Here is a 61043-nt window from a genome sequence, read left to right on the forward strand (position 1 = left end):
TGCATATTGTACCCTTCCCAAATATTTTGACATCAGAAGAAGATATTTCTCCTCCTAGGTATCTGACCTAGCATGTCTCCAGAAAACTTCATGACCTTTATATAAATGGACTCCTATCTGATATTATTGTACATACAATAACATCAGGGGTAAGGTAGATAGATGAAACACATTACAGGTGACACAAATCAAATACCTTGCCATTAGGAAGTAGACACCTAGTAGACACCTTTTTCTCACCTGTAAAGCTGCATACCATTAGGTCTATGGTGCCTAAAATTTGTGGATGCATGTGCATGGAAGAAGGACTATTAAAAAATATAAAAAAGGAAACAGTGAAGAAAATCCTTTCAAATAGTTTCTGTGGTGAGTATAAAAGAGATATCCAGGTCTTTACATCCTTTATGTTTTACATACCAGTACAATCTACGGACACAGACTATGGCAATGAGTAAGGGCACTAGAACAGCTGTTTTATAGTACCACATAGTTTATGAGTACTTGTGCAGAGCACTGCAGATAAAATGAACATGCTACTAGACACTTAGATTATCCTTACAACTGGTTAGAGCAAGGTGACCTGGGCAGATTACTGTGATCAATATAGAATTCTTACAGCAAACTTATGTGTGTATAGTGGCTCCCACATGAAACAAATTCTTCCCATGTTGCCCATGTAATTCAACTGCCTTTAATTCTAAATTGCCACTTTCAAGAAGAAAATGGAGCTGCATTTCTGTGGGTAGTGGATGTTTTTCTGCTTCTTCATTGCAAATACAACAACAGACCACTGTTTTTGCTGAGCTAGCTGTTTCCTTGCATAGTCAATTCTTTATGTTTTCATTGGCAGGGCTATATTGCACATTTTAGGAGCCACGAGGAGCAAATCATGCTTTAGATTCCGTAACATAAGCGTTAAATAGTTCTGTGCTGAAATACACTGTGGGTGCAATTAGATGTCTTTGCCATACCCAAATAAGTAAACACAGATCTTGGCTGTTCACCTAAGCCCCTGAACAAGCCTGCACAGCATGGGGTTATTCATGTGGGGCAGCCCTGCAACATAAGCCAAGCGAGGAACAGCTCAGGGTCTTGCACTGATTTGGCAGGGTGGTAGATGGGTCAGCCCTGCTCCACACCCTACCAACAACAAGAGCAGCAGAAGCTCATGGCCTCCTTTCCTAGCCTGGCAGAGGGCTCTGAGCTTGGCTGGAGCTGTGTAAACCCTCAGGCTGGTGCTGGGGATATGGTTCCTGTAATCACGCTGAGGACGAGAATTTTGTAGAGGTTTAACAGTGGCACCTGCAAGATGCACACTGCAGATGCCCTTTATAGCACCTCTACTTTCTTTCAGGCAACCCATGTGGTTTGATGAATTTGTTTCTTGGCCTATTTCAGAGACGTCTCAGATGGGAATTACAAGTTTCCAGAAATGTCCCAATTTGGAGAAGATTTTCATGGGCTCTAACTTACTGCCTCTGAAATTCCAGTTGCCTGTAATCTCAGATTTAAATTAAAATTTCAAGGAACCAAGGTTCTAGTGTTCCTGCAAGAGTACCGTCTTCCAGAGTTTTGAACTGCTTCCCTCCAGAAAGGATCCCCATGGCAGCTCGGCTACCCAAAGACTCGAGGCACCTTTAGAATTATTTGCAGACATTTCAGCTACAATATTCTTTTTCCCTGAGGAGGTGTCTACAAGGAGGGTGTTTTTTTCTAGCTCCCCCATCCCCCATTAAGGCACTGCCTTCTTTTTCAGTATGCTTTGTTTTAGAATGAAACATTCAACAAATGTTTTAGGAACATTGTCATAGTTATTATCTCCTTCCTCAGCAGAGGCAAATCACTTATAAACATTTCCAGTTTCACTCCCCTTTGCTTAGATTAATGAACTGACCAGTACATCACTGCTCTTGGTGATAAGCTTCACTGCAGTTCAGGACCGAGTAAAACACTCCTTCCATGAGAGTATTATCAGACTGAAAGCCTGGTGGTGTATTACACAGTTTCTTTGTCTCTCTGTAATGCTTTTTCAACATGAGTCAGTTTTCTGGCACTGAGTCACCTACGAGTGGTGAAGAGTCACACAAAAAATATACATATATTTTGTTTAACACTGGAAGCTGTGCCATCGACTCTTGTGATTTTGTCCTCAGCCTCACGGGATCTGGGCTGGTTTCAGATTTTTTGAAAGAGACAGTTATCCCAATTCCTTGTCTTCAGTACTTGTGACACTTCCCTAGGCTAAACAGAGAGTCATCTCCCATTCCTTCTGAGGTGGTAGAAGAGAACTTCTGCTGAAGGAGCTGCCTGCCATGTCACTGCAAACTGTGTGGGAATGACACTCCCCATGGCAGGGAAGTAGGTTATCTACCTCCATGGATTTCTGTGGGTACCTCCTCAATATTCTTCTGGACACTATTTCTCTTACTCATGTATCATCACTACAGACACCTGCTTCACTCCCAGCTGCCTCTTCCATTCTCCATTTCCTATAAGTTTATGCCTCGAGTTCAAGCTTTGGGCCGTGAGCCCAACTGTGCATATATAGAATAATCTCAAGGAAAAGAGGAAATGGCAGGAGATGCTTAGAAAAAACAGGGAAGGTAGTCTAAAGAAAAATAGGTTTGTCCTGGATCAGACTTTCTAGAGAAGCACTGTGTGGGAATATGAGCGATGTTATGACTGGATAGATGAAGGAAGAGAAGTGAAGATAAGAATTGTGGGGAGTAATATAATATGAGAATCCCCTCACCCAGCCATGAGGCAAAAACAAGGGAAGTGCCCCAGCTGCCAAAGAGGAAATCTGCATTCCTATCAGGATTTTTCAGAGTGAATTTTAACCTTCACCATTCACGTACACTTTGAAGATGAGCAGTGATCAATGCCCTCCTAGAGACTTGAAAAAGCGGGTCAAAAAACCACAATGCTCAAATATATATGTATTTTTTTCAGTCTTACTGATGGTCAGGCGATTTACCAATGCAGTACTTGTGCTTAGGCATGTCAGCACTGTGCTGAACAGGAAATGCAGTTAGATTAAGGAGATCAGACTTTGTCTTCCCCTCCCATGTCTGGTTTCATGTTAACTTCAACAAAGAATATCACCTACCTCATAAGTGGAGGTAGCCCCGCTCCCATGCAATGGGGAGAAGGACAAGGGGAGCTGAAATTTAACTACCTCAGCATGGGCACCCAGACATCTTTCCAAAAGGCCCACATCTTTGAGTGGGGAGAGCTCTCCACGCATTCAATATCACAGCCTTGCTCCTCTAAGACCTCTGTGGATAACCCACCCTCTCCCCACCTCCACCTGCAGCTGCCAGTGGAAGCTGTGAGTGCTGAGCCCAGGCAGGGTCAGCCCCATTCCACATGACCCATGACAAAGCCCCATGTTTTCCACCACATCCAAAAGACGCCTGCAGAGACCAGGGGCCAACATCAACCTGGTGAAGATGGAGCACAGAGATTATCTCCTATCTTATGGGCACTGCCATCTGGCATGGATGCACATGTGGGAGATTAAACATGTAAAAGCCGGCAGCGGCAACAACAACAACAAACATTTCCATAATAGTTCTCTTTCTGTCTCTTTTTTTTTTTAAATTTTTTGAAGGAAAACACGTTGACCGTCTAATTTGGATTCATAAAGGAAACCTATTAATGAAAGGCTTCAAAGAACCGTCTCAGAACTTTTAATCAGTAGTTGCGTTTTAGCATGGAAAAAAGCAGAGGGGGCTGGGTGGTGGGCTTTTTTTTGTTGTTGTTTTTTGTAGTTTTTGTTTAAAGCGACTGACTATTTGAAAGCAGGCTGGGCGAGGGAGCCCAGCAGGGAGCCTCTTCTCACCCACCTGGAGAAGAGGCCCCCTGAATGCTTGTTTTCATTAGCATGGGCCTCTCTGGCTCTTCAAAACCCTTTCCACCAGTTGCCAAGGCAACCTGGAGCCGTATTGCGGCACACGGATGTTGCACATCAACTGGTGTGTTGCACTTAACTGAAATAAATAAGCAAATAAACATGAAAAATGGCCATGGGCCAAATAAGGGCACTGTCTTTTATCATGGACATCTAACATTTATAGGGATTTCAAACACTCTACCAGGCATATCAGCAAAGAGGTAGTTGATCAAAAAAGGAAAATGCATACACACGCACAGCCAGTTCCTTTCATTTTAATGGGTCTTCTTACTTGAATAAGGTGAAAGGAATTGGGTCTAGAATATGCAATCCCACTTGCGAGCTTTGAGTTATGTTTTCGTGCCATTCAATGGCTCTCAGCTGGGCCTGTTTTTTCAGCAGGTCTCATCTCCTGCTTCAGCATCGGCAGCTGTGCTTTCCCACCAGACCTGGCCACCACCCAGCCTACCCGTGGAGCTATGGAGCACTGAAAAATAACCTCAACAACAGGTTCTGCAAATCTGTTGTTTGGGATCAAGTGCTCCCGGACTCTCACCTGAGTCCTTACGCTGCGGTGATACGTCCCATAGACATGGGGATATGACGGAAGGCCCTGGGCCTGAGACCTTGGTTTCCAGGCAGCATGAGAAACCAACCCTGTAGAGAAGGAAAGTGTTTGGAGAAATACCATGGACTGCATTTGGGGGTGAGTATCGGCACCTGCAGCCATGCTAGCAAGGAGGTGTGAGGGAAACGGCTTCCACCGCTGCCTGCACGCAGTCCCTGACATTGAGGAGTAACAGCTGCAAGACCTCTTCAGACAGTCGGAGGCCAGCCAAGGAAAAGCGTTGCCTCCCTGGGAATGTTTGTAGTAGGTCCAGCTAAGTAGGGCTGCAAAAATAGTTTTCCTTTAGACTCAGGAAGGGAGGTGCTGGCTGCAAATGCTGGCAGGGGAAGAGGGAAGGGAGTGGGGAGGAAAGCACCATGAGGAGCAGCAGCCATGGCTCTGGTGTGCACCGTGCCATGCTGTGCTGTGCTAGCAGTCATCAGAGCAGGAGGCAGCACCAGGAGCTCATCAGGGGCAAGGCAGCAAGCTTCCTGCAGGTCCTGTGTGTTGCTGGGAGTAGATATGAAGGCTGGCTGTCCTCAGCAGAGGCCACAAAGGACTCTTGTTTTCTTCAGTAAAGTTCATGCTTCCCTCAAGGTGACGGAGAGAGATGCCATACCACCCAACTGTGGTCATTTTGACTGCATGTGCTTACAAAGTCTTTGCACACCGGGCAGAAGTACAGGTTCTCAGCCTCTCACCAAGTCCCCTCATTACTCCTGTGCAACGTACACCAAAGGGCTTTCTCTAGCCCCTCACCCTCAGTGCAGACCGTGGGTGTCTCTGCTGCTTTTGCAGCTCCATTTTCTCAGTGGACTCGCAGTGTTAGCAGCTCCTCTGGCATGCGCTAGCATGACAGTTACATTATTTTAATCTCTCAAGCGTTACTGTAACACAGACCTTCCAAATGCAGGGACTGAATAGCCTTATGGTACCAAATGTACATATGCACACGTGGGTACATGTGAGTGTATGCGCATGTGTGTATAGACAAATGTGTATTACTGTGTGTTGCTTATATATATATATATGCTTATAATATAACTGTTGTTATATATTTATCTAATAGATACACACTTTTAAAAAATTATTTTGCAAATCTATGTGCAAATATATAATGTCTTTAAAATACATATATACCTATCAGATTTACAAAACATGCCAGGTATTTGTTGAGGGCTGAGTCTTCAGATGATGAATTTGATTCTAGTTTATATTTTTACTTCATTTTTCTTTTTATGTAAGCTGTTACCTGTTTATTTAGGACTTTCAAATATGTAGCTATATATAACTGTGATTGCTGAAATGAGTGTAAACATCATTAAAAAATGTATCTTCTTTTGCAAGCTCTGTAACTGTCACAGTCATAAGTACACAAATGGAGATGATGATCAGTCATGGGTGTACTGCAAAAAATATTTATATAGCAGATAGAAAATCTGACTTGCCCAGAAGTACTTGAAGTTGATCGTGGCAAATGCACTTCATGTAAGCCAAAGACTGAAAAATGGGTTTACAATGAGGACTCTAAAATTCTTAAAACATTATTGTCACAGTTAACGCCTAAGACCTCAGAAGCAGATGGAGCATAAGGAAAGTGCTGTGGAATTAGCAACAATATGCACCCTGTCTGGAGTCCATGTTGGGTTTGGTTTTAATTCTTGCATTTTGCCTGGATCATCTGCGTTACTTCACAGGTGTCTTAAGAAATATAAGGAAAACCTTGCCTCTCTCTGACAGGTGTGATGAGAGCTCCATGGGACTGATACCACCTCCACCCATTTGTGATAACTTCAGTTCTCACAAGGTTTACTTGTGAGAGTGAGTTCACATTACTGAACGCTGTAGGTGTGTCATAGTCTCTCTTGCAGCCTGATTTTCAGGATTTGGTACTGGTTTGCCAAGGGATCCCCAGTTGGTCACACCTGAGCAGCAGCCTGCAGCCAGGGAAGTTCTCAGGTTGCATCCTCAGAGCTGGGGACATAGACCCAATCTATGCAAGAAGGGGAGCCTGATCTGCAGGGGGCTTGCTTGCAGTCACACAGGCAGAGCAGTGAATTAACTCCCACAGGTGTTGCTGAAAACAAAAGACCAAATTTTCTGAGCTGCTGCAATAAACATGATTGTCCAGATCCCCAAATCCCATTCGTAAAACCCATTAACTGCACCAGAGCTACGCTGATTTGAGTCAGCTGGGGACATGGTGCAGTGGAAGAGGACAGGGTTGTCGCGTATGTAATGGAGTACACCTCGTCCTGCTCCCTGGTGAACATCTATCAGGTTCAGCAAGGCTGTAATGGTGCATATTAGAGGATGTCCAGCGTGATCTATGGAGTGGTTTAAATTGCATCAGACTTAGTGTGGCCTCTCACACTTCCCTGAATGGGGGAACTCAATAATTCTGAGCTACCGCAGCTCTGAAAAATTGTGCCCGTAAATCTCTTTCTCATCCAGCTCGTTGTGTTTCCAAGGATGATCGTGGTGCAGCTGCATCAAATATGCACCCTACAAAGTGTGTGGTTGAAAGCAGCAGACTTTGTGTTTTATACACGGTAAGCAAGCGTTTCACTTCACCTTTAAGGAACAAGCTTCATTTCACCAATCTGTTTTTCTGGTAGTACATCTGTTAGGAAGAAAATGGCATATGGGTCTGCTCTGAGGAAAAGCAAACTCCTCTTGGCAAGATCAGGTCCTTGAGCCTGATAGCACCAATTCTGTCTCGCATAAGATGAGGAGCAGAGAAAAAGAGCAAAAGGCCTGTGCACCCCTCCAGCCCTGTTTAAACTCGAGTGCGGGAAGGGGCAAGAGGAAGAGGAGGAAACCATATGTCAGCTGTCTGTAAAAGTATCAGATTAAGCTGATAAGTAATCTTTGCTAAGCGAGTAGTGTGCTGTTGGTATTAATTAGCCTCCTTTCAAGATCAGGCATGAGAGGAAAGAGCTGCAGGATCCGGCAGTTTATTTACTGATTGTTCCCTGGTTGTGTTTTTTAGGTGTTTTGGGAGGTATAGAAGGGGTATTATCCTTCTCATGGAGCTAAGGGAGTATTGCCCTGCAATGAGGAAGGTAGCTATGGACTAACTTGAAGAAGAAAACTGAAAAAAAAAAGAGAAAAAAAAAGAAGCAGCAAAAACCCTGACCCACCAAAACAAAACTGAATGATGGTCTCTGTTTCTGAGCTGGACATGAGACAAATATGGGGTGACAGAAGGAGAGGGATTTCATCAACCCCTGGTTTTGGTCCCTCTGTCTTCAGCCCCCTGACATCACCCCGCACTGGCGATCCGTGGAAATCAATGAAACAACTTAAGGATTAGGACACTTGATCAGCAATGCACTTAAATATGCACTTAACTTAAACATCTGAACAATCCCTTTGAATTCAATGGCTGCACTCATGGAGTTAAAAATAAGCCTGCTGTTAAGTGCCTTCATCAGATCAAGGTCTAATTATTTACTCTACGTGAGTAGTTCCAGAAGAACTTGGGTCTTTGCAGTTTAGGTTAGTAAACTCGAGAAAAATATCCTACACTTCTGATTTCTGTAGTGGCAAAATGAAGCATACTTTAAAGAGGGAAGCACTCTTAAAATCTTTTTGCACAATGAAACCTGTGTCAAATGGATTAAAATAAAAAAGAAGATAGAGAGATTTGCTAAGTAAGGAAACCCAAAAACTTCTGTAGACAAAGAAATTTTACCAGAGATCTCATGGATACTTTAAAGGGACATCTTAAGATGAGGCTTCTCTTTTGAGGGCTATCATTTGCAGTTAGTCAGTTGCTACTTCTGGTTGGATTTGAGATGGATCTTCAAGAGGAAAGCTTAAATGAAAAAGAACAAATGCAGCGTCCCCAAATTAATTTCTGAGTATTGCTTCTGCAATCTACGGAAAATCTGTCCCTGTGCATAAACCCTCTCCAAAGCCCTATGCTGCATATTATGTCCCCAGAATAAGCGTAAGCAAGTTTGTGCTCTGGGTTAGGTCTGTGCATCCCCTATTGTGCGAGGAGGTGATATTTACTCAATGAAATCAGAGCTGGGTGGTGCTGTGGGAGAGCTCCTGTTCACCCATGGTACATCTCTGCTGCCCCAGGGCTTTGGGGTGCTCAGGCAGCTCAGTGCACGCAACCGCCGCACTTGCGGTTGACCGCAATACAACAGGCTCTTACCTGAGGTATGGAGCCTCCAGGATTAGTCCCAGGTGTGTGCCCAAAAGGGGAAGGTGGAGGCGTGAGTGAAATTTCTTTGGAAGTTAATGAAATCTTTGATTTCGGTAATAGAGATGAGCATTTTGTTTATTTTTGGTTCCTTCCTGGCCAGAGGCTTTCGATCAGAGTCGATTTGTCCCATCCTCACTGTCAAGGCCAGAGTTCATCTCACAGCACATCAGGCACTTGGTTTCCAGCAGCTGGGGTGAAACAGGGGCTCTCCTGAGGGTGATTCACACCGTAGGTGGGCTGAGATGTCCTCAGGAGGTGCCTTTCTCCCTGCCTTGACTATAATGGGATCCAAGGGCTGTCAGCGCTCCAAACTTAGCCACCTCAACCACGTGCCTACAGCACGATTGGATGAATCCAGGCTTATACATATTTTCTCTTCCCTTCAGGTAAAATTTCACTTTGCATTGACCTTCTGCACTCTTCAGCTCTCAAAGGCAGTCTCCAGGGGAGCACCAGGGCTCAAGTAGCAAATGTGCTGCAGCCCCATTTGCTGTTTACCCTGCAGACTGCCACCCTTGATGTCCTTCCCTCGGGTGTCTCAGAGGTGATTTCCAGGTTTGCATCCCTCACACAATGCACTGGCACTATTAATATTCTTGATCACAAACACCAGAGAACCACAAGCAAAACTCCCACATGCTGAGAATAGCTCCAGTGCTAAATATAGGGGATCTTTTGTGAATCTACTTGCCACTTCCATTAGTCAGGGCAGAAATACATTATTGTAAGATGTCTAAGTGTTTTGTCATTGCTCACTGGCTGTGTCAAAATGTAGTTCAAACAGTTATCACTGTATTTCTGATTAATATTATAACAACCACCGGCTAATCACAGAGCCAGCAGTGAAAACTGCTCTAATCGTTATCTTTCTGGCTAAGTAACTTCCCCGTTATTTGTTGTATACTGCAGATTTTGGCGGGTGGGGGCTCTTTTTCCTTGTAATGTTAATGTGAGATTTTATCCTCAAAGGAGTGATTATCTCAGAGCAAAATTGGCAAGGTTAAACACTATCTATAAAAAACATTCAGCAGTGTGCCATGAAATGAATTACATAATATATCAGTCATCTACCTGGCTTTTGAAAAAGTGCAAATATGTGTTTGTTCAGTCTGGGTGAGTATTTTATATTAGGCTTCTTTTTCCATGAAGGTAAAAATGACCTTGGTTATTAGAAAGCAAAGATATATTGAACTGGGTAGAATCAACACAGTTCCATTTCATTTAGTCCCTGCTAAAATTGAAAGAAGGGAAAATATAGATTGAATTTATTTTACTATATATTGCCTCATTTGAACTTTAGGAAAGCATTAGCCACTAAGGAAAACCCGTCTCCCACCTCCCTTCCATAATCTCTTACAGATGGCATGTTAAGGAAATTGCCTTGACTTTATTGATTCTTTGCTACGAGGTTGAACTAACAGCCACTGTGTTACAGGGAAAATGGATGCTCTACTGTAGTTACAGGAAGATAGCACTTTGACCTGCTAGCTGCATGTAGCTACACTTACACATTAAAAAAACAAAAAAAAAACCAAAAAAAAACCAAACATCCTTGACACTTTAAAATCACAAATCAGTATATTTTTTTTCCTAAGACATCAGTAGATTTTCTCTTTGGGACCCTGTTTCAAAAAAGCTGTATCATATGAACGTGATTATTTTATAGATTGCATTAAAAAATATATATATATCTTGCCGAGATGGAAGACCACAGGCTGAAAGCTAGTTGCTATACTCTGCCAGGTCACCATAATTTTCTATTAGTTCCTTTCCAGAAATACTTCCCTTGCAACTATTGTAAAATGACCGGTGTGTGATTGTGCATGCTACTTGCCTTGCATGGCTCAATCATTCATCAGGTGGAACTTCAGACATCTCAAAATTTGAATTTACTGTTAAGGTGAAGGAAAGAATGTGCACTCTTTCTTCTGTTTATTTTGATTTTAAGATTAATTGGAGTCTTAAAAAATCTGGGGAACATTTTCAGCTGGCATGAACCAGTTTAGCTCTGGTAGATTCCAGGGGTGCCCCCATTTCTACCAGCTTAGCAGCTGGCCCTCTGAACATGAAAATCTACATTAGCACCTATTTTATAGGTGATAATTGCTGTGTAAGTACTGCAAGCCCAGGATATTAGCACTAGTTCTGAGAAACTTCACAGCGGGTCAAATTCATACCTGCGCCGAGGAGCTGGTGGCACGGCTTCCAACAGATCTCATCTCCCGTGGTTTTCCTCAGCCCCAGCACTCCCCTCCTTTCTTTGTCTCCTCTCCATAATGGTCTTTTTCCTTCCTTCTGAAGGAGAGTACATGGCATGGCAGGAGCCAAAATCCTCGTGAAGAAGCTAGTGGCAGAGCAGAATGAAGGCACGAACCACCCAACCTCCAACTCAAAGACCCAAAACTTTAACTTTCCTCCTAATTTATGCTGCTTCTGATTCTCTGAAATACTTCTCTTGTTAGAGAAGCTCATCTTCCTTTGGAGGCTTATTTTGGCTTATAGTTTTTTGACACTTTGGCATTACAACACCATGCCCAAACATTCAGGATAGCTTTTAGCCGGGATTGATATGGTGCATGGGGCTTGTGGTGAGGTGGGCTGCAGGTGAACCAGGAGGCAGCAGGCAGCATGAGCCACAGCTCTCGAAGTCAGTTGTATGACATTTATCATATCTTATTGGTATATTCTGGGGCCTGAACTTACTCACTGGATGGATTTCAGTGGGATGGATTGCAGTTCAGCTTTGCATAGGTATACATCTCTGACATGTCTCTGCAAAATAAATATATTACTGGTATAAAATCTCCTAAGGGCCTGATATGAAATTCTTCCATTCATCAGTAAAATTATGCTGCTAGTAAGAAGCGTTGCTGACCTAGCCTACTTTCAGGTCCAAATTCAAAGACAGTATGTACAGTAAAGTAATTTAGACCTCTTGGCCTTGTTCCTTACCTCTACTGCAGAGCTCAGCACTGCAGAGCTCACCGGCACCAGCATTAAGGAACTTCCCATTTTGGATATAAAGCCAGTTTCACCTCCGTTAATTCCCTCCATCATGCACTAAGTTTAAACCGAGAAGAATCTCTGCATCCCTTTGATTAGGTGTTGCCTCAGTGCTGCAAGGCAAATCTTGGGCAGTTCCCAAGCACAGTTTGTACTCTGCGACCTTCAGCCGTACCTGAAGCTTACATCCCCAGATAACTTTTCTTGGTTCTGCTGATTTCACTAGCAAAATCCAAGACCAGAAAGACAACCTTCAAGCCGATATGTTTCTCCTTCCACCCAGTGACTTCCTAATCCTTCCCTTTCCACCTGCCTTCCACCTTTTTCCCTCCCTGGTCACTCTAGGGCTTGAGTGCCTCACGCCCATGTGGAATTCCCTTCATTCCTTCCCCATGAAGAAAGTGTTGCTGCTCTGATTCTTCTAGCTGAGGAACTGGTCTGCAGAGAGATTAACAGCTTACTGTAAGCCATGCTTTAAGTCAGCAACAGAGCAGGTATTCTCTAAGTCTGCAAGCTTAGCTCCTACACCATCCCTTCCTCCCCTCCTTTCCTGTATGCCATCATGCTCACTCACTGCATACAGACCTGCCAGCTTGCTCTGCTGGAGCAGTTTCACTGAAATCTGTGCATATGAGGGCATACCCTAATTAATCCCCTTTTTCCTCTGCCTATACCGGGTGGAGTCTCTCCCTGCCATTATTCTCCATGCCACTATAAAAGGAAGGATTATTTTAAAACACTTTTATAAATGCAGCCCCAGACAATCTGATGCACCTGAAGACAGCAGGGGAATTCACAATTTGGCTCTTGGGTCACCTGGCATGCCCTAGCACCATGGCCTGAAGGACAGACGTGTCGTAACATCAGTGACCCCTCTGCAGCATCTCTCTACCCAGCGGGGTGAGCACCAAATACCAATATGAGGCTGGTGGGCTCTCGTTAAAACACAGTTACTCTAACACTGCCTATTTCCGGTGTTTAAACCAGAGATGACATCGCACCAAAACTTCCCCTGCGTGGCTTCATTTCCCGCTTTACCCAGGTCCCAGGTGGCTTTGAAGAACAAGGCACTCGTCTCCAAGCGCTGGCCCCGCTGCGGGCTGCAATATTCAGGCAGCATTAGATCATGTTAATGTTATATATAATCCAGTACAAATCCTCTTAGTGTCACTGGCACTGTAAGGGTTGTTATAATTGCTCGTAGCTTAAAACAATTTTGGAGCTTTTCTTCACCTCGGTGAGTCGGCTCCAATTAGAGGAAGGGAACTTTCCGAACCCGCAGAGTCTCTATTTAGGACACAGCCCCGTCCTGACAACATGCTGTCAGCCCCGCCGAGCAGCGGGGAAAATGTCCACTTTATTGCAGAGACGTGACAAAAACAGAGCGAAGAGAGTAACACGCACGCTCCGGTCTCTTTCAAAGCCTTTCGGAAGCACCTCCTAAGGCGATTATTTTGTTCTGCCTCACTCTACGTTCCCAGGGCCACGTGTCCTTGTTCTGCATTGCCCCTTTTTTAAATGATGCTCCCATTTCAGAAAGTTAGAGGAAAGAGAGAGGAGAGGAAGGAGAACAAATCAAGAGGCAGCGAGTCTGCAAACACGCCTTTTCGCCCCGTTAGCCCCGCTGGCAGAACAGACTGGCCCCAGTAACAGCCAGGAGAAGGGCAAGGGTCTCTGCCCACTGATACCATGGACACCAAACTAAGCCTCCTCTGTACAGGCACCCGGAGCCCTGCTCCTGGAAGCAGGATGGCTCTCCTGCTCCATGTTCACACGAAACAAGCTGCCTGGGCATTGCAAGCAAAACGATGCTCGCTACCAGCCTGTTTAGCTGCCAGTCTCTCTGACGCCATCCCTGTTTTCCCCTGAGCAAGCAGATGCCAGTGCTGGCTTTGTGCTGAAGGACAGGGCAGCCAGACAGATCACCTGCGATATCCGGGTCTGCCTCCAGGATAACAAGGAAAACCTTCTGTTGCCACGTCCTTGTTTTGCAAGGGGTTCAACATAACAGCCTAGCATACTGTAAAAAATGTTGGCAGAAGGAATGACCATAAGTGTAACCACTGTGCTGGCCAGATATTCTTTGTCAGAGAGTTCAGTCTGAGGGCAGTGTTGCAGTAGAAAGTTAGAAGTACATGGGAGCAAGCTGGAGCTGTATTCCTGGCTGAAGAGATGGTGTTTGAAATGGAGGTGCCCCTTAAGAGCATGGAAAACAACCATGTGCCAGGATATTCCCTGGTGATTGTTACAGGTGACAGTGGGAACCAATACACCAGGTCACCAAAGCCAGACAAGAGAAGTCCATGTCCTCCAGTGCAGCTTTCTCCTCCTCTTGCTGCAAGCAGCTACACACTCACACACCCACACCACCTCTCTCTGCCTTGCCTGCCTGAACTAGCTCTGCACCAGTTCAGTTCACTGACCCAGCAAAAGAAGGTTTCTGCCAAGTAGGTGAGCTGCTTCGGTTTGGGAAAAGGTCTGGTGATGCTGGCACATGGGGAGCAGAGGGGCTCGTGCACCCAGCAGCGGGGATAGGGAGTGGGAGGAAGAGGGGTGGGAGACAGGGAAGCAAAACTGCCCTGCCAGCAGATGCAGGGGCTTAGAGTGGTTCAGCCATCAGGACAAACAACGTGCAAGTGAGCAGGTACAAAGTAAACAAATGGAGATTCAGGGGTGTGAGATCCAAGAATAAAACAAAGATCTTTGCTTTCTTTTCTTCCTTCCTTCCTTCCTATCCACCCACCCATAATCACAGAAACACACGGGAGGAAATGAATTTCAGGAACCTGGTCTATAGAAGAACACATGCTCCTTGGTCTCTCTTGTTATGCTTGGCTCACATTGGACAGACACATCTGGCCTTCCAAACAGGCACTATTTATACACCTCCTTCCCCACAGTGCTGTGAGCCTCTCCCCACTTCTTCCCCACCTTGTCTACCAGGGTACGGTGGAGAAGAGGCCCTGATGTCATCTGGTGCAGGCAGTGGCTGTCCTCAGCAGCACTTTCTGCTGCCATTACACAAAACCCATCCATCTCCTCCCAACGATGTTTTTGCCTTTCCTGCTGCAGCTTTGCCTGATGCACCGATGTGGCCAGTGCAGGAGGGGACATATTTTGTGGGTGCTCCTCGCTTGCAGCAGTTCTCCCAGAGCTCCTCTTCCCTTAGCTCCCTGGTGCCGGGGCTCCAACCCAGCCCATGGCAGCTTCCAGTTCCAGGAGACTCGCAGCCGAGGTAAACCACCCCGATGAGGGTGCCTGGGGGTACATCATGCTGATTTCAAGGCCATGAAGCAAAAAGGGAGTTCCATGCAGTTCCATGCAAGGCAGAGAGGGAGTTAGACCTGGAAATACAGCTAAAGATGGCTGTGGGATAGGAGCAGAAGAGAAGTAAAACCACAGCTTTATTATTCCCTGCAAAATAAGCTGGCCAGGTGGAAGTAAAACCTAGTTTACCTATACTAATACGTCTATTTCCCTGATGTTGACATACACCAGGCTTAGAGCCTTTTGTGGCCAGCAACTGCAGTGAAGATTTCCATCAACAAATGGAGCCAGAGTGCAACATCAGCTATGTGCCCTGTGCTGAGGAGTGAGCAGGCCATCAGCTACTCTAAGATTTCAGAAGAGGTGGCTAAAGCTGGTTCAGCCTCTGCATTGCAGCTGGTCCAGAATGAGGACCTTTCTGGTTGATCTGCAAATCCTGCTTGGTATAGCAACCAAGGAAATTACCATGGGGGAAATTAGAGTGTAGACGTGCAGAGCCAGCAGCTAGTCAGCACTAAGTGCCTCTTCCAGCCCTCTGGTACCTGCAAGGTGATCTCCCCATCAGCGAATGAGAGTAGTTCGGTTTAATAAACCTAAGTGGATATTTCAGTCACCTTGCCTTCTTCTTGCAGTGATAGCCAGCACTAAAATGAGAGTATGGAGGATAAACCAGTAAATTAAAATGACCCAGTTCTACAATGTTGAGAAAATCTGCAGAGGAACTCTGACTTGCTGAGATACAGAGCACCCTTGGTCCCAGTAGCCTCTGGGGGGCCTGAAAGTGTGCCATGATATACAACAAATTGCTGGCTTTCTTGCACATCTCTGGAGGTGTTCCAAGAATTCCTGCAGGACTTCGTTGACCAGGAGGTTCATGAAGCACCTAGATGATAACTTCTTGGTGCAGGTGCTAACGGAGCCAACTAGGAAAGGTGCCCTCCTCGACCTGTTGCTAGAAAACAGAGAGGGTCTGGTGGGAGATGTGGTGATTGGTGGCCACCTTGGTCAAAGCGACCATGAAGTGGTTGAGTTCAAAATTTACGGTGACAGAAAGAAAAGTGCCACCAAAACCTCATCCCTAGATATGGGGAAAGCGGACTTCAGGGTGCTCAGGGAACTAGTCAGCAAGGTCCCCTGGGAAACTGCTCTTGAAGGCCTCGATGTCCACCAGTGCTGGTCATTCTTTAAACGATGCCTCCTAGAAGCACAAGATCAAGCAATTCCTAAATATCGCAAGTCAGGCAGGCGGGGCAGGAGGCCGGCGTGGCTGACCAGGAACATTCTAATGGAGATTAGGCGGAAACAGAGAGTGTTTCGCTACTGGAAGGAGGGCCAGGTGTCATGGAAAGAATACAGGGATGCCGTTCGTGTTTGTAGGCAGAAAATTCGTGTGGCCAAAGCACACCTAGAGTTGAAGCTGGCTGTGTCTGTGAGAGAAAATAAAAAGGGCTTTTTCAGATATGTGAATGGAAAAAGGAGAACTAAAGAATACATAGGGCCGCTCCTTGATAGGGAAGGTCTCCTCACAGACAATGACATAGGCAAAGCAGAGACGCTTAACGCCTTCTTCGCCTCTGTCTTCAATGCCGATGATGGGCTTCGGGACCCAGGGTGCCCTGAGCTAGAGGGCTGGGACGGTGGGGATGACAAACTCCCAACCGACCCTGAACGTGTGCGGGATTTGCTACTCCACCTGGATCCCTACAAGTCCATGGGTCCGGATGGGATTCATCCCCGGGTGCTGAAAGAGCTGGCTGACGTCATCGCGGAACCTCTCTCAATTATTTTTCAACGATCCTGGGAATTTGGAGAGGTCCCGATAGACTGGAAGCTGGCAAATGTTGTGCCGATTTACAAGAAGGGTCATAAAGAAGACCCTAGCAATTACAGGCCTGTCAGTCTCATGTCAGTGCCTGGTAAAATCATGGAGAAGATGGTTCTCGAACTTATTGAGGCTCACCTGGGGGACAAAGCAGTCATTGGTCCCAGCCAGCATGGGTTTGTGAAGGGCAGGTCCTGCCTAACTAACCTGATTTCCTTTTATGATAAGATCACCCGTATGATGGACCAAGGGAAACCAGCTGATGTGATTTTTTTGGACTTCAGCAAGGCTTTTGACACGGTTTCCCATAGGATCCTACTGGACAAAATGTCCACCATACAGCTAAATAAAAACATCATACGATGGGTGAGCAATTGGCTAACGGGCAGGGCCCAAAGGGTTATGGTAAATGGGGCTGCGTCAGGCTGGCGGGCGGTCACCAGTGGTGTCCCTCAAGGCTCCATTTTAGGGCCGGTACTTTTCAATATTTTTATAAACGATCTGGATGTAGGAATAGAAGGTATTTTGAGCAAGTTTGCTGATGACACCAAACTTGGAGGAGTTGTTGACTCGAATGAGGGTGGAAAGGCCTTGCAGAGGGATCTGGATAGGTTAGAGAGCTGGGCGATCACCAACCGCATGAAGTTCAATAAGAGCAAGTGCCGGGTCCTGCACCTGGGACGGGGAAACCCTGGCTGCACGTACAGACTGGGCGATGAGACGCTAGAGAGCAGCCTAGAAGAGAGGGATCTGGGGGTCGTGGTTGACAGCAAGTTGAATATGAGCCAGCAGTGTGCCCTGGCGGCCAGGAGGGCCAACCGTGTCCTGGGGTGCATCAAGCACGGCATCGCTAGTAGGTCAAGGGAGGTGATTGTCCCGCTCTACTCTGCGCTGGTGCGGCCTCACCTCGAGTACTGTGTGCAGTTCTGGGCACCACAGTATAAAAAGGACATGAAACTGTTGGAGAGTGTCCAGAGGAGGGCTACGAAGATGGTGAAAGGCCTGGAGGGGAAGACGTACGAGGAACGGCTGAGGTCACTGGGCCTGTTCAGCCTGGAGAAGAGGAGGCTGAGGGGAGACCTCATCACAGTCTACAACTTCCTCGTAAGGGGGTGTCGAGAGGCAGGAGACCTTTTCTCCATTAACACCAGTGACAGGACCCACGGGAACGGGGTTAAGCTGAGGCAGGGGAAATTTAGGCTCGACATCAGGAGGGGGTTCTTCACAGAGAGGGTGGTTGCACACTGGAACAGGCTCCCCAGGGAAGTGGTCACTGCACCGAGCCTGTCTGAATTTAAGAAGAGATTGGACTGTGCACTTAGTCACATGGTCTGAACTTTTGGGTAGACCTGTGCGGTATCAAGAGTTGGACTTGATGATCCTTAAGGGTCCCTTCCAACTCAGGATATTCTATGATTCTATGATTCTATGATTCTATGACTTTGCAACAGAAAAAATCACTGTTCAGGAAAACAATGATTCTTTCTGAGAAGAGTTTGCTTTCTTAAGACTCCTTACCAAAGGGAGAAGGGAAGTTGAAGATGGCTGCATAGGGAGACTTTGATACTTGCGTTTGCATCATGTCTGTTTATATGAGCTGACAAAGTGCCAAGCAAGGATGTCCTCTTATTCTCCTGTAACTGAATCTCTTCCTCATGAAGCACATCCTTCTCTCCCAGCTCCCAGCATGTCCCCAGCCATAGGATATTTAATGACGTTTGCCCAGATCATGCTCCTTCCCTCTGGTCCTCGTGTCTCGGCTCTGCCCTCTTATCACATTTTATGCAAGGCGAAGTCATGTATTAAAAACATTTTTTTAAGTAGCTTGGTCATTTATACCAAAACAGCAGCTGGCCCCTGTGGGGGCAGGAAGACACGATGGTAAATGAGGAATGATCCCTTCCCCGTGATGTCACAGCAACTTGCATTCAAATTCACTAGATAGAAACAAATGTGCTTAAACTTCTGGAAATGGGAGAAGGCTGCCTCTGAAATTATTTCCATTTTCAAGGTCAGTAAGCAAAGAGTCAGCCCATGTTCCTCGGAGACAGCTTCCAATCAGCAGAAACGGCTCCCCTGCCAGCCGGCTGTTATCTGCATAGTCCTCCTCTGCTATTTGATGTGCCACGGGCTTCTTGTCACTTGGCGGTGAGATATTTTCATCATTCCACCAGCTGACACCCTTCACATTCCCATTTCCGTGATGCAGAAATCCCCACATTCTAACAGCAGCAAGGGGATAGGGTGCACCCAAGCCAGCTCGGGCGCCTTCTCATATAGTTATCACGATCTCATTTTTTCAGGACGCATTTCATATATATCTTGTGACCTCTTTAGCATTCTTCCTGGCAAATAAATTCATTCATTTTAATAGCCACTTGAATTTGACCCAGAGGGGAGTGATTAGGCTCTTAATGAGCTATGCGATGCGTATTCTCTATTAGCTAAATCTTGAGGTGCTTACTCAGGCAAATTGCTGCGGAGGCTGAGGCTGCGTAAAGCGCTTCCAGATGTGGCCCCTTCAAATCAACTGCAAGACTAAGCATCGTCCATCTCAGCACCAAGAAGGGAATGCCAGCACAGATCACTGGCCAATTTGCAGCCTGTCCAGTCCCAACTGTGCAGAGAAAGGAGAGGAAGCACAGAAAGAAAAGCTGGCATGGTGTTCCCACAGCTCCCAGTGCCACCCCTGGCTTAACTCCATGCAGCCCTGCAAGTGTTGTGAAATAATTTCAAGGAAGGAAATATTTTCCCATGCATCACTTGGAAAACCCCAGGCCCAACCTGCGAAGGGTTGCAGAGCAGCTTCTTGGCTGGGAACCAAAAGCAGTGTGAGCACCCTGGCCCTGCTGTGTGTGCATGGGTGTGTGGGTGGTGGTTAGTAGGGACACAGCACGTGGAACCCATGGGAATGAAACTGTAATGTCCCATGGATCGCTAAATGACTGCAACTGCTTTACAATTCTGCTGTATTTCCTGTCACTGGCAGCAAAGGAAGCCTTGGGAGAGATGGGGAGGACTCTGTTGAGGTCAAGAGGATGGTAAGTGACAAACCTGTCTGGGACAAACCCCAGACTGACTTCATCTACCTCCTGCAGAAGTACTGCTCTCCCACCTTGCATTAGTGACACTAAAGCAGACAGATACTCAGTCTCATTTCCTTCCATAGCTGGTGGCAGGAGGTGGCCACTCTGGGGAACAGTCAAGACCCCCTGCCATCTTCTTAATCACCCGCCTCGTAATGAGATGGACTGATCCCAGGAGATGCCTCTCTGTCCCTGTACTGGTAATAAAGGGAGGCTACAGAAGTAGTACAGGCTAGATACTCAGCTTGTAGACTGCTGAAGTTGTGCAAGGGGAATCCCACTGCCCTTCCACTCTGCTGCAGATAGTTGGCCACCACTTGGTTTTCTTTCCTCCATGCAAGCAGAAGGCTGGATTACAGGTCAGTTCTTATGCTCTTCTGCGTATGATTACACCATACATTTTTAATGTATTAAAGGTGAATCCCTGATGCACTTGTTTGGCCTTTGGTCCCCTGCCAGTTTCTATATACACCAATGAGAAGCATCTCCAAACCCACCAACACTGTGAGACTCATCAAATACATCATCAAATTACTTTGTGCATCTTAGACATGGCACTACCAGTATACTGCACATGCTGACTCAATGCATAGCCCAAAATCCTTTGGCTGACCATCACTGCTCCCCAAAATCACCCAGGGTCAATGGGCAGTGATGTTTTTGCCTGGTGTGCAGAGCGGAGTACAGTGCTCTAAGATGATTTGCTTTACATTGAACATGCACGGGGAATGAGTTTACACACTGCAGTCACTATGAACAGCAAATTGCTTCAAAATCCTAAAAGGCATAAAAGTTTTTAAAGTTATATGGTCAAAACCCTCAGTTTTGTAAGGAATTCTAATAGGTTTACTTCAGAAAAATAAGGTAATGATATTTACATAACATGGAGACAAGAAACTGGAACAGAATGAATCACTGGTTTCAGCAAAACCAGAAACAATTACTGCAAAAGCTCAACTTTCATTTTATTTTATTTTATTTTATTTTATTTTATTTTATTTTATTTTATTTTATTTTATTTTATTTTATTTATTTATTTTACTTTACTTTACTTTATCTGGAATCTTTTACATTATTGCAAGGGATTCTGTCCCTTCTGGATCTGTCTCAAGAATTGATGGGAAAGACACATTTTGTGTTGACAGGCCTGCGAGGTCTGCAGACACCCCCCCCAAAAATGAAACATCTCATTCTTCTTACTCTTCTGCTACACTTACAGAACAGTTTTAATATAAGCAGATACCAAGGAGAAGTTATTTTTCTTAAGTGTAGTTCACATCATATTTCTAATAATGTCATCATTTATTTTTGTGTTATATATAGCTGCGTGTATACAATGCACATACAGCAGAAGTAACCTATCCATATATCACAACTCTATTTGTGGTATAAACATGACAGATGCACTATAAAGCAGTACAAAATATTCTGCATAGTGTTCTGTAGTATCTATGTATCAATTTAATATCAAATATATCTTATATTTTCTTGTAGGATATAGCAAGATGTAATCTTTCACAGGTCACACAATTAAAAGTTATGGGAAAGAAAATTGTGAATAAAGAGGATAAACTAGAATAAACATCCAGGAGTATGAACATAGGACATTCCAGACCCATCCAAGTCATTCTTATGTCACCAAAGGAAGTGCAGGGGCAAGGGTAACAGTGCTTTGGGGAAATCTGGTCTGTGTGGATATATACTTCTGTGGATTCTTTCATGAATTTCAAAAAGAGCTTGCAAAGCACAGACGGCCCATACCTGTGACCCACTGGAACCACATTCTGCTGCTGGCTCCTCCCTGAAGACAAATACAGCAGGCCTGACGTTCTGGCTGACTGGGGAATGAGCAAGAAGCTCAGAGAGTTATTAAGACATTGTAATGCAACTGGGGACCCAAGCACTACTGTAATAGCAGTGATCATAATTATTAATAATGTCCCAAAGAGAAAAATAAACAGGAGAGAAAAGCTTTCTCCTGTTTCTCTTTCTTTCTTTCTTTCCTTTTTTTTTTTTTTTTTTTGAACAAGAAGTGATATTAGGTCTAAAAAGTGATGATGAAGCAGGTTTGTTTTATCCCTTGAGTGCTGTATTTTTCATAGGGTGACTGTAAAGTCTGAGGTGTGCTTTGCAGTTTGTTATTGTAGCAAAACAGCACTGGCTTCCACCCATATTCATCTTACTCTGTTATTTTACCACTTTGACCAAATCCTGGGTTCCTGAAAATTCAGATGAGTTCTGGTCAAATAGTAAAAATAAATAAATGGCTAAATAAATACTAGAGTGAAAGAACTAAATTTATCTCTCTTGGACTTCTAGGAAGTCATGTTTGTCATTGGTTTTGAGTACTCAGAAAGCAGTTGACATTGATGGGACTGATCATGAATCCTGACCATCTGGATAATTTTTGCAGAAATGCTTGTTGTGTTTGGTGAATTAACACTTACTTAACATGTTCAGTCATCCAGGCAGGTACCAGAAAGAATGTTCAGTGACTTGTCTGCTCATTCATGGGCTAAGACTAAGAGTACCATAGTTCAGCTCAGCTGCTGAGGGTTTGATGCATGTGCTTTTGTGCACATGTCTTTGGTTGGTATTGGTGCAATGCCGGTTGCTCCAGCTGCAATAGGCACAATACCAAATAAATCAATGAGGATTCAGATAGGTGGAGGATCTGATCCAGCAGGTCTCGTGACTGAAATCATGACTGACTCACAAATTATTCATGTGCCAAAATGGCTAAATTCATACTGAAACATAACTAAAATAAACAGCATTGCTAGAATTCAAAATGAGTTACTGCTTTTCAGAGTTCTGCAATAAATTATCCCCTTTCTTCTACCTCAGAAAGACCTATTTCCATGATTTTTCACTTTAAAGAATTTGACTCATGAGCTATTGTGACTTCAGGAAAAAGAGAGAGAGAGTGTGTGTGAGAGAGAGAGAAAGAGAATATATAACTATTCTTGGTTTTCTCTAGAAAGAATTTTGTGGACCTTTGCAGCTTTAATTCAGGATTGTATTGACTGACTTCTTTCTGCATCCTAAGGAGTTGCTAAGCAACATACATTCTCTCTCGCCATGCATTTGTCAGGACAGAAAAAAGTGAAAAGAAATAGAAAAAGATTCACCTTCTCTTATATATCTATCAAGCCACGGAATATCACTGATTTCATTCTCACCTGAAGCTACATTACTGATATATTATTCAATTCCCCAGTGCTGTGGCTGGTTCTAGAGTCAACGTTCAAAACCCAGGCCCATTTTTGCTGTCGTTGATAAGGCACAGCTGGATGATGACTTCCACCCATGAGGACACCCATAGCCAATGGCTTAGAAATCTGCCAACTGCTCACTGTGCCAAATTCTTGGGTTCTTCTTCTCATGAGGAGCAAAGGGTTGGGGAATGAGGGCTCAGCTCTTCTCAGCCTGGAGCTCTGTGAGACTTTTAGAAAAGGTGAGTAATTCCAGGCTACCAGTACAGCCTGGATGCTAACATTTTGGCCTTATAGATGCTGCATTTGGGCTTATGGGCCACTACAATAATATGATCAGTCAGAAAGAGAAATGCTGCGGTGATTCCATGGACCATAGACTATATGTTCAACATACACAGACTGTGGTTTCATAGCAATGCTGCTTAAACAGTCTGTCAGAAGCCTACATATAGTCACTATGAGCGTTTTAACTAAGAAATATTGTATTTTAACATCTAACACACCCTCCAAGGCAAAAGCCACCGAAGTTTATGGATTTTCTTCTTTTCTTGGCTCTCTGACAAAATGATTCTTCGCTGAATGGTTCCTCATTATGCTGCAGGTTTGTGTCCATCCTTCCTCAGGAAGGGGAGCTGGTCTGGTATTCACCAACTAGTTAGTAGTTCTCCTGCTCTCCTGAAGTTGTACTGCAAATAGATTTGCACAGACAATAAAGATACACTTTTTTGCTGCTGAAAGATGTAGATACAACTTAGAACACAGAAAGGTGAAGCCAAATTTTCCAGTCCACTGCACTAAGCAAAACTAGGAGAAAATCTGTTGACCTTAAAGTCTTGTTGCTATGCATAGTCAATGAAGTCATTCCTGACTCTCTGTGGTATAACTGAAAACAGAATTTGGACCTTCTCACTGCACTTTAAAGCCAGATTTTTTGCCCTTAGAAACAGCTATTTGTAACTTCAATTGACAACACATATCTGATGTCTCTTAAAGGGGAGCAGGAAAGTGTTATTGATTGACTTTCCTCCTGTTGTTCATAAAGTATGATAAGCTCTGCTTCTCCTTAACAGCCTTTTGAGGGCCAAAACCAGCAACTCCTTTTGCTTATTCTGAAAGTAAAATCACACTAAATATAGAAAACTGTAAAACTCTTTTTGTTTCATAACATTGTCAACAGGTGGATGTGGCCCACTGGCTTTTGCTTGATCATTTATCTACAAGATTTGGAAAGCAGCTTCAGAAATGCATTTATATTGTTAAATTGATTCATTCTGAATGTATCTGTAGCTCTTAACATCCACTTCCTTTGACTATTCTCAGGTAGTTTTGTTGTCAGACACACTGCTAAAAAACATTGGTTTTAATTATATACTGGGAGGTAGTTGACTGCATATAGTTAATGTACACTCACAAATAAGTACATCAAGCCCCTAACTATAGAAATTATCCTTAAGTCAAGAAAAAGTAGCATTACATTTGACCCCATGTGCTGGATTGAAGGAACTTGAAGTTCATCCACCACCTGTCCCCACAGTCTGGTGGGCGAGATGCAGACCCAGTTTCCTTTAGGCAGTTCAGTGAATATTTCTGAATTCTCTGAAATACCTCATTGGGCAGGAAACCTCCATAAATTCCTCAGTCAGTTTGAGAACTGCAGAGGGACTGAACTGGTGTTTAGTCCAAACACAGTAACTCTGCACGATGAGAAACTGCACTCCCAATCAATAAATAACAAAAATATTCAGGTCTGAAAATTAGAATACATTTTCTGCAGTCTTATTTCCTTTCCTAATCTTGAAAATATCAATATGATATGCAACTCCAAATGCCACTGATAATGCGGTTCAATTTACAGATCTAGTCTGAATTTCTGTACTTGGGAGCCACTCTGTTCTCAGTAGGTCTGACTACCTATAAGAATCAAGCCTGTTAAAGTTATTTTAGAATCAGGCCCTATTTATTAAAAATATTGAGTTCTCTCTCTTTTTTTTTTTTTTTCCAATTACACTGACTTGGGCTATAGCGTGCTGGTAATGTGTCTGAGTCATCATCCCTGTGTGTGTGTATGCATGTGTGCGTATTTATATATAGCTTGCTGTATTTATAGCTATGGATCTAGAGCCTGGTACAGCAACCCAGTGAACAAAGCAAATTGGAAAAGCACCTTTCTTAAGCAATAAGAAGACATGCTATCAGTGCCTTTCTGCACAATTACTGCTTGCCCCAGGCACTGCTCTAAGGCACAGAGTCAAAGGTTGGCTTTCTCAACCACTCGATAAATACTTTAAATCTTATTCTTACAACTGCTTTGAAATGAAAACTGGGGGAGAAGGGGATTAATAGGTATGTGTTTATTAGGAGTTGTCACTGAAATTCTTATCTGCAGATCACCTTCCATTTGAGGACCTCAGAGATCTTACAAACACCTCAACAAACCTGTAAGACTTTTAGCCTGTTCTTAAAGTCAGCAGTTGTCTTTCCCTGAATGTGACTGGAGTCTGGCTCATTCACCCATTTTCAAAAATATCTGCATTTTTACAGACAAAAAAAATAAGCAGAGAGGTTAATTGACTTTGCCAGGTTCACACGACAGGTTGAAGCAGTCAGCAACAGAGTAAATGTGTCCCAGCTCCTGGCCTGGACATCACGCCCAGGGTGGCATCCTGTACCTCTCTTGGGGAGAACAATCTAGGAAAGTCAGTTGGACCTAAAATCATACTAAAACTCCCTCCTCCCCATGCTAATTCTTTAATACCCCCCTGCCCACTGATACATTTAAAAGGAATCAGCCTTTCTGTACTAAAGTTTAAGCCAGTTTGTTTAAACAGTTTAGTGAAGATGTCTTTCAGCATGCCCTATTTCCTAAGACACAAACTGCTCTTAAGTAAGAAAAATGTTCCATTCAGTCCTCCTATGTCAACTTTGAAAGCTGAAGGAATTTTGCCGATATTTAGAAACAAACAAGAACAGAAAAACATAGGAGACAGGAAAATTTCAAATTAATGGGAAAGAAATGGACAAAACTATTCCCTTTGACAACAAAAGAAGAAAAGAGAAACAGTTTTCAATTTTGCTAGCAATATCTGATAGTATCTGCACTTAGAAACTGTTAGTAGACATAGGCAAATATATACTGCCATGAAAAAAACAAACATTGAAATGTTTAGCATGCTTTAGTCTTCGCACATCGCATTTACTGCCTTCTTTTTCCTTGTCTTCATAAATTCCAAAGTGTATGATGATGCAATGCACATATCCCATTCCCTATGATTTCACTTTAATGCAGACCTAAACCCCAACCTCACATCTTCCCCCAGGGAAAATAACTCTCCATAAAGTTCCCTGGTGCACAGCTGTATACCAGACAAGCGTTTTGATATACCACAGTTTTGCGTCAGAGTGAGAGTGTGAAAGGGTGACTGTTTAACGTTTGTTTCTTTTTCTGCTTGCCAATGACCAAAATGCCCTCCAAAAGTTCCCTGAAATTTCAAAGAGAACTTTCTACCCTGAAAATAAATAAATAAATAAATAAATAAATAAATAAATAAATAAATAAATACAACCGTCTTTTGCATTTTGGCTCCACCAGGACTTTGAGCTGAATTCCCCAGTCTAAAACCTGTTATGGAGCTACTGCCACCTCTTCTATAATAGGTCTAGGATGAACATATCTACAGATTTACTATAATTCTTCTCTTTTGTACCCCTCAAATTCATAAATGGCACTGGGCCCAGCAGCGTTACGCACTTCATCAATGTGTGCTATCTATTACCGCTTGCAAAGGGGCCTGCAGCACTTGTGGGTGCAATGCTTTTCACTGTTACACAAAAGCATTTCTGTATGGGATAGGATTTACTTAGCTGAATGTATGTACATGCATATTTCTATGCATAAGCATTTCTGAAAGTACAACCTATGCATCCTTGCAGTTAACTATTTGTTGGTACACAGTCACATAAGTGTATCAAGAACCCTCACTGCTCTCTGATAGTATGACTTGTTGTTCTTCAGCTGACAGATGTGCAGCAGCACAAGCGGGAAGTTTCCAATTGCCTCTAGAGGCAAGGACCTCTTGCTGGTTATTTATTCCAGTTTGAGCCTGCAATAAGCTCTGTTGGGTAAACAAGCCCTGGTAGAATAGGTTCAGATAAGGATGTACCATGTAGGACTAAAACCTCCACATTCAGAAAAACTTACTGCATTGTTTAGGGCAACTCAAGCCCAAATGCGTTAGGCAAACGTCTCTGCTATCTTTATGTGTGCCTGCAGCTGCAGATGTGAGTGATGGTTGCTTTGGTTGCCCTGGTATGCCTAGTGTTTGACCGCTGTGTGAGGCTGGACCCAAAGTCCTTTGAAGTCATAGGAAGCATTTTCACGGAAGCTGCTGGTCTTTGGGTTTGCTTGATGTGGCATTGCAATCAGACCGAGCTGGAGAAGGGGAGGGCCACAACACTGCCACCAGGATGGATGTCACCTCAGAGCTGTGGTCAATTGCACAGGGAAACTGAAGGAATGATTGCCATTGGAAATTTCCCAGGAGGCAGACTGTTTATTTTCCAGACTTTTGGTCTTAGGGATTTGCTGTTGCAACAGCTAACAAAAAGAAAAAATAACTCCTGCATTTGTGAAGAGGTGATAGATGAAGGAAGGAAATGCTTCCATATCTCTCTGTGATGGAAATAATGTGTCTGAGTTTCCTCCGTGACCATCCCATGCACTTCCTTTGGGAATCGTAGTTCAGCTGTTACCTTCAGTGACTGCAGCTTTCCATCTCCAGCCACCCAAAGGGGGCAGATGCCAAGTTGTTCCCCCCTCCTTTTTATGAACCGTTGGGTGCTCCTCCACCTACATTTCCTGTGTGGCTGAAATACCTGGCGAAGAGTGAGGGAGAAGAGAGAAGACCCATCTGAACTGCAGGAGCACTGCGTGTCTGGGGTGTAGCCCCACGGCGAGCTGAACCACCTCCCCAGAGCCTCTTCTTTGGGGAACTGCTGGGAAATCCTCAGCAAAACTTAGTGTTGGTTCTCCTGGGTTTTACCCAGTGCTTGACAGCAAAATGTGCAGCTCTGTCAGCACCGGAGAGCACAGGGTACAAACTGATAAAGCACATCAAAGTGACATATTTTTTGGTGAAATGACTACCTTTTTGCCTGGCCCTACAAAGGGAGATGCTGATGCTTTCTGGGTATTGGAAGAGGCACAGAAGCAAGCTTCTCCCCTCTAACTGTGGGAATTTCCCTTTGCTGTTATCCAAAATCATTCTAACAAATTAGGTGGAGGGAGGTGGATTCTCAGCTCATGCAAAGTTTGTCCTTTGGCTTCAGTGCAGTGGCAAGAGTTCACTCAAGCTGAGGACACTGGTTGAGCACGGTTTACCTGATGGGCAGAGCAGATCCCCTGACGCAGTGGGTGAAATAACCTCCTTTAATGGCTGTTGTGGATGCACTGCCATGCCATGCCTTGTCATCTGGGCAGGAGCTGAAGATGTCTGTGCACTTCACCTCTGACATCAGGAAGCCAGAGAGAGACTATGTGCAGAAAAACTGTGCTCTACAAATGCCTGTGTCTTGGTTTATTACACTGACGAGTTATGCTTGTGATAGGGTGACACAGCACACCCTCACTTCTTTCAGATTGCATTTAAATGCTTCAGTCTTTTAATTAACAACAACAAGAAAACCTCTGTCAATTTTTGCAGCACTCAACAGCCATTTTGATGCCAATCGCTGTGCGTAGATCTCAGGGACAAGGCAGATTTAGGCACACTTTACCTTCCCTGAAAAAGTGCTTGGCCACTACATCATGCTATGTGCTAATAACAACCATGCTGACAACCATCAGTATCGATGCAGTGGGCAATACTGACAGCAATAAGCTGTGTCCTTAGGAGAAATTTGGGTTTAAGGGAGACTCTGGCTGTCAGGAGCTGGCCTTACCTGGTTTGCCATGGATGGGTGGGAGGACACAGCCTGACCTAGCCCCCTCCTGGGGTGCAGTTAGTCCACCGCACCACTTTATCTCCCATTTTCAGCCATTCACTCTTTAAAGTTTTTCTCAGGTATTTCATAAAATATTAATGTGAGAGATCCCAGAAATCTCTGTTTTCCTTTGCTGTAAGAAAGAAAATGACGAAAGTGCTTCTCTTCAACCAGTGCTTTCTATTGTAAAAGAAATATTTTATCTAGCCACTGAGACAATAATTTCAGTTTCCAAAAACAGGAAGAAAAGTATAAACAATTTGCAGTCAGAACAAATAATAGAGGAGAATTGCCAACCACATTCCTAAATGCACATATACAACATTTGTGAAAAAAACTGCCACAGCCCATGATTCCTGACATTCAGAGCTGCCACACCATTTATTTTAGGCTTAAGATTTATGAAAGATTAATGATGATAAAGACCTAGTGCTAATTCTAAGCAATCTCAGGATCTCTTGCAATTTGTAAACTGTCCCCAGTGACTGCTGCAGAAGAACAGAAGAAGCCAAAGCAGTGGATGCAGAGCACAGGCAGGATGCAGCCTTTCAGGCAAAGCTCTCCTCTCCTCCCAGTCCTCACAGATCCCTGGCACACTTCCCTCACTGGGAGCCTCCCTCTGTACGAGTGGAAGTTTTGCACATTCAGTGCAGAGCCTGCAGTGGAAAAAGACAGGAGGATTCACCCAGAGAGCAGCACTTCAGGGCTCTGGAGGAAGGGTTTCAGCAGGTCATGCTGCAGAGCTGTGATATGTCCCAGACCCCATATGTCGCCCCCCCCCCCTGCATGGAGGTACCAACCCCACAACAGCATCTGCATTGCAGCCACCCCAGCGTGCAAGTGCAAGCTCTTGAGGAAGGTGAGCTTGTGCTAAAAGCCAGGCTGAGAGCCAGGGCACTGGTGGGACTGGTGCCAGCTGCATCTCAGGGTGGTGATGCTGGCAGAAGGGCAGGCGCAAGCTGCAGGGTTGCAGACAGGGATATTCAAACTGGTTGGTGAATTCAAGTCCAAAACCTCATGCAGTATTCCTTCTGCTGAACTTGGCTCCAGCAGAAGGTTTCTATCAGACAGGGCTACCTACATTTTCTGGGGCATGGCCCTCTCTTAGTTTTGAGGAAAGGGCAAAATGCAGGAGGACAGACTGGTGTACAAACCCTGTGATGTGTAAATCCGGTACCTGCTGCCCAGTCTCACCGGTGGTACATGTTGCAGCTTGCATGGACTCTTGCCGCTCACATCAACCTTCCTGGTAAGTAATGTGCTGTTTCTAGCCTTTCCCTGGACTGTATAGGATGGAGGTGACCATCAGAGGCGCACAGGGTTGTTCATCAAGTCAGGGCTTGGGGGAAAAATTACCATGACTTGTTTGAGATAGGGAGGTTTGGTTTGATTTAAATGCCAGAGAAGGAAGAGGAAGATATTTTGAAGTAACTAAGAATTAAAAAAAATAAAAAGTGAAAGAAAAAAACTCATCAGATGATTGTTTAAGGCTGTTCAAGCATTCCTGGAGGCATCAAAACTAAGAAAAGGTGGGCAAGCAGTCTTTCCATGCTTATTGGAAAATTGATCCTTGTTCTCAGCTATCATTTATGTATCCATAATTAATATTGACTGCTGCCGTACTGCAGGACTTACATAAGTGCTCTAGACACATCTGTTGCAGACATTATGATGTGTCTCTTACTCTGTGTAGAGAACTCATTATAAATGATGAGCCAATAAGTACTCTTGAAAAAGTTTTTTAGCATGTTTTATTTGACATTTGTGAACTTCAAAGAATCACATAGAGCCGCCTTCAATCTATATGCCCTGTTCTTCATTGATTAGCTGAGCTCATTGATTTCTATCAAGATCAAAGATAGGAAGCAACTGGTGGAGGGGTTAAATATGGAGAAGACCTACTAGGCCTATTTGCCAGTTATCTACAGTAGTAGATGTTTTCCCCATACTGTAGCCAGTGAAATATCACCTCTACTTTTATAATGCTCCAGGAATGGTCTGGACATGTAAGGACAAGGTTTCGTCTTGCAGCCCTGACAGCTCCTGAAGTTGGGACTTTTCTCTTGTAATTTGGCCGCTGGTGGCCAAACAAGTGGACTTGATCCACTTGTTTCTACTGAGATCCAGTGCTGCTCCTGTCTTTTGCTGGGCTGCCTGGCTAAGCATAGTTTCTGATCCCCTGTTGAGGAGGAACCTCCAGCTGGCAGGAAACAGTGATGTACATGGGGAAATGAGAGTAGTCACATTGGACTAAACCAAAAAGATCCTACAGTGGTGTTCCTAACTGTGGCCAGCAGCAGATAAATTAAGAAAACCCATTAAAAATGTCAATAAAGAAGTACGTCTTCCCTGGTGGTGCCTGCCAGTCTGTAGATACCTCCCGAGGTGGTGCTTGTATCTGTAGCTTTGATTGTGAAAGCCTTCAATGGACTGTTTTCCCATGAGTTTGTCCAACTTCTTTTTGAAGTCATTTGTAGTAACTGTCCAGCCCAAACAGGTGAGATGCATTTTGCTTTTACTTTGCACTCCTGGCTGCTTTCCAGTTTGCTGCCACCTAGTATCCAGTGTTTTTTCTGAACATTGTTGCTGAATATTTCTCTTTAGCTAACATCTGCATTTTGGGGTATTTTCCTCAGCTCTATTAACTAGCATTTTTTTGAAATGAACATCCTTAATTGGATCGATTTGAAAGGATATTAATTTTCTGTCCATTTATCCAATCTCCCATTCTCCCCACAGGGGTTCACAACCCTTCTGAATCTGAGTGGCATCAATGAATACAATTAATATAGAGTGCACATATACTCTCAGATCGTTAGTGAGAATGTTAAATAAGATCAGGTCTAACATTGATCTCTGGAGCACCTAACTTTTGAGCTATTCCCCATCTAACCATGTTCATGACTAATGATGCTTTCTACAGTTAGGCAAATGAGGTTTTGGCATATTGCCAGTCCCAAAAATCAGTATAAAGCAAGAGAGGAGCTGCTTTCAATCATGCTGAAAAAGGAAAATTTTCAACACTTTCTGGTGAATCATAAAAATCACATATATTCAGTTTGGATCAGGTGGGGTTTTTCCCTTCTTGAAATGCAAGTTTGATTTCATTTAAAACACCTTAAAGTGTTTTAAAACTTGCTTGAGCTGCAAATTAGAGAGAAAATTCTAAATGAAAAAATAGTTTTGAATCAGAAAATACATCTGCTGTGCTTCTCAAATGATTTAGTGGAATGTTGGAATTTTTTAGGGTGCTTATTGTTTCAAGACTAAACAATTAAGGAAAACTCAATAAGTGCGTGTGCTTACTGGTAAATCTACATTTTCCATCCCCTTCTTTAACCACAGCCCACTAGAAAATGAAAATCTTAGTTTTATAAGGTTATCTATTGCTAATCATCTCACACCAGGTTTTCATTTAACTTCATTTTCAATATTTGTGACATGTTAATGTACCAACTAATTTTCTGAGTTAGGAAGTGTTATTGTTTGCTGTTGTTATTAATCACGTTCACTGCAGCAACACATAAGAGTGCTTAACTCTGGCTGGGACCCTGTGGTTCTGGGTTCACAGGGAGCACAGAAGAGCAGGTAGATCCTTCTACTCAAAGAGTGAAGTTGGACCCAACTGTAGCAAGCTGCAATGCACAGGAAATTGAGCACCATGACAGGAGGAGATCTCATGTTTGATGCCTGTTTTACTGATTTCTGGTTTATTTGTGTTGGGTTTAGTTAGAAAGGGATATACTAGTTGGGAAAAAAAAAAAAAGAATAAATGATGTTTAAGGAGTCTGTGTCAAGTGAGGTGCAGGTATGGACTGAAGATGAGCTCAGGAATTTTGAAGTCATCTGAGCCTGCGTGCTCATTTTCATCCTTATGACAAATTATGTTACTTACGATTTTATATTCAATACGAATATTGAAATTTCATTTTTCACACATATATATAGAGAGAGAGAGAGAGAGAGAGACATGCAACATTTATTCACTTTCTGCCTATTCTGTGAATTGATTTTTACCTGTGACTCTAAGCTAATGTCCTCTCCTGCCCTGTTTTTGCACAGCTTTGCTTTGGCTCAGAGCTTCTGGTCCTCATTCTCATCAGAACCATCATGCTCAGAGCTAAATGAGCTTTCTTCAGTGAGGGAGCTGGCAGTGGGATCAGGAAATCAGTGGTGGCTGTACACCAGTGCCTTGCTTCTTGTTGTGCAGCACTGCCAAGCCAAGAGCAGTCCCAAGGCTGCTCTGCCCACTTTGGGGCAGGTGACAGCCCTGGGCCACCCCAAGATGAGATGTGGCACGAACTGCTGCCACCTCTCACCTTTCTCTCCCTGACAAACGGGCAGTGCAGGAGAACTCCTGTATACAGGTAGGGCAACTTAAAAACTTGGCATCTCAGAACCTCTTGCAGACCAAATCTGGGACATGCCTTACAGTAAACTCATCCCTTCCTCAGCTGATGTCCTTGGGCCTAGTCTTCCCAATTTCTTGTTTTCTCACATATGCCTGTTCCTCTCTATCAGCTTTCCTCTTTATTTTGCACTGGTGCTCCAGTCGAGGCCTAATCAGGTACAAGGTTTCAGAAGGAAAAAGAAGGAAGATAAGGATGCTGGAGCACTGTCCCCAATGGCAGACGAGAGCCTGAGGATATATATCCAGAATAAGAGTCCTCGGTATGTGCACGCGGAGGAAGGGGAGAAGGGAGATGCTTATTAGACCGAGTGGGAGCTCTGCGCACGGGAGAAGAGCGCTCTGTGGCCCTGAGGATGTAAGGAAGATTTGCTAACTTTGCTTTATACTATTCATGCAGATAAGGAAGGCCCTCAGTCTCCAATCATAAATCGGTATTATACAGTATACTCCCAAAGGCCATAATTACTTCCAGAAGCAGAAATTTGAATGACCCAGATAATTAGTTCAGTGCAGCTGGTCCAAAAATTATTTACATAAAAGCCAGTTTTACTTGAGGGGGAAGAAAAACAACCTTGCTACCGAGAGAAAATGACCCAGTTAACTTCGTGTGGTGAGTCTGACGAGGCAGAGCACGAGTGGCAGCATGGTAGCCTGTGCCATCGCTTCTTCCCTCTCGCTTTCAGAGGGCAGACACTAGGCTGCCGGCCCAGCAAACGAGACCCTCCGTGGACAAACATGCAGGAGGGCAGTGACGAGACAGGAAAACTGCCTGAATCTGACCTCGTGCTTTCTGCAAGAGTGGCTCCAAGGGAAACGTGAGGGCCCACCGCCTCCAAAGGATGGCATTTCCCTTGCAAAGGCACAGGCACCTAGGGAGCAGCAAGAAGGGTGAGGAGCAGCACGGCTCTGCTCCAGGCCTCTGCACAGCCAACCGATGCAGCTGGAAAACAATCGCTGAGGTTATCTGCATTAATTTTTAACCAAACCAGCTTCTCCATCCAGCTTAGCACACGGTTGGGCAGCAGTAGCTGTGCCTGGGAAGGGGAGTATGCAGCAGCTCTGCGGTTAAAGTCTCGGGGGTGCAATACTGATGTTTTACAGGCTGTGCTCTAAAGGTCTGGTTTAAAAAAAAAAAAAAAAAGTAAAGAAAGGATATGTTTTCAGGAAGTGTGTAAATTTAAAAGGATGTGAGTGATTCAACCCTCTACCAGTGTCTCTGTGCACTTTGAGTGTGCACTAATAGACACACTAGCTATTGCTGGGTTAACCACCACCATTTATTTACTGTGGTGTCCTGTGTGGACAAGCCCTGAATCTCAGATTTTCGGTGATCTGATCCCATCCCCAGGCCAGCCCCTGCCAGCACTTTTACCTTGAGGGCGATGAGGATGATGGCTACCCCCACTGTCCCCCATTGAGGGCCATCCCACTGCCCCATCTTGGGGTTGTTCCCCACAGCTGATTTGGGGACAGGCTCCTTGCTGCTCCACTAGGACCAGGACACCCCGTGCCCTGTCCATCAGTGAGCCAAGGGAGCCAGGGCCTGCTGGTGTGAGCACAGAAAGACATGAAGCTACAGGCCATGGAAAGTGAGGAAGAAGGAAGCCTTTGCTTCATGCACCTATTTGTTGTGTCCTTACCTCTTTGGCAAAGGACATGTCTTTTCATTCAGGCAGTGGCAACCACATAATGGTGCCCCACAAGCAAAATGTGCCCAGAAAGGTATCTGCTGTCCCCAGCATGCCCCAGGCATCACCTAGTGTCACCACTCCTCAGCAGTCCCTCAAAGGGTATGTGTTTTTGTGCTTTTTCTTCAGAACAGAGCCCTCGCCCCCCGAAAGGAGCCAGAAAACAAATAAAATCTTTGAGAAACAAAACAGTGTAACAATGATCTTTTGTATTCAAGAGATAGCACAAACACACTTACTTAAAAAACAAAATTGTTCCCTTAAAATGTTGTAAAATGTACAAATAATAACAGTAAATTGCTGCGTATCTCAGCAGCACCACATTACTGTTTGCTATTAAGTTTGCAATGGATAGCACTTGTTACTTAACAGCATAGTAAATAATCAGATAACATCCCCATAAAGAGGCTGGATCTGATTCGCCTCCCACTTAGACTGCTTTCATGCTGGTGTGTGCCCATTGACTTAATGGGGTTAATCTTGATTTATGACAGTGCAAATGGAAAGGTGAATGAAAGACCACGGTAAGCAAGTTGGAGAGGATGCTGTAGGCTGTGGGCTGGATCCTGACTGCAGCAGCACACTGCCAGGCCGGTAGTGTGTAGCACCACTGAAACTGGAGATGTTTCGCTCTGTCGTTTGCCTAAAGGTAACTCACACAAGGTCCTAGGGGCACTTATTGCACACACAGAAGCTGGAGACAGAAATTAGTCAAAGACTTTTTGAGGTGGGCTTTCAGAAACCAGCTGGCTTATAGGTTGGTGCAAACTCCAGTGCATCCATTTTAACACATGGCACAAAGTCAAATGGAAATCTGCCTTGTCTGCCAAGCCAGAGCTTGCTCCGGTTCATGACTCTCAAGTTACTGACCCCAAATTTGAGCATCACAACTTGCAAATGTTGCTGGTCAAGCAGAATTAGGTCTCATATAAAGAACAGAGTGTGCTCGGGTGGTTGTCAGGTCCTGGAGGAGTGATATTAGAGGACAGAAGAGAGAACAGCTTCTTGCACAGTCAGGGAGCGGAAGAGAGGTGGGTCCCAGGGCGCCCATGCCTTCTGGCGAGCCAGCAGTGTGATGCTCCCCAGGCCATCCTGATTTCCCGCTCACAGCTGGGCAGTCCATTGGTGGGGATCTGCAGAGGTGTGCATGTCTTTCTCTTTGGACACATCAAAACGGGCTCCTCAGATGCTCTCGGGTGACAGTAACTGAGCTCAGCAGAAGCACGGCAGCTCCCACCAGCAGCACAGCTGGTCCTCCAGGACGCCCCTCTGGGAGGCATAGCATGGCCTGGGCTTTTGGAGACAGTCCTCTTGGTAAACGCACCCTTGCTTACATTACAAGGGGATGTTAACTCCGGCATTTCCTCCCCTGTGGGATTTTTGTGGCAGGAGAGGAAGCAGGATGTGCTCCCATCCCGTGCTCCCCGGCCGCGGGAGGAAACTGCTGCCTTTCGTGCTCTGGCTTGGCTCCCGGTCAGGGCAGCAGTTACGCCTCTATAATGGCTCCACCAGAAAGGTATCGGTCAGTCGAAATTGGACTTTAAGCAGGTACCACAAGTTGTCACTGCTGTGGGTGCCCCGTGCCAGGACCCTGTGCGGGTGGGGGCTGGTGGGTGATGTGGCCCGGAGCACCCAGGTGGGTGTGTGGAGTGGGTCTGGACCTCATCCTCTTGCTGGATGCAGAGAGGGAGCACAGGGATGCTCCAGGGCAGCCGCCACCTTGATAAAGCCTTGTCTTGCCACAGAAGGGAATCTGTCCCTCCAGGCCAGCTGCTCCCCAGTGTGGGAAGTTCAGGAAGGTGTCTGCTCCCTCCCTGTGGTGCAGACGCATTTCTAGCAGAAACAAAATATACATAAACCTTTTAAAAGATCACTTTAAATTTCCACCTCTCCCTCTCACCGTCCAATTTCCAGCAGAGCGGGATTTCTCCTGTGTTCATCTTCATACGTATATACACACAGAAGCACACCCACCTTGTACACAGAGTATTCCCCATTTCCAAGTCACAGTCTCGTCAGCGTACAGAATTAGATCCTGTCTCTGCTTTATCAGCTCACCCTCTCTTCTTGTGTATATAAAGCCATCTCAACCCCACAGGAGCTGGCATCTCGCATCCCTGCCTCCTGCATGCAAAGAGCAGGGGAGGGAAGAACAAAGGGGAGGGGGTGGGGGGGATGTTCTGCTTCTGCTCGGGAACATGAAACGTCCTGGAGTTAAATACCAACAAAATATTCAGTGTTAATGTTTAATATTGCCAGGAAGTTGTCACCTCCACTTACTGTCTTGGAGCTGCCGCTCTCTCTCGCAGACTCCCACGTCTGAGCTCTGGGCCTAACATGCTTTCCCATTATATACTAGAAGGAAAAACGAGAAACCCAGAAGTAGGGAGAGACAGTGGCTGTCTCAGTTACAAATCTAGGGAGGCAGGCGTTTTCCCTTTCTGTTTTCAGGAGAAAAAAAAATGACTCGCATGGCAGAGGCTCCTGACAGTGCTGCTTTTCAGGGGTTACCTTTTGTAAGCACCCCTCTCCCCTCTGTGAGATGCTCTTTGCTCTATGGAGATCTGCAGCTGTGTATGCAGAGATTTGCATGCGTTGAAAAATGCATGTGTGTCGCTTCACAGAGCTGGCTTGCAAAGCAGGCAGTATTTCTCCTTGCAGCTTGGTGCCAGACCGAACATCTCCATTTCACTGCTGGAAACTCAGGCACTCAGAAACGAGAAGCCAAATCACCTCGCAATCAGTGCAGACACTGCGCTTCGCACTGCAAACAGAACGCAGCCACCCTGCCTGCCTCTCTGGTTCCTGTAAAATGCCTTGTTATCCCTCTAGGCTGCAGAGTTAATGAAAATTCAAGCTCTTCTTGCTTATTCCAGCGATGAGGTGATGCAATCAGGTATCTCTGCTGAAACTCTGTTCATTTGGAAGACTGTACAAAACCCTGCTTCTTTAAGCACAGGAGAAGCAACACAACAGAAAGAGGTTGTTCTCCTGTCCTTCACTCCCAGCCTCCTTTGGTCAACACCCCAACCCCAAACTGACTCCGGTGTCTGCCAAAACCACATAATGCTCAGACTCTCTTCAAACTTTCTGCTGCTGCTGAGCTCTGCTATTCCCTGTACACCTTTGCTTCTGTTTTCCTACAGCAACATATGCGCTCACCACACCCGCAAAACAACATTCAGCCCAAGCTCTGTGGTGTGGAGCAGGCCAAATCCTAAAAAATCTGTCCTAAAAAATCCTAAAAAGTCTGCGTATCTTTGGGGTGGGAACGTGTTTAATATCTCTTACAGCCATTTGACATGAAAGATGCCTCTAAATTTAGCTTTTTCATAAAGATTTACCAGAGCTGTAGCAACTCTCACCACCTGTATATAATTCTTGCAGCTAAAACTTAAAGCTAAAAGCACAAAGAAAGGTAAACTGAAATTTTTGTAGAGTTCACTGACCAGATCCATTAGGTTTATAATGCACACAGAGATGTGCTGTCATCCCTCCCAGCCTGCAAACAAGCTGTGGCTGAGGGAGGACTGTAAACTACCTCTGTCATTTCACTGTCTTTCAGCATCGTTTTTGTTTTGGGGACGATCCAAATGCCACTTTCCTACTGATCATTTGGATAGAAACCTACAAAACATCCAGCGGGGTCAGACCAAATCGCCCAGAATCGTCTCTGGCATCCGGCGGGAGCAGATGCTTCAGGAAACCTGCAAGAAAAGGGCAAATTCAAGCTCATCCTTCCTCAGGCATGGGCTTCCAGCTTCTGACAATCCGAGCTGAAGGATGTCTTCATAATGTTGTATTTAACTTCCCTCTAGAGTCTTTTCTGATCTCAATCTGTCCGATCACTTTTTGATTGCATGTCGCTTTTGGCCTTCCCAGCCTCCTCTAGCTACCAGGGCCACAGCTTAATTACATGTGTTTGTTTTACATTTACTGCCTGGTCAACTGAAAAAAATAAAATAGAATAAAACAAGCTACTGGACGCTGAGTAAAATGGGGAGAAATAGTAAATAATCATTCTTCGTTCATCTTCTTCAGGACATTCATCAGTGCATTTGTGTTCAACCAGTCTTACCCCCTGAATTTGTGCAATAAACTTTCAGACCTATTTATGCTTCTGCCATCTAAATATCTTGTGGTAACAGCTTCCCAGGGTAAGACCGTGGTGGTGATTTATTTCGATTTGTTTTAAGTCTACTGCTTGATTAATTCACTGGGTATCCCATTTATACTGTCAGGAATAGTAAATAATCCTTCTGTTTATACTTTCTCCAGCCATTTGTGGTTTCACAGCACACTGCCGTAGTCCACCTTGGCCCCAGCCATCTCTCTCTAGACTGAAGTGTCCCGGTCTGTTTAATAATAGATTGCTGCTAAACTTAACCATTGCTGCTGGAGGAACTGGTAAGTATAAAGGCAATTTCTGCGGCTGCTCTCAGGGTTTCATTTTCCTGTTTCATTGACCTTAGACATAGTGCCTTTCTGGAGAGTATTTAGGTCAAAGGAATGTAAGATACCAGAAAAAATGTGAAAGCGTGTGTAAAGAAAGTATATTCCCAAATGCTTTGGGGAGGGGAGGAAGTGAACTTTATTTGCATCTGCAAGAAACAAGATGTGAGAAATGTACTCTTAATTATGTGCAAAAGTAATGCATACAAGGTATTGTTAGACACTTGTCTGAAATAATCACAAATCTTTATTTTTTATTAATGAACTTAGATCAGAGATGGAGCTGTGCTATATGTTAAGGGAGCTGACTATTTTTTTTTCTGTTGACTTACCTTTAAAAAACAGGAAAGATAGCAAATATAGAAAACATCAATATCCCTGGCTTGCACAGAAAAGGGAAGGTTAAGATGGAAAAGTTTGAATCAAAACATACACAGAGACATAGTGTGCTGTACAGATACAGGAGCTATTTGTCTGCAGAGAAATTGCTTGCTAGCTAGACAGACAGAAAGATTATATATCAAACATTACACAGTGACTCAACGTTGTTTTATATTGGCCTGCATTATATTGGAAGGAGAACTACATACTACTATGACTTTTAAAATAAATGAACTTCCATTGAAATGTGTTTGGAAATCTTACTTCTGGAAGGGTAATGTGCACCACAAAGGGCGTCTTGAACATAATTCCAAAATTCTCTCACTCTTTATTTCTACAAAACTTATTGCACTGCATTTTTTCCCCACATTTTGCCTAAATTTTCAGTGTGTGCGCGTTAGGTCCTGAGATAAAATGGAGACAAATCTTGTTCTGAATATTTCCAGGAGTTGTCCAGGCCAATACATCCTATGGTATGCTAACACATTAAAGAAATTGACAGTGCTTGCTGCTGTTTCTGAATCAGTGGTGAAAAAAACAACATTAAGGTTATACTTAGGAGTCTGAATAAGCAAGCAAATTTCCAATTTGTTATAGCCTTATAATTTGATTACAACCGATCTATGAGGGACAGGCAGTTGCCTTAAATTTCTTGGTTTGTAATTGCTAGCTTCACATTTTTCATGAACATCCATGCATTCATGTTTTCTTCATGAGCTGCTCACAGTCAGGTTATCTCGAGTATTTGATCATCCAGCATCTGGTACCTGTGCTCCTGTGCAGCGCTGGTGATGGCTCCCAGGCTGTGTCACACAACCCTTAGATAAAGAAATGGAGACTTGAGGAGGTACATCCAGCAGCTGCTTTGTCCCACAGGAGGTGGCCCAAATTGCTGAGGGGCTCTGCCCCCTGCAGCTGGACCCTATTTAGCTCAGGCCCTGACTTAGCTTAAGTTGGTTGGGACCTACCTTATGTTGGGATGCTTGTACTTCAGTTCCTGGAGGGAACATAGGCTTGGTCATGTTCTCAAAACAAAGCCTGTTGATGGAAGACATTTTTAAGCAGATTTAAGCACCAGCTTGACAGATTGGTGGGAATAGGAGCACAGATTGGGCCTTAAAGCAGTTGTTCAGGCTGTGCAGGTATTCTTATTTCAAACTGGGAGGTATTCAGTTCAGCTTAGCTCTGGCCACAGTGTTTTCCCCTTAAGAAATGATGAATATTTTCCTCAGAAAGCAAACATTTTGGTTTTAGAGACTTGTGTATATTTGATAGCCCATTTTCTACAAAAAAAAAAAAAGTATTGAACAACCCTAATTGAAGGCTTGAAGAGAAAGCTAAAAGGGAATAAAAGAGGCCTTACCGAGCATTAATACTGTCCAGGAGGAAAGCTCTGGCACATTCATGTTGGGAGGCAGTTACAGCCCCTATCTGTCAATGCTAATATGCCATGCAGAGAGAAATGTCTCCCATTACACCTCCAAACGTGTCAGTGATGTATTTGAAACATACCCATCAGCAGAGGACACAAGCATGAGAAGCATTTTGTTTTGCAGCAACAAAAAAAAAAGATAAAATATTGCAAAAGGTTGCCAACAAAGCAAGCTCTGTGGTGAACCATAGCCACTCTGTGGAAGATCTGGAAAAGACAGGGGAACCTTAAAAAGGAAAATGAAAGGGAAAACCCTTGCTAGAAGTAGCTACCAGTAATTCTGGAAATAAACACTGCAGAGGAGAACAGACAGAGGAGGATGAAGAAGGGGTTACCAAGGCCATGGGGTGAGCAGGGAGGATGATGTGATGAAGGAAGGATGTGCTGAGAACCTCTGGCTTTGCTTCCTACCTTTCCTGCAAGTCACAGGATGTCCCTGGGGAGGTCACAGGTTTTCCTGCACCTTGTTTTACCCCGTGGGAAAGAGTGAATGTGATGGTGTGTTTGGGGGATGGGATGGAATGGGATGAGATGGGATGGGATGGGATGGGATGGGATGGGATGGGATGGGATGGGATGGGATGGGATGGGATGGGATGGGGCAAGCATGTGCCATGGCAGACTTCTTCCCCATCTTCCTCACAGGTAAGCAGCTGTGGTTGCCCCTTGCAAACATGGTTCAAGGGTTATTGATTCATTTTTAGGCTGCTTTTCTATAGAAAGCAGGCATGTGCAACCGCACAGCCTGCCTGAGCGCCTGCCCCTTGGTTTCCCCTGGTAACACTTGAATCCTTTTGTTTTCAGGTGCATTAACAGAGGGGTGAAGTTTCAGCAATATCCCATCCCTACAGGTTTTGTGGAAATAAAGGACTAAGTAGAGAAGAGAGACCCTCTTAGTTTCTCCACAGAAGGAGTGACTACAACAGCTGGGTTGTTATTAGGCATCAGAAAACCCACATGGATGAGTCCCTCCCTGGGTTTCATTGCTTCTGCTCCACAGGGACTCGCTCAGGTATTAACTGAATTTACTGAAATGTATTTTCTTGTCCACTTTTTTATAAAGCTAGTGCTCTGCTGTAACAGGGATAATGATATATTCTGCCTGAAATAGGATGCTTATGAGAGCCTTGCTTGAAATAAAGATTATAAAAATGTAATGTCTAGCAATTGTAATTTCGTCCACAGAGTAAGAAAAAGAGACAAACAGATATATAGGTAGGTAGACAGATAGATAGATTTCTTAATTGAACTCTTTGCTTGGCTGTATTTCCTTTAGGCAAGTACAATAGATGAGTAAGAATAGAGGACTGTAAAGAAGAACATGGAGGGAGGTTTTTTTTAAAACAAATTTGATTTATCTTAGGAAAGCTTTTACACTTGCTTCAGCCTGTATTGAAGATCCCTCAATAATTCAAAGCAATCAAGTGGTCCAACATTAGCAGAGTAGCACTCTCCTCACAGGTGCTTAAAAGTAGAAAACAAGGTAACTATTTCCTTTTTTAAAATACGAATGATATTTCATTTTCCTGCTCCAGAGCATTTAATATCCTAAATAAATCAATACCTACCCCTCTACTTATCAATAAATGAAAAATTACATTTGTGCCCATCCCCAGATGCTCTGAAACCATTTATTCCAGTCATTTAATCACAAAGCTGTTATTGCAGGGGAAATTCAAGCAGATGTGAATGCACAGAGCCAAAAGAGAGAGAGAGAAAGCTCTGCTGAGAACTTCACTGCAATATCAGTCTCTTCCAAAGCATGCTGCTCCTCACTTTCCCAGGAGATGTAGCAGGTATCTCTTCACTTTTCAAAACAATAACTGGTACGGTAAAGCTCAGTCAAGCAAAGCAAAACTTCACTTGCTTCGCTTTTCACAGTCAACGTCTGAATGCAACAGGGATTCCTTGCTGGTCTGATGAGGAGCTCTCTCACTCTCCATCAAAGGACCTGGGGTCCCAAAATGTCCTCACGCTGGGGCCTCCATTTGAAAAGGAACTGTATAACAAGACCTATATGTCTCCATAGAAAAATGTGCTTGTCTTCTCTTGTGCTTTTTTGAATGGACCTACACCTGGGAAAACTGAAAATATTCGTCTTCACCCCACAGAAGCCTTATTTTCTTGGCAGCAACAGCATTTCCCTCCCCAGTTAGCTCACTGTCCTTTTGATGCCACTTGCCTGCTGTTTGGAGGCCAGATACATCTAGGTGTGTGTGTGTACACATACAGACACTACATAAGATTCAGAGGAAGAGTCTAGAAGTGACAAGAGACGTTTATACACTGACATCGGCACTGTCTTCCTTCTGCACCTCCGTGAAAGCCTCAGTGCACAGATGACTGAATTAGGCTATGTCTAAGTCAAAATACTTAACAAATATTAATTAAATAAACCTTCCTCCCATCTCAATTAGATCTGTGCTTTTTGTCTGTAAGGATGGAAACTCAGATGACTTGCCAGAGTCAGAAAGCAGAGCGGTGATATGTTCTCCCAGCTCCCCATCCCATGCAAACCTGTTCTTCCTTCCAGACAGGCTGGGTATGTTTACCAAGTCTGTCTTTGTTTTCGCTCACCTTCCATCCCCACAGGGAGCCCTCAAGCACGTATTTGTTTGCACTTTGAACCTGTGCTTGCTTGCACGGAGATGCTTTAGCTCAAGCTGGGACCTGACTGCTTTAGGGGAGACAGAGACGAGATTGCCTGAGTGTCAGTAATGCTCCAGTGCCTTTGTCTGCAATTCCCCCCATCCACTCCAGTGATCCAAGTTCTCCTGCAGTTGATACCAACAAGCAGGAAGGAATCCTACAGAGGTTCAGAGCAACACATGTGCATCCCATACACCCATGGGCAAGTGCAAAATAGTACGATGAGACTGATGTGGACTGAATTTTGCTTTCAACCAGCAGAAATAGCAAAAGCCTTCATGCATATTCTAATGTATACCATGAATATTTCTGAATGTAAGGATGTTTATTATGTCAGATTTAGCTTTGGGAGGAGTCTTGCATCCTATAAATATTAGGTTACCAAAAATGCTGATGTATGCATGTGTGTAAATACGTATGTCTGGCTCTCTGTGAAAAATAATAGCCTGGGATGGACGGACAGATAGGTGACTAGCTAGTTAGCTGTATGCATCCTTAAATGGAAAAAAAAAAAAAAAAAATGGGGGCTGCTCCTAGGGGTTGCTCCTACCTGTGCTGGATCCAGGCTATGGGATTAGGAGAGCCACCATGGCTTTGAGAGACCATGGTGCTACTCCAGCCCCATAGAGAAAACCAAGCCAATGTCAGGAGCAGGGAGCTGATCTCAGTCCAAATCCACTCTTCAGTTAGTAGACCAAGACTAACTCTATTTGGTCAGAAATCTCCACATTGCACAGAGCTGTCTGCCTGTGGGATTTGTGCTAGCTTGATGAAGGGGTTGGCTCCTATCCTCAGCTGAACTCTCATGGTTCAAAGTTGTGCTGGTTTTTCTGTGTCCTTTGGGGTGAAAAATGTCTTGCAGCTGCTGCTTATAATTATTTCCCCTATGTTTCAACATTCTCCAGATGAATGTCACTCGAAGCAGTGCTCTGAGAGACTGCAATCATGATTGCCAATAGCCAACATCCAGACTAAAAATAAAAAGCCACAGCATGGGACTGAGAGAGAGGCAATACAAACTCTGGCAAAATTCAGCCATTTCTGGAAAGAAAAGGCTTCACCCCTCCAGTCCTGTCTTCTCCATGCTGAAAGGAGCTTCCATCTAAAAGCACCCTCTTCCAATGCCATCAAGATGGCATGTAGAAGGCACTAGGTGAGCTGACTGTGTTTTAAGTTCCCAGTTCCCCTCCCCCTTGGAGGATTTTGGGGAGCTCTTACCGAATACTTTTTTTTGACCAAGAGCTAGCAGATCATCTTTTTTTTTTTTTTTTTTTTTTTCCCTCTGCTTTCACCAGCTACCTTCTGTGGAGGTGGATTAGGCTTAAAGGATCCAATCTGAAGAAGAGGAGGAAACTTAAAGATATTTTCTGGGAGAGAGCCTCAGTCCCTGACTCCCAGGAGGGTGGGAGAGCTGCTGAGGATGATGCTCCCAGGAGGATTGGGGTGTGGGTGCGCAGCACAAAGCTGCTGCAGGGTCAGGACCAGCCAGGCTGCACACCTGGGTACCATGTAATGCCGGCTGTTTGGACCAAGCATTCAGGATGCCTTCCCTTGTACCTTGCACTCAGCCAGCCTGACAGGAAGAAAATTCCAGCAAACTTGCAAGGTGTCCCAAGTTGCTCAGCACTGCAACTCCAGAACTGAGCCCTCAGGGTTTTCCCTGGTATATCAATTTTTGCATTTTATACCCAAGAAGGCCTGAAATGTTTATTTTCTTCCTGATTAGTACTTAACACACAAGGAGAACCTGTTAATTTGCCACACTGACCTCACCCAGAGCAGGGTCTTGAGATTGATACTTTAAATGCACACATACTTGGGCTAAGTGGAAGTAGTTTGTGGTAGCAGATCCACCAGTCCACTGCAGAGTTAGGGCAGATCCTAGCCCTGCTCCAAAAACCTTCCCGAATTTTGCATGGAGAAACCTTGGAAAAAGAAGACACTCAACACTCTAAAAAATAGTGTAACACTCTACCGTTGTGAAAATAAATAAAAGGCCACATCTTTGAACAGCGGTGGTGAGATATTTTATTTGCACTCATTTACCCCATGCCTGGGAGACATGAATTCTCAATCACTATTGCTACACAGTATTAAATGGGAAATAAAGTGCTTCGTGAGAATGATCATAATAGTTTCAAAACAGACTCTAAACACCCAGTTGAGAAAACATAGTACAGCTTTTGAAAAGAAAACGTGGCTTAAGAAGGGAATGAGAAAGACTCTAGCTCTTACTTCACATTCTTGCAAGTTTCCCAAGCTCTCCCACCCAGTCTGCTCCATCCTGGGCACATTGTTTCCCTGGTGTCTTGCTCCTTCCATGTAGGACTGATCCAGGCAGGAGAACCACAAATCCTGGTGCATTTTCATCTAGCTGAAAGGATCCCCAGTTAAAACCACAGCACTCAGGCTTGTTTGATAACTTGTCTGTCCCACTGTTTTTTAAGAGGTTACAGAACTATAAAAATGTTTTTCAGGGGAGGATTTAACTGCCAAGAAGAAGCAGCTGATGTTATATTATTAGACTCAAGACTAGAAAGAATAGAGTCTAGACATTCTCTTATTAAAAAAAAATAATAAGAATTGTTACTTGGCATTTCTTCTCTGTGCTGTACAGTGATAAATATGAACAATGTGTCTAATATCTCAAGTCAAGACAGTCCCACCTTCAGCTTTCTGCTCCCTGAGATGTTCTATATGGGTCAACACATTTGACGATGTGTGTCCTGGAAAAAAAAGCTGAAGATAGTATTCACAAAGTTTATAAATGTTTTACAAGAGGCTCCCTCTTCACTTAAAAATAAGACATGGGGATTTCAGACACAGGCAGGAGAAGAAAGAAAGTGTCATGGCTGAGTTAGGGAAGGAAGGGAAAAACTTTTCTTCTTTATTTGATCTTATAAAAGCTCCTCTTCTTGATGGTCTTTGATGCGCAATACCTATGAAGAGCTTTCTTGCATATACATCTGGCTGCAGGTTGGTGGGCCTGTGTGAGTCATGGGAATCAGGATAATTGGATTTGTGTTAGAAGAAATAATGGTGATTTTCTTGAAGAGGTGGGGACTCCAGTTCATATTTCTGGTCAGATGAAGGCAACAGAAAGGAGGTGAAGGGGAACGGCAGAGCCCTTCCTTACCTGTTCCCAATGGAGGCAGCATCTACAACACCTTTTCCTACCGAGCACAGCACACGTGGGATTTAAGAAGATCCCATTTCCAAAGAAATGAAAATCTATGAGAAGCAAAGACAAAATAATCCATGATACACCCCCAACAGGCCCAGACCCAGCAGAGCTTTTGGGTTTCTAACTTCTGTTTGAAGGTTAGGTGAAGGAGTCCTGACCAAGAAGGCCTCGAGAGACAAAAGTTCACCGCACCTGTGACACTGATGACTTCCAAACAGCATCACAGCACAACCACCGAGCCAAAAGACATGAGGTAGGGGTGGTCATGGGCTGATCCAAGTAGAAAGAAATGGGAGCCCTCCTAAGACAAAAATATGTGGGGAAGACTCAGGAGAAGCAAAATTTACCTTAATGACCCTAGCTCTGCTTATTTAATGACACTGGAGCCACACAAATCATTATTCCATCCCCCAACGATCTAGCAAGCACACAGCGTTTGATGCCCACCTCCAATCAGATTTGGATACATTTTTTTCATGATGAAGAGTTTGTTGCTCCACATAAGTAGCTTACTTCCTTGTAAATGCTCCAAAAGAGACTGTTCAAGGTAGAGCTGTCACAGGTTGATTTTTAGGCTGTTTGACTATGTCCTAACTTACGCTCGCCAGACTAGATGACTATCAAATCTTAAAGCAACCAGTGTTTCCAGTCATGTTTTATCCTAGAACATGGCTATCAGCTCATATCTATGCCTTATTTACACAAGAATCTAAAATCATGCATGCAAATGTATGCTAAATCCCTTCGCTAAAAAAAAAGAAAAAGTGTCAACATATATTAAAACACTGTCATCTTGTCCAAAATATTCAGCAGCTTTTAACTGCAGCATGATCCACGGTAGTTTCCGAACCGAGGGAGATGAGCCAAAGCAGCACACATAGGATGGCTGTGGCGGGTTTCACCAGAAGGCACCATAACACATCTCCCATTTTTTTCCCTGTGAAGGCACAGCCAGTTGTGCAGTCCCACGAGGACACGCCATGCTAGTGTCCGCTCCTGGCATGCCAGGTGGAGCACGGAGGCTCCCATGGCAAGAGGAGGAGGTGCCAGAGAAGCAGGAAATTCTGCTTTCTGGAGCGTTTTCTAATTAACACTCTTTCTGGAGGCAGAGCACATAATCCCAGGGTTCAGGACTGACCTGATTACTGGAGGAAGGCGATGCATACCCCTGGTTGCCCGCTGTTTTCCCTGCTCTGGAATATGCTTATTACATGCTCACGTAGCCAGACTGCACCACTTCTCACCAGGAAATGAGCCAGCAGGCTCGGAGAAGTGCCTCTGCCCAGCCAGTGGTGCTGGACAGGGTGCCCGTACCCGAGCATCACAGTCACATAATCATAAGTACAGGTGCCAGAGGTGAGCATGGCACTCTGCCAACACCCCTGCAAGTGCTCCAAAGGCCAGGACCTGCTCAGGATGACCTACTGCCAGCAGCTGGGTTCAGCTCCAGTGCAAAGGAGCCCTCACTCCTACCAGCGCCGCAATGAACAAAACAAACCCACCCTGCTCCAGAGGTCTTGTCCTGGTGACCAGGTTTCACCATATCTGCCTGATCCCTCTGATAACGTCTCCAAGCAAGGCACTCACAGCAGCACCAGCATATAAGGACAAGCGCTGCAGAGCCCTTCCTCCTGGCAGAGAAAGTTCCGGGATGCTGAAAATGTAGCCAGAGGAGGCCGTGCACATCTTATCTGGGATGCCAGAGCGTTGCCTTCACGAGCCCTGCATTATCAGAAAAGAGGCTATTTTTGGCTTCTTAGCTCACCCTCTGGAGCTGTGGGTGACTGGTGCTGCAGGAGCTCACTGAGGAGTCAAGAGATAGAGGCTGCAGCAGAGCGGCTGGGGATCTGGGGAACGTGGGGTCACCCTGCGTCTGCGCCAGCTCCTCTGCACACTGCCAGCAGCAAAGCAGGACAGCCTCGGTGCAATGAGACAGGTGCCGTTGCTTTACAATAATTTAAAGCTTTTTTTTTTTTTTTTTTTTTTGCCTAACCTGCTAAGCTACTGACTTATCTATTTTAGAGAGGGAATGCAGTGGGGACAAATAGACATAGATGATATTATTTTACTACCAGGATTATTTTAATATAGGGAATAAAAATCAATTCTGTTTAAAATGTCAGTAACTTACCACATTTTTATGCACACTGAACTTAAAAAAAAAAAAACGCCCCCAGTTAAAGCAATAATTTATTCTTTGACAACAGGAAACAGCTGATAAAAGAAAACCTCTTTTGTTTTGGATTTACAGATCATTTCCCATGTCTTATGTTTGCTTTGGCTGTCTCCCTAGTATCCGCTGGTAGAAATGAGAAGGAGGGGAAGGCATGGGTGTTGCTTAAAACACAGGACCCCCAAATGCAGTTGTTCTCTGCATAAAGGTAGCAAGGATCCTCCTGCACCCTTACCCTTCTCCCCTGGACTATTTAAAGCTAACTCTATAAAGCTACTGTCCTAGCAGAGGTCCAGAAACTCTCTGGAAGAAAAATCACTAATGTCCAGGGAACAGACAGGCTAGGAAGTCCATAGTCTGGAGACAGGAAAAAATAAAAGTAAAAAAATTAACCTAAATAAACCAGTACGCAACTTCTCCTGTGTGTTACTGTGCAAGCCTTTTGTGCTTGGCTGGTATTTCTGTTTCCTAAAGGAAGCACTCCTCAGTGACCGTCATACTCGTGTCATTGGCAGTCTGACCTCCCTTTCCTTAAGAGTATTTTGTCTTGTGCACATCCCTACCTCGCTGTATGGCCAAGTAAGGCCTTGGAGTTGTCCCTTCATTGGGTAAGAAACCAAAGTGTGAGGGATTTCTCTCACCACGTGCTGAAGCTCTACCTGAGATCCCTGCTCCTGGCACTGGGCACATAAGGCAGACCAGCACCCAGGAAGCCTGGAGACCATTGCCTTATAAAGGACACATGAAGGAAGGGAAAAAGGTTTCCTTGTCTCCCTTTCAAACAGCGAGGTTTTGAGATTGCTTTCTGTTTGGTTCTTACCTGAGGAGCAGCAGGACTACTAAGTCTTGCATTTGTGTTTTTGTTCTTTCATTTTCCTTGGAGAACTCTCCAGAGGCCTCAGAGATGGCAAAAAGCAGGGTATTGGATCTCTTCCATCTGATATTTCTTGCAGGCCAGAGAAGGGCTGAGGAACCCGAAAGCCTGTCTGTTCTTCCTGGTTCTCAAGCAGGTCTTGAAAAACCTATGGCCTTTATGTACAGACAGGAACCACCAAAAGGTTCTGCTAAAACATTTCGATTTTCCAGGCTTCAGGGATTATGAATAGTGCGATGATGATAAAATAACTGCACTAGGTATTTAAAATTGCCTGAGATTTCCACTGTAGACCTTAAACACAATGCTAAATAGGGCAAACAAAAATAGCTGTTACTTTGACAAGTGCTTATTTAAAGCCTGTTTTGTCAGCATTGCTGCCCTGGTTATGACAGGGAAGTTGTCTAGAAATTGCATAATTACCAATATTAAGCATAAAAGCAAAAACAGCACCGCACAATTCAGTAATGGAGCAGGTCACGTTTGCCATGGCAGTTGCAGCCTTTAGGAGGGCTGCAGCATCTTCATCTCAAACCATGGCCTGAGGAAAACACAGCGCTGCTGCTCCTCATCTGCTGACAGCCCAGGGGGCTGCTCTGCTCTCAGCACTCAGGTTGCTGGGCCAGGAGAGGTGATAAAGACCTTCAGTATGAGTGGGGACTAGAGAGCAAAGGGAGAAACAGTCCAAGAACGTTAGAAGCTCCTTTTTGCACATCTTAAAATTTGTAACAAGTTCAACACTTGAACGTCTGTGGGATAAAAGAAAATATTTGGTTCTTTTCCGCTCCTTCTGCTTGCCCTTCCCTTGCCTTTCTTCACAGTGGAAAGGAGTTAACACAAGATGACCAGCTCAGTGTTTGTTTTTCTTTTTTTTTTTAATCAGGGGCTTGGCTTCACAGTCTTTGTGCTGCTTAAGTCTCACTCTTCTTCCTCCCCATCTCCAGCAGCACCTTCAGATGGCTCGGCCTCCTGTTTTCCATCAGCTCAGCAGCTCACTCGAAGGGCCTATCAATGTGATTGTTTTTGCAGTTAAACTGAAGAGAGAAGCACTGCAGCCAGCTCCTCACCACCTTCCTCCGCACCCCTTTCCCTCCCAGAGTTTACTGCATGCACTAAGGCAGGTTTCTGCCAACAAACACTGGTTACACTTGTACTTGATGTGAATGTGAGCTTGGTATTGATCCACTCTGCACCTCAGCCCGGTTCATTTACTTTCAGGAAAACACGGGGAAATGAGCAGGGAGCTCTGGCCTGCTTTGTTGGCCAAGCCTATAAGTCTGCAAGTGCAATGTTTCCCTCGATGGAAGCTCTGGGTGCTGAGGCAGGCGCACTGGAAGTGACAGGTCTGCATTTAGCATCCACCAGTGAAAAACCTGCTTTACCTGGCTTGGTCAGCATCACATGTGGATGCAGTGGCAGGAGGAGGTATGCCATCCAGTAGTCAAATTCCTAAGGCACCATGTAATCCTCTCTCTTCTTGTAACCCGCTGCCATATGTGCTACATGTCTTTCAGCTACAGGAGCTCTTGGGGTGAGGACCCTACCGCCGCGGGCTTTCTTCATAATACAGTCTTCATTAATTTTTACAGCAGAATCATCCTGTGCACTACATGAGGATGGGGACTTAGGGAAAAAAATTACCACCATCATTTAATTAAAGATGTACCATAATAATAAAACCTGCACAAAGGGACTGGCATAGCATTACAAAGAAACCTTAATTGTGGAATTCTTTCTGTTTGACTTTCAGTATGATTTTGCTGTCTCAACACAACCTTTTTAGCAGCTTTGGCATGTCATTACCTATTTTCAAATAATAATAATAGTAATGCAGAAAGAGTGAAACGTTATCATTCAGCTTCGCACCGACACCTATATGTGTCAGCAACAAAGCTGGACTCTTCTATCCAAAACTCTTCTCACCGGACCTAAAGGATTAACTGATAGAAATGGCTGTTTGCACTGTAGCATGCTCGCAACAAGCCAAGTATGAGGGAAGTTTGGTTAAAACATGCTCATCTGTGGTGAGCTTGTGCAAACTGCAACTTTCCAGATGTCTAAAAATTGGGTATGTTTTCATTGACAGCATAGTGACATCAGACTTTCAGTCCCTGCTTCAAACAAGGAGTAGTGCCGATGCTTTCTAAAGATAAAGTTGCCAGCCTTTTCTTTTTTCGTGGGTGAAAACCTTTTTTTTTTTTCTTCCTTATGTTTAAGAGAACTGAAATGTTTCAGCTGAAACTAGCAATGAAAAGAAAACAACAAGCCATCCTTCAGAAGACATCTACAAAGACAATTTCACACCGAACAGCCAAAGCTTGATGGAAGTTACACAAAGCTAAAAACAGGACCTTCTCACCTAAACACTGGGTATCTTCAATAGCCAACAGCACTCCCCAGTTGCTCAGGTTTCCCTTGGAAGACAGAGGATAATCATCCTTACTGCTTTCAGCAAGTTAGCATCCTTTTAGACCTACTGCTGAAAAGGAAGAAATTGTCATTGTCATCACTATTGTTGTCATCATCATCATTGTCATCGTCATCATCATCAATCCCATCTACTGTGATTATTAATGTTATTTGGAAGGAAAAATAGGCCTTGTTCACACACAGGATTTTATAGAATCATAGAATTACACAATGGTTTGGGTTGGAAGAGGCCTTAAAGATGACCTCGTTCCAACCCCCCTGCCATGGGCAGGGACACCTCCCACTACACCAGGTTGCCCAAAGCCCCATCCAGCCTGGCCTGGAACATTTCCAGGGACTGGGCATTCACAGGGAATGACTTCCCAGCAATGAGCCTATATACTACATCCCATACGTAAGAGCTAAGTTTCCCTTTTTGGCTGGGCTGACAACCGTGTCGCAGTCAAGGCTTTATCACACAGACAGCACTTGAGAGGCAGCTGACGGTCCTGGTAAGTGTGATACAGGACTGATGGGCCAGGCATGAATGTGGGGTTCATCCTGTGAGCTTAAATCTCCTGACAGCTTGGCATGACCTTGACAATACTGTGAAAAACAAATACGTGTATTTGCAAAGATGCTCTTCAAATCTTGAGTTGGAGCCTTGCAAATCACAAGCTGGTAGCAGAGGTAGTGCAAAAATGCCATTCTGGGGGAAGGAGAGCTAGCTTTTGGGCAGAGAGGGCTGGTGACCGCCAGGCAGGGGTATGTGAGCAATCCAACAGTTCAGCAGGCCAGGACAGAAATGCTGGCACGGGACACCAAGAGCTTGCAGGAAGGGGAAGGCAGACCTTTTCAACTTCACACTGACTCGCTTTAGGAAAGCAGCCAGGTAGCGGCTGGGCGAGGCGTTGGGACTGCCTCCTGCCCTATGTCCCCACAGCACACTTGGGAGGCTAGGAGCAGTGGTGCAACGTGGGCATGGGCAGCACGACCTGCAGCTGGGTGCTGTCAGCACCCCCACATGCTGGTGTGGATGGCTGTGTGGGATGCAGACCACTGCAAACCCTCTGTCTCTGCCAGCATCCTCAATGCATGCCACTGAACACTTTTTTTCCTGCCACTTTTTTTCCTCCTGTAAAGAAACCCCAAAGTGTGTGCAAGTAATGCAGCAGCACAAAGCACCTGGGAAGCAACATGGTCACATGCACATAGATTATTAACAAACATATCTAACTCTGTGTCCAACCAAGCAGACCGTGTATTTTTGCAGCTACACAGGTCCCCTACTTTCTTTATAGTACTTTTAAACTCCACAGAACAGAGCAAAACTTCTCAAGTTCACACTCCTTGACATTGTTGTCAGCTTATTTCCACTAAAACGAATGCCGAATATTATGAAACGGCTCTGGAATGCTGGACGTAAAGGGAGATTTCCTTTTTTCCCCCTTCAGCTGAAATATCTTTTGGCAATAAATCCCCACCGGAAATGTGTTTTCCCTGATTCCCCGGCTTAATTAGCTCAAACAATGTAAGATATGTAACACTGACCACCATGGGAAACCTGATAACAAAGCACAGTGATACAATGTGAGCCTTTCAAACAGATGCAGCCAGTGCTGCGCTGAGACAAAAGCAGCTTCAGTGCTGTGCTGAGCTTTTTCTTCCTTCACTACTGCAGAAGACACGAGCAGTACGGTAAGGAAAGTTAGACTCTGCCATGTTTTTCCCCTGTATTGACCTAAAATTGCCTGTTCCTCTGTAGACCGCAGGTTGCACATTAGTGTTTTCACCGAGGAGGAGGCAGAAGCCAAGGCCGCAGCACCTCAGTGCTCAGAAAGCATTTGCTGCTACTGCCATAGGGAAAACTATGTGAAAACTGACCCCAAAACAGCTCCATGTGGCAATGAGCAGTGCTCCTGGTCAGTGAGGCTGCCTGACTTCACGTGCCGCTTTCTGAGATGGCTGCGGCTGCGGTCTCCTTGGGATTTCTTCTCCGGGCTGTATCTGGAGCAGCCCGACCCCTCTGCCCTGTTTGAGCACTCGATCCCACCCTCCAGCAATGGTCTGTGCAGTGGGAGGCTGAGCCAGAAGGATGTGCTGACTCCACTTGAGAATACTCCTTTCCTTCATGCCTCTCCTTGCTGTGTTACTGCTAGCAGGGAGGCTTCACCCGTGCCAGGCCCTGCTTGGTCCTGGAGTACTGCAGTAGCAGCAGAACTGAAGGAAGGGCAGTGGATCGGGACCATGAGCAGCGGGTGAGCAAGGGCAATGGTGCTGCAAGGGTTAGCAGTGTCACTGGTGGTGGTAGGAGTGAGAAAAACAGCCTCTCCTGCAGAACTGGGACCCCACTGGTGTCAGACCAAAATGTGCCATTGGGGTCTGAATTGGTGCCTAGAACATGGATAGTCCCAGTGTATGTTAAAGCTTCTTTCCCCCAGTACTGTTAAATAAGCAAGAAGAGAAGAGATGCAATATGCTTTTGCCTATTTTTCCATTTTACAATATAATAATTTACAATATTTAAGGTTTATATATATTTGCAGGTTTCCTTTTTTTTTTTTTTTTTGCTTTCATTATAAACCTTGAGTTGTGGACATGAGAGCACTGACATTATATGTCACGGGGAGACAGGTAGGGAAGTGCAAGTAATCATGGTTAGGAGCAGGGATTTCTTAGTCAGAGCATTTCATTTGTTGCCTCTTTTGGTTTTGTCATTACCTGTGTAACCCAAATGCCTTGCAGGAGGGCAGTGAAACAACTGTGGCCAGGTCCAGCCGAGAGCTTTGTTGACTCATCAATGTCCATCAGGGACATGAAACCGGTCAGAGAGCCGACCTCCATCCACGCCAGGCACACCGGCAGGGCTGTGCTTTACCGGCTTGACTTGTTCCACCCATGCATGGGGCCAGAAGCACACTGCTGCTTATGGGAGTATGCCCTACCATCATGCCCTGCCCAGGCACACCACGGGCTTCAGAAAGGTGAGAAAGCTCTAAATCCAGAATTTCTCCAGGAAGGCCTCCAGACAAAACAAAGAAACAGCAAACCTAGCCAGCTCAGGGTCTAATTATTTGCATATTTCTAATATAATATAAAATGGAGATGAGAAAGACCAACTGCAGTCCTTTTGGACTTCTCTGTTCATAGGTCCAAAAAGAACCAAAAGGTCATGGGCTCACTTTTCTTCTACTGTTCTTCTGTGGGTCACCCTTGAGGCACACATGTCATCAGTGCACCACAAAGCCCCATGCAAAAGGTCCCATCTGATCCACCTCTATAGGTGGCTATCTCTTTTTGGCATCTCTGGTCATCACCTTTGTACTACAAGGCCAGTTGCAATCTGACTGATCTGTGTTAAACAAATTAGGTTCATCCCTCTGGCTCTGCTAAGACTCAAGTGTAGCCCTCAGCTGGATAATGCACAGACACTCCAGATGTATTTATATTAATGTAATTATAGATAGACCAATATTGAAATGGCCAATCTGCACTGTAGGCAAAATAAACAAATGCTTCTTTGGTGATCAGTGCATCATGCTATTTTTTTTATTATTATTTTTTAATTACAGCCTGCATGCTAACTCTAGACCATACTTAGAAAAGGTGGAAGCCTTAGTTCTCAGAGACGGTAAATGTTGCTCATTTTCCAATATATCAAAGTGGTAGAGTCTACAGAGTTATACAACAGGTATGAAATTTCAGTCTCATGAAAGTCATTGGCAAAACTGCTGCTAACTTCAGCTGAAATAGCACTTCAGTCTTGGAAGGTGTACGTGTGTATGCAATGAAAAGCATAAGAAGCTTAAGGGAAGAAAAGTAGATGTCAGGAACATGCAGGAGATAATAAAATCTACGAAGTCTATCGCAAGTGCTGGGCAGTCACATGTGTCCCACATGTTTCTCCAAATTAGTCCCATACGTGGATGCAGCATCACTTATAAAAAGACCCCGGTTCATGGAGTCTTATAGAGATGTTATTAAATACTGTTTACTAGGCACAGCTGTGGTTAATTTCTCCCTATATATTCCTTGGTTTCTGCAGAGATTTTAAGATGTTCGTATTACCACAGCAGTTCTGGAAACAAAACTTGCATGAGAGAACAAAGATGCAGAGCTCCTTCATCTACTTTTCCACCCAGGCAACCATGTGCACTGCCAGTAGAATAACACCAAAACCCTGGTTTTATGCAGAAGAGCTGGTGCGAACATTTTCCTTGGTTTGCATCCAGAGGGGATAACAGTCTTCTTGGGATTTGGGTCTGATTGTTCACTGTTTTCTCAAAAAGAGTTCCCCTGGGGCTCTAGCTGAATTTGGTTTGTAACTTCTGAGTCTTGGCATCTGGAGGTCTGCCAAGCCTCTGCCTTTGGGTGATACACGCTCCCTTTTAATGGGAACCTACCACCCCCGCTCCCCACACACACACACGGTTTCGGGTAGGAGGTACCACTTTTTTTTCTGGGAAAATTACTGCTACACAGTCACACTTCAGTTGTGTATGAGCAGTCACTCAGCTGTGGGATGCGTTAGATGTATGGGGCACGCGGCAGCCAGCTGGATGCATCCTGCGCAGCAAAACCTCCGCATCCTATTGCTCACATATGGGTTGGCTCTCTACCTCAAGTTCACTGAGTTCATCTGGGCCCGGCGTGCCTGACGCTGGTGAAACAGCTAACCCTCCAAACCACGGCACAGCACGCCGTCATTGTCACCAGGCTTTCCATGTACTTGGCATGACAGCTCAATTAAACCAAGAATTTCAGCCTGCTGCCTTGTGCTTCATTGGCTTCAGTTCACTTAAACAGACGCCTCCAGAAGGTCAGCTCAGAAAGGTAATGAAACACAAGCCAGAAAAGAAGTGTGCTTGCTTTGGACACTTCATACAGTTCTGCCAACACGGCACAAACACACGCAGGGCAACTTCACCCCAGCCCAGCTCAGGTGGTTGCACAAAGTGGAGAAATGTCAAGAAAGACTTCAGATATCTGCAGAAATAATGGTTTAAAATATGCAAGAAATGGATTCCTAAATTAATAAACGTATACCTGTATTTAGCCACTCCATTACATGATCAGAGGAATTCTGATCGTTTTCTTCTTGAAGTTTGCAGCTGGCTAAAGGAAGACAAACTCATTGAATCATTTTAACTGACTCATGTTATTGGGGAAACTGGAACCTTTTAGTATTTCAGGACTTATGATCTTAAATTTATAGAGAATAGTCAACATGAAGATCTGTTACAGACTTACAAATAATCCTTTTGGAGACACACACACTTTTCTTTGCTTGGTATACTTCTGATTTTTTATTTACCATGCAGCCAGACAAAATATTTGGCTGTCTGGCAGAATGCACAGAGCACTAAACCTACTCAGAAACTGCTCCTCTGGTTACAGTATTATAGTACGGGTGCTGAACGAGGTAGGGGTCGGTGTAGCAAGGAAAGAAGCCTCTCTAAAACCAAAGTGCCTCACTGCATGAAGGTTTCATGTGAGCTGTGACAGTGGGTATAAAATAGCACAGCTTTTTCTCCATGTTCAGAAGCCTTATCCCGTCCCCATGAGATTATGGTCTACCCCTAGGTATATCCCTAGCCCAAAGCCAAGAAATGGCTTTCACAGCACTGAGGAAGAGACTCCACCAATATCGCAGGTAGACAGTCCAAAGTCTCCGAGCTGAACACCCCCAATCTTTCCAAACATCAGAGATATAAATTATGTGGCTCATGACCATGTTATATGCATGTATATCTATTTTCTGCTACTGCTAGCTACCATGTCTTTTAATAATTAAGTAAGCTTTCTACTCTGAAGGGCAATTGATTGTCACAGAAATTGTTTTTAATGCATTCACTTTGTAAGTTCCCATCTCCAGGTAACTCTGGGACCACATCCACATTGCTAACAGTCCTATTTTCAAAATTAAGCTTTTTCTCATGCACACTGCATAAGAACAAATACAATCTGCCTCCCATCACACTATGTCAATAAAATTGAGGCTGTAGGATGATGCCAGACCACACATTTGTGGAAACATTTAAGCATTTTCTTAGCTCCCTTGGATTGCCTTGAAATTTGAGCTTGTGCTTAAAATCCTTTGCACCATTGCCTTCTTGGAGGTCAAAGTATTAACAGGGAAAGTAGCCAGAGAGCAGTACTGAACTAACAAGTCTTACACACTGCACTAAAAACACTGGTAAATCACAAAGTCCTTCACAGATTTCTTTTAACTAATGAACCAAATCTTGCCCTTATTTTTGCCAGTTGACATTTTGACCAGCTCATGGTCCCAAGATACTGAAGAGAAAAACTGAAGAACAGAGCTGATGAGATTCAGGGCCCTGAGCCTGTAAGGTACTCCCTTGCCAGCAGAGGTTAAACCCCAACAATATCTCAGCGTGGACTGAAAGATGTGCCTGTGCAAGCTCCACTTCCCCAGATCAGATCTGAAACCTCTGCAGGAGTCACTGCCTTGTGGCATTATACTGATGTCAGCAGACAGCAACTTTAAATAAAGTAGGGCTCTCATTCACATTCATTGAGTAAATGTTGTTATTGCCTCCCAGCTGTTTGTTACCACCCGTCTGCAGGCCTACGAGCTCCTGACAACAAAGTCAACAGCAGGGAACTGGTGTCTGAGCCTCAGCCATTGTAATTTAGGCACTGCAAAGTCTAGTATCTTAACACTAACCCTCCCTTTTAGTGGCTTGAACACACACGCAATGAGGCACAGACCGAGCTGTGGGTACATGCTCCCCACTACTGCTTCTGTCCCAGAGGGGTAATCATCTAGTGCCAAAGTCAGGTAGGGGAACAAAACAATGTATAAGAGGCAAGCGAATACACCACCCGCTGCCACTTAGTGATAAATAAGCATGTGATCTGGGCTCCACATCAGTACCCAACAGATAGCCTCCCCATCCTCCTGGATGTCCTGGGTGTCCAGCCAAGCCCCCTTGTTGGGCCAGGCTCCCAGAGCTCTGCTGTGAGCCATGTGGCTTCTTGCCACAGCACCAACCACTGAAGACAAAGCCAAATCCAGTGAAGACCACATCCAGAGGCTGATTTCCTTGTCCTGCAAGATGTGCTGCCCAGGCCATCTTGGTGGCTCCCACTCCTCAGATGGTTCAAGCTAAGATGTGGTGGTCCCCATCCTCTGTCTGAGCCTGCTCCCATGCTCTTCCAGGTCCTCAACCATCCATGACATCCACGGCAGCACACCCCTGCATTTGCAAGCACCAGGCTTGCTCTTTAAGGAGTGTTATGGCAACTGCTTTAAACAATGTAAACTTAGGTCAAATGTTTCTTTTTTATGGTCCAAAATCACATCTTACAATGACACTGACGTACCTTTTGAAGCCATACCTCATACTACCTACAGCCATACCTCTAAGCCAGAATGATACAGAGTGCTTCTGCTACGAACTAAAACATCATAGCAGTGATCTCTTATTTGGATTTTAAACGTTCTTTCCATTTCCCTAAATCAACCTTGGATTTTTATTCCATTATTATAGTTTTATTATTACAATGTACTTTTATTATTGCTGTTAATTATTACTTAGCTCTATTGATTATTAGGTTCATCACTGCATGGAAACTTCCGTGTTAGATCTGGCTTGGATAAATATCAAAAGATTTGGATACTTTTCCAAAAGTTTTGAATATGCAAAATTGTCTATATTCCTGGAAAGGAGTGGAATTTAGCATATGAAAGAGCAAGAAACAGACAAAGTAGGGCAAATTAAAGGACAGACTTGAGTACCTCCCATCTCTGGGAGAATTTTCTTAAAAATGAGACACAGCATCCTAGCGAGTCTGATTCTGCATTAGCTTGGCATTTGTTGTGTTAATTTAAAAGGTTTTTGCTGTATCATTACCCTTTATTATCAGGCTTTCTGTAATGGTCAGTGTTATATATCTCAAACCACACGAGCTAATTAAGCCAGGAACTGCAATTTTTGGAGTGATATAACAGATTGTTCCCACAATAACATTCCCACAGTGTTTCATCATCTCAGACTCTGACTGTACTTAGAGAAAAAGAAAACTAAATTCATTTTTGGAACTGGGTCTAGCTTAAACCTTTACCCAGATATCCGTGTGAGGCCTTCTCTATAGAAAAAAATGTTGGGGAGGAAAGTGGACAAGGGAGCAGCTCTCCACCCTACTTGGGCTTGAATTGGACATGAGTTGGGTTTGGACAGACCACGGTCAGTCCAGGTCCAGCCGAACTCAATTCCGTCACAGTGGACTGGAACCTAATGGAGCACTTGGCTGAGGACATGGGGATA

The 61043-nt window shown here is 44.5% G+C and overlaps 2 long non-coding RNA genes across 2 annotated transcripts; one reads left to right on the top strand and one right to left on the bottom strand.

Moving 5' to 3' along the window:
- Positions 1 to 45629: 45629 nt before the first annotated feature.
- Positions 45630 to 49255, bottom strand: LOC125184236 (uncharacterized). The gene is made up of 4 exons (XR_007167920.2): positions 48796 to 49255; positions 47486 to 47594; positions 47246 to 47340; positions 45630 to 46835 (listed from the first exon to the last, which is right to left on the bottom strand). It is a non-coding gene; the product is annotated as an uncharacterized lncRNA (long non-coding RNA).
- A 5062-nt stretch (positions 49256 to 54317) lies between these two features.
- LOC125184235 (uncharacterized) lies at positions 54318 to 59471 on the top strand. The gene is made up of 3 exons (XR_007167919.2): positions 54318 to 54447; positions 55495 to 55733; positions 59014 to 59471. It is a non-coding gene; the product is annotated as an uncharacterized lncRNA (long non-coding RNA).
- Positions 59472 to 61043: the final 1572 nt, after the last annotated feature.

The sequence above is a fragment of the Anser cygnoides genome, chromosome 2 (assembly GCF_040182565.1).
Source record: "Anser cygnoides isolate HZ-2024a breed goose chromosome 2, Taihu_goose_T2T_genome, whole genome shotgun sequence".
NCBI lineage: Eukaryota > Metazoa > Chordata > Aves > Anseriformes > Anatidae > Anser > Anser cygnoides.